Source organism: Gadus macrocephalus, chromosome 3 (assembly GCF_031168955.1).
Source record: "Gadus macrocephalus chromosome 3, ASM3116895v1".
NCBI classification, from domain to species: domain Eukaryota; kingdom Metazoa; phylum Chordata; class Actinopteri; order Gadiformes; family Gadidae; genus Gadus; species Gadus macrocephalus.
The window spans coordinates 9,986,446-10,053,849 of record NC_082384.1 but is presented as its reverse complement, the minus strand read 5'-3'; the positions used below and the strand labels follow the sequence as shown (position 1 = coordinate 10,053,849).

At 43.5% G+C, this 67,404-nt stretch overlaps 10 protein-coding genes and 3 long non-coding RNA genes across 20 annotated transcripts in view; 1 reads left to right on the top strand and 12 right to left on the bottom strand.

Moving 5' to 3' along the window:
• cnga1a (cyclic nucleotide gated channel subunit alpha 1a) overlaps positions 1-63 on the bottom strand; it is a 5,659-nt gene extending 5,596 nt beyond the window's left edge. Inside the window, exon 1 of one of the 2 annotated variants that reach the window (XM_060047200.1) lies at positions 1-63. This exon is cut by the window's left edge and continues 176 nt beyond it. The gene's annotated coding sequence lies outside the window, so the exon portion shown is untranslated. The other variant, XM_060047198.1, reaches the window with a different exon arrangement.
• A 1,082-nt stretch (positions 64-1,145) lies between these two features.
• Positions 1,146-3,887, bottom strand: enam (enamelin). 5 transcript variants are annotated; one of them, XM_060047202.1, is made up of 7 exons: positions 3,772-3,887; positions 3,483-3,594; positions 3,267-3,290; positions 3,038-3,103; positions 2,505-2,528; positions 2,223-2,288; positions 1,146-1,909 (listed from the first exon to the last, which is right to left on the bottom strand). In XM_060047202.1, the coding sequence occupies exons 2-7, from the start codon at positions 3,534-3,536 to the stop codon at positions 1,388-1,390; spliced, it is 756 nt and encodes a 251-aa protein (XP_059903185.1). In that variant the 5' UTR covers positions 3,537-3,594; positions 3,772-3,887; the 3' UTR covers positions 1,146-1,387. The 5 variants fall into 5 exon arrangements, with proteins under 5 accessions (XP_059903185.1, XP_059903186.1, XP_059903184.1 ...); XM_060047203.1 differs by having other exon boundaries at positions 3,038-3,100; positions 3,483-3,542; positions 3,771-3,881; XM_060047201.1 differs by having other exon boundaries at positions 3,483-3,542; positions 3,771-3,879.
• Positions 3,888-11,523: 7,636 nt separating this feature from the next.
• On the bottom strand, positions 11,524-15,293 carry scpp5 (secretory calcium-binding phosphoprotein 5). The gene is made up of 11 exons (XM_060047197.1): positions 15,198-15,293; positions 15,001-15,083; positions 14,819-14,875; positions 14,515-14,571; positions 13,954-14,019; positions 13,544-13,612; positions 13,120-13,149; positions 12,963-13,001; positions 12,806-12,865; positions 12,247-12,360; positions 11,524-11,957 (listed from the first exon to the last, which is right to left on the bottom strand). Exons 2-11 carry the CDS (start codon positions 15,058-15,060, stop codon positions 11,943-11,945), a joined length of 567 nt encoding a protein of 188 aa, XP_059903180.1. The 5' UTR covers positions 15,061-15,083; positions 15,198-15,293; the 3' UTR covers positions 11,524-11,942.
• A 6,121-nt stretch (positions 15,294-21,414) lies between these two features.
• On the bottom strand, positions 21,415-27,041 carry LOC132454046 (uncharacterized). Its single transcript, XM_060047196.1, has 7 exons — positions 26,765-27,041; positions 25,956-26,483; positions 25,600-25,656; positions 23,668-23,868; positions 23,513-23,548; positions 23,352-23,390; positions 21,415-23,264 (listed from the first exon to the last, which is right to left on the bottom strand). Exons 1-7 carry the CDS (start codon positions 26,816-26,818, stop codon positions 23,112-23,114), a joined length of 1,068 nt encoding a protein of 355 aa, XP_059903179.1. The 5' UTR covers positions 26,819-27,041; the 3' UTR covers positions 21,415-23,111.
• Positions 27,042-28,611: 1,570 nt separating this feature from the next.
• On the bottom strand, positions 28,612-30,490 carry LOC132453677 (uncharacterized). The gene is made up of 4 exons (XM_060046640.1): positions 30,180-30,490; positions 29,876-29,936; positions 29,670-29,714; positions 28,612-29,577 (listed from the first exon to the last, which is right to left on the bottom strand). The coding sequence occupies exons 2-4, from the start codon at positions 29,921-29,923 to the stop codon at positions 29,374-29,376; spliced, it is 297 nt and encodes a 98-aa protein (XP_059902623.1). The 5' UTR covers positions 29,924-29,936; positions 30,180-30,490; the 3' UTR covers positions 28,612-29,373.
• Positions 30,491-40,012: 9,522 nt separating this feature from the next.
• LOC132453676 (cyclin-dependent kinase inhibitor 1C-like) lies at positions 40,013-40,890 on the bottom strand. The gene is made up of 4 exons (XM_060046638.1): positions 40,812-40,890; positions 40,652-40,716; positions 40,351-40,407; positions 40,013-40,222 (listed from the first exon to the last, which is right to left on the bottom strand). The coding sequence occupies exons 2-4, from the start codon at positions 40,706-40,708 to the stop codon at positions 40,028-40,030; spliced, it is 309 nt and encodes a 102-aa protein (XP_059902621.1). The 5' UTR covers positions 40,709-40,716; positions 40,812-40,890; the 3' UTR covers positions 40,013-40,027.
• A 1,326-nt stretch (positions 40,891-42,216) lies between these two features.
• LOC132453675 (uncharacterized) lies at positions 42,217-44,457 on the bottom strand. The gene is made up of 3 exons (XR_009524768.1): positions 44,257-44,457; positions 42,576-42,626; positions 42,217-42,472 (listed from the first exon to the last, which is right to left on the bottom strand). It is a non-coding gene; the product is annotated as an uncharacterized LOC132453675 (long non-coding RNA).
• A 749-nt stretch (positions 44,458-45,206) lies between these two features.
• On the bottom strand, positions 45,207-46,139 carry LOC132453674 (uncharacterized). Its single transcript, XR_009524767.1, has 4 exons — positions 45,927-46,139; positions 45,768-45,832; positions 45,466-45,513; positions 45,207-45,348 (listed from the first exon to the last, which is right to left on the bottom strand). It is a non-coding gene; the product is annotated as an uncharacterized LOC132453674 (long non-coding RNA).
• Positions 46,140-46,937: 798 nt separating this feature from the next.
• Positions 46,938-48,012, bottom strand: LOC132453672 (uncharacterized). Its single transcript, XM_060046637.1, has 4 exons — positions 47,809-48,012; positions 47,648-47,719; positions 47,371-47,421; positions 46,938-47,280 (listed from the first exon to the last, which is right to left on the bottom strand). Exons 2-4 carry the CDS (start codon positions 47,699-47,701, stop codon positions 47,026-47,028), a joined length of 360 nt encoding a protein of 119 aa, XP_059902620.1. The 5' UTR covers positions 47,702-47,719; positions 47,809-48,012; the 3' UTR covers positions 46,938-47,025.
• Positions 48,013-48,691: 679 nt separating this feature from the next.
• LOC132453671 (uncharacterized) lies at positions 48,692-49,541 on the bottom strand. Its single transcript, XR_009524766.1, has 4 exons — positions 49,483-49,541; positions 49,323-49,387; positions 49,022-49,078; positions 48,692-48,893 (listed from the first exon to the last, which is right to left on the bottom strand). It is a non-coding gene; the product is annotated as an uncharacterized LOC132453671 (long non-coding RNA).
• Positions 49,542-60,007: 10,466 nt separating this feature from the next.
• LOC132453670 (collagen alpha-1(X) chain-like) lies at positions 60,008-63,273 on the top strand. The gene is made up of 15 exons (XM_060046636.1): positions 60,008-60,077; positions 60,163-60,258; positions 60,801-60,941; positions 61,046-61,075; positions 61,321-61,416; positions 61,507-61,536; positions 61,639-61,659; positions 61,765-61,791; positions 61,892-61,918; positions 62,035-62,073; positions 62,167-62,193; positions 62,272-62,310; positions 62,432-62,473; positions 62,564-62,963; positions 63,057-63,273. Exons 1-14 carry the CDS (start codon positions 60,027-60,029, stop codon positions 62,615-62,617), a joined length of 720 nt encoding a protein of 239 aa, XP_059902619.1. The 5' UTR covers positions 60,008-60,026; the 3' UTR covers positions 62,618-62,963; positions 63,057-63,273.
• On the bottom strand, positions 63,206-66,059 carry odam (odontogenic, ameloblast associated). Of its 2 annotated transcripts, none has more exons than XM_060046634.1 (10): positions 65,948-66,059; positions 65,751-65,844; positions 65,614-65,649; positions 65,459-65,512; positions 64,992-65,264; positions 64,672-64,731; positions 64,404-64,553; positions 63,722-63,754; positions 63,525-63,608; positions 63,206-63,406 (listed from the first exon to the last, which is right to left on the bottom strand). In XM_060046634.1, exons 2-10 carry the CDS (start codon positions 65,808-65,810, stop codon positions 63,371-63,373), a joined length of 786 nt encoding a protein of 261 aa, XP_059902617.1. In that variant the 5' UTR covers positions 65,811-65,844; positions 65,948-66,059; the 3' UTR covers positions 63,206-63,370. The 2 variants fall into 2 exon arrangements, with proteins under 2 accessions (XP_059902617.1, XP_059902618.1); XM_060046635.1 differs by having other exon boundaries at positions 63,722-63,751.
• A 1,109-nt stretch (positions 66,060-67,168) lies between these two features.
• LOC132453668 (spidroin-2-like) overlaps positions 67,169-67,404 on the bottom strand; it is a 2,935-nt gene continuing 2,699 nt past the window's right edge. For both annotated transcript variants that reach the window (XM_060046633.1, XM_060046632.1), the window contains one exon: positions 67,169-67,399. In XM_060046633.1, the coding sequence (XP_059902616.1) occupies positions 67,334-67,399 (66 nt within the window). In that variant the 3' untranslated portion in view covers positions 67,169-67,333. The remainder of the gene's footprint in view (positions 67,400-67,404) is intronic.

The window sequence follows — 67,404 nt, the reverse complement described above, 5'->3', positions numbered from 1 at the left end:
GATTAGAGAAGGATGAAAGTGGATGAGGCCACCATTCATCCACACTCCTTTCTTTCACCCACTTTCACAGAGAACACGAGTAATCATCATATATCACAACTACAGACAACAATCAGACACTTCACAATCAATAAGAAACCGCAAAAAAGTGAATGGCTATGTTTTCTTTACTTCAGGGAGAAAATTGCACTCTCCTGGATTTACTTGTTATCCAGGAATGTAAAAGAAAAAAAAAGAACAAAACACAAAATATGAAACAGAGCTCTGATCCTTAATGTAAGGTGGTTTGTATTCCCCATAAGGGGGGGGGGGGGGGGCATAATGTCCAATATATATTGGAGGGATTCTAAGCACTTCAGTCCTCCCTGGCTGGTTAAGTGCTTACTCAGCACTCTAGCCTATCCCCTCTATATCCTATTAAAGCTGCAGCAAATCCACCGGGAGTGTACCGGTTCTGCTGCTAATGCTGTCCTACTGGAGCCACACGATCCCTTGTGCATTTATATGTGGTGATAAATGACTGTCCGGACCGTCCCATCTGTAGATCCGAGCTTGATTGTTACAATGGTAGCCTACATCTACTGCATGTTAGATGAATCTGCGATCCCATGGGAAGATCCTTTGGCTGCAGTGTTCTGTGGGTGATGATGGACAATTCGCATCCAAACAGCAGAGCCGACAACTAATAACGGAAATGCAATGTAGGCTATAGTATATATTTTATGATAGGTTAACTATAGGTTTGATATGGAAAGATGATTGTTTAAGGATTGCTAAAAGATCAACTGTAGTAATCTGTTATTCGGTAACACTTTACAATAAGGGTAAAGAGGTTAACCATGAGTGATGTGAACTAAGAGCAGTTAATTTATGGTCTAGTAATCATTCAATATAATACAACAAATATATTAATTTGTGTGCTATTAGAAAAAGTATAAATCAATAACTGACTTAGTTAACAAGTAATGACTACTACACCATTATTCGTTAAGAAGTTAATTATCTTCTAGTTATTGTTAGATAATGCTTATAATCGCATTAACTAATTTAGATTGATAGTTCATTATTGTACCCTTATTGTAAATGGTTACCTTTTAATCAATTTGATTCGTTTTAAGTGTAATACAATAAACCTGATGAGTGGATGCATTCAACCACCACATATTTATTTTCACAGATCATCACAAACATCATCAAGTAAATGACATAAGAAAAATAACATCAGTCTGGGCTGACCATATGCGGCCTGTGATCTGTCCAATGATCCGGCAAAATGACAAAAAATCTGCCGCCGTCAGTGGGCTACTTATTAACATGACCTAGGCCTACTGAGATATAATAGGCCTACTCAGGTCAGGAGAGAAACTGAGGTGACAAACTGGGGCGATTACGCTGTCCCAGCCTGGACCTCCACGGGACCCGCTAGTACCACCAGCTCTGGCACCGCTTCCACCGCTACCACGGCAGCCTCCACCGCTGCAGCCTCGACCACTGGAGCCTCGACCGCGGCGGGAACCTCCACCGCTGCAGCCTCCACCGCGGGAGCCTCCACCGCTGGAGCCTCCACCGCGGCCGCCTCCACCACGGGAGTGGCGTCGGCTGGGACTACCTCCGCAGCAGGGGCCTCCACTACGGCCGGGTCGACAGCGGCTGCTTCGGCAGCAGGCTCGGCAACAGCTTCAGTAGCCCCTTCGGCCGCGGGTTCGGCCGCAGGCTCGGCCGCAGGTTCTGCCTCGGCCGCGGGTTCTGCATCGGCCGCGGGTTCTGCCTCGGCCGCGGGTTCTGCCTCGGCCGCGGGTTCCTCTTCGGCCGCCTCTGCCGCTTCCTCCTCCTCGGCTCCGTCCTCGCCAGCCTCCTCCGAGTTCAGCGGGGCGGCTGCGGCTGCTTTGGGGGCTGCGGCGGCTTTTTCCTGGAAACAAGAGGAGGGAGGGAGAGAGAGAGAGAGAGAGAGAGAGAGAGAGAGAGAGAGAGAGAGAGAGAGAGAGAGAGAGAGAGAGAGAGAGCAAGAAAGAAAGGCAATTCATTAGTTAGTGCTTTTGAGATACCCAAAGTGCTTAAAAAGTTTGTCCCCAGAAATAAACCGTAAGCAGTCTTGCTCACAGAGCATTTCACTCACTTATAGCTGATGGATGGATATGGCATTTCAAACATATTACGCTCAAATGATAGCTCTTAAATCTGACCTATAAAAAACAAAGTGTTTTGTGTTGAGAACTGCTCACCTCCTCTTCCTCTGAGTCATCACTGACCGGAGGAGCGGGAAGGTCCGCAGCAGGTGCGTCACCCATCTGAATAAATAAAGGAAGGAGATGTCATGTTTTGATAAGTTGACATTCCTATGGGCCTTATTCACATAGGGGCAGCCATCTTTGTTCCAAATGCTACACCGCGGGGCTTCTGAGGGATTGGCTGGTAGGGGAATGAGGCCTAGAAGCACAGACTAAGCTGAGTCTAGACATCCAGTCTGAAGTCTAGCCTGGTGAAGTACCCTGTCGTGTTCGTACCATTTGCTCCTCCATCGGGGAACCCTGAGGATTTGAATAAAAAACAACAATTAGAGCGATCAATAGGCCTAGTTACTGATTCATTGCACGGCATCGTGTGTTTATGAGGGACTACATTTATTTTTTAGTTTATTTTAAGTGACACAGAGAGACAAACCCCTGCAGCTACTGCTCCCTTAACGAAACAGCCAACAAATCATTTCCATATTCTTCCTTCACGTCGCATCAGGTGGAGAAACTCCTCCTGGACAGATCAGCTCCATCGGTACCCTGAGCCTTTATCATGCTGCTCTAGTTTACACTGGCCAACCCATGTGTGAGATTAGTGTGTGTGTGTGTGTGTGTGTGTGTGTGTGTGTGTGTGTGTGTGTGTGTGTGTGTGTGTGTGTGTGTGTGTGTGTGTGTGTGTGTGTGTGTGTGTGTGTGTGTGTGTGTGTGTGTGTGTGTGTGTGTGTGTGTGTGTGTGTGTGCGTGCGTGCGTGCGTGCGTGCGTGCGTGTGTGTGTGTGTGATAAGTGCAACAGAGACACTAACCAGCTGCAGGGAGCTCCGGTACATCTCCATCCATTGCAGGGCAGCATTAGCATGTGCTGCCACCTGCTGGGAGAATTCCACATGAACCCACCGGACTATTTGGCAACAGGAACTCAATCACAGTGCGACACCATCATCCAGAGCCATTCAGAGCCCCCAGACAGAATGGGTTGTGAGTAGTTGAAACAAAATATAAAAAAGTGTCAAAAAATATAGAATGAAAATATACCTCATTGCTTCCGCTTTCCGGGACCTGGGGACAGGAGAAAGAGTTTAAGGCTCTGAATAGAAGAATTGGAAATTATTCTGAAACATTTAAAAGTACATTAATTGATTAATTAGCTAAATATAAAAATAGTTGCATGACAGATTTTGAGTTTGATCCCTTCAAAAGAGTTTGAAGAGGTATCACAGTCTAACTTCTAAAATAATATTAAAGACTTACAGGAGCTGCGAGCGTTGCTCCCAGCATGCAGACCAAAAGCAGCAGCGGCCCCATTGTCTCCTGAGGAACAGAAAGTTTGTGTGTGTGAAGGTGTGTGTGAAGGTGTGCAGGCGTGAGTGTGTGCGTTAGATTCAGTGAGAGGGAGAAAGTGAGGGAGAGAGAGTGTGAATGAGAGAAAGAGAGAAAAAGGAAAGAAATTGAAACTTGCACTTTGCAAATTACTCCTCGAGCTCCACAAGCTAAACATACACATCAAACAATCTTTCAATCCAAAGTAACATGTCTCACCCTTTTCGTCTTGACAAGAACAGCTGAAAATGAATGCTTCAGGTAAAACACAGTAATCTACTTTGACTGCGAGATGGACTGATAGACCCTATATATACCCGCCACACAGCCAATCAACTTCAACCTTTGGGGCTTGAGAAATTTCCCAACACTCAGCCAAACATGTTCAATGGCACTTTTATGTTTAATTACACACTGCGCATATGGGCTAAATACACATACCCACTTAATTGCCCCAAAACACAAACTCATACCTATGGGGGAAGTATAAGCGACTATATTCCCAGTAATTTTACTGGATAGTAGAGCCATGCAGAGGCTGTCCGTCTGTCTGTAGAGTATAGATCCAAAGATTACCTAGGAGGAAGGGAGGGGATGGACAATGCTTCATAGCTGACACTTCGCATTGCTCTTTTTTTCCTCTTGACCACAACTTGTATTTGCTTGGTGTCAGGACTTTCCTCCAATCCAGGTCTGTTCATGCTTACTTGCGCAACATTGAAAGTTCCCTGTCATGGCTTTGAATCGTTTTTTTGGTTTCCAAATCAGATAATGGATATTACAGCCTGCACTGTTATTTTTAATTAAGCATTCATTAATTTCATCAATCATAGGGTCTTGGTTTTAAATAGATAAAATACGAATCAAGCAAGCCAAGCCTTTTAATGTTCTATCCCAATATGCCTTTGTTTCCTTGCATAAAAGTTCTAGAAAAAGAAAGTGGAAAGAAAACATTCTGCTCCCTAGCTGTTGCACAATATCTGTGTAACAGCGTATGCAAGTAGAAAGTGTGTGTCAGCGTGTTAAGGCAGGGCTCCATGCACGGGGGTGGGTACATATGTCCCCGGGGGAAGACAGCGAGACGGCCTCACTGAGGAGCAGGGGGGCCCATCTGAAAGGGGATCAGAGGCTCGCTGAAAGGGCTCCGTCTCGTCGGTGTCCCGGCAGAGAGCACGGCCATCACACATGAGTGTCTTGCGGGAGTTTATAACAGAGACTTGTGATGTAGGTGGCGAATGCCTGTCTCGTGCGATACATATCACAGTGCTTCGCGAGCCGGGATCCCAGACCTCCATCCGGATTCATCGCTTGGTCTGTAGTCTTTTAACGTGGAGGGTAAGACCCATGCCCACAGGCAGCTATGAGGTCATTCTTCTAGCGATCTAAAATTTAATTTGAGACTGTATACAAGTCAGCAGTTGCAAACCTTTTTGAGAAATCTGTCGGTGCGTGCGTTAAGAGCACAACCCCCCCCCCCCCCCCCCCCCTCCCTTTGTCCAGGGCTGCGCACAGGTTGTCCTCAGCTGTGGGGTCAGTGGTGTGCTTCGCCAGCTATTCGCTATTCTTTAAACCCTGGCTACTGCCCTGGTAAGACCCACTTTTTCTTGTGACCATAAGGATTTGGATTAATGCAGCACTACTAGAGTGGAACAGTGTCATCTGCAAAGAACATATACTATTCTTTATGTCCTGACTGACACCGCATATAGCAGGGAGTGACTAACATATGACTGAAGCTAGACCTTATCCACCTACAGCGGCCATATTGGGGCGAAAACCTTTGAGAATCTTTGGGGAAACCATGACAACTCAATGGAAATGCATTCTAAATGCTGCCTCGGTGGGGACACGGAGCACAGAATTCAAAACGATGCCTTGAGGAGACAGAACCCTGTAATCGAACAATGTAATGATGCAACACCAAACAATACCAAGAGAATAATAAGGAATGAATATTAATTAATGTGATTAATTCTAGGCAGGGTACATGTTTGCCTATTAGTCAGGGAACAAGAGTCATTGAGAATCACAAAGGCATCCAGGCAGTTTCAAAATAATTTCAGGATTGCATTGAATGCATTTGCCAGAGGAAAAGCGTAAGGCAGCGGGGCTGGTGGCGGTGTCTATGTGTATCTGTTCACTCGGGTTCTTCTGTGTGTGCGCTTACAAAATGGATGAGCAATGCAGATCTACAGCCTAAAGCTGCAGGCTCCAGCCCTAGACGTAAATAGTTTGACAAGGTGGCGCCTGTGTATTTGTCTAGCGCTCTCGCTTGTCTCTGTGCTCCACGGAGGGCTTGTTGTTACAAGTAGGGATCCTGGGGCGAGGAGAGGGAAGATGAAACATGCAAGCATAACCGCCATAATTTGCCGCGCTATAAGGTATCTGTCAGTGACTGCTATAGATGCCTATAGATCAGTCATCAACAACCAGACATTCGTCTTCAACTGGTTGAACTCTGAGCTATTTCAAGTAGATTGCATGACGAACGTAAAAACAACAAAAAAGATATATATATGTTGTATCTTTTAATGCAGGCAGTTCTATTCAAGCCGTAAATTGCTTGTGGTTATGCACTGGGCTTTTAAGCTTGTTGCCGCGGCTTGATGGGGATTGAAGTAAGGGAAATGGCATTGGTGTGTTTTTGATTTACGAATTGAAGTTGACGTGGAAATAATAGACTAGATGGAAATTGAAGACTAGATCAAGGGAAAGAGACATTCAGGCTTTGGCTTGTACTAATAAAAAGTTTCCACTCCTTTCATCACTTGAGCGACCACAGTGATAAAAGGATATATTTGGGATTACTGGTAAAACAGATGTTAATTTATCTGAAATGGAAAGGCCTATCTTGACTGTGACATCTTGCTGCCTACACTCAGACTTCATTTGAACCCCGATGGAGAAAAATTGTGTGTCATCCGGACACACCCATTCATTTAAATTCTGTTTTGTTCTCTTTTCTTATTTTAATACCATTTCCCTTCCGAATTTAATGTTACAGGTAAGCTTTCAAACAAATGATTGACCTATAGTCACTATTGTCACTCTATTGACTGAATGCCTTAATAGAGTGTCTGCAACACTGAGCAACACTCTGCAACACTCTGCAACACAAAGTAGCATTTGGAAATAATAATTTCCAAAGCGCTATGGTAATAAAGAGTGAAACAGACCAACAGAAAAATTTGAATTACCCCCACCGAAGTTCAGGTGGTGGTTTTGAAATAGCCTAATAGCTATTTTCAATCCCACATCGTATCTGCTCTGAGCATTTACCCTTGATTGCTTTAAGACTTGCCACCCTCCCCTCCTCCGAAGGCCCCTGGGGAGCTGTGAACCTGTGATTACGAGAGTGTTGGACTGAAAGGCAGGCCTCCTACTTAGGAGGCTGAGATTGCACTCTGCACAGCGCAGGCCTTAAAGAACACAAGTCTTTACACAGCCACACTGGTTTTTAGAGCAGAGGAAGGTTCATACATTCGGTGACACTGAAACAAAAAGAGTCACAGGATTGTTTAACAACATAATATGCTAGTAATGAGTGTAGACCTATGCATTCGTTTTTTTGTGCAATGCACAGATTTAATCATACTTTGAATTGTCTTATGCATGGATATGTTAATATTCTAGAATGAGAGCCTCTGGAACGTGACCCCAATCCCCCCAGGGGAACAGAAATGTATTTCTGATTCTGATTTTCATACTGTACATTCACAGACACGATTTGGATCTGCATTCCTAGGTCTCGAATACTCCCTCTACACATTGAATCAGGCCGGTCGTTGGGCACCAGTGAGGAGAATAGACTGTAACTTGCGTGAGCACAATGAAATTTAAAATGAAATTACTTTTACTTTGGGTTGTCCGTTTTATCATGATTTGCGACTAAGGTTACTCAAGAAAGTCGAAGTTCATTATGCGGATGCATTGTATTGTACTGTATAGTGTGTTGTGATTGTCTGTGTACCACACTTTTTGTGTAGTTATATCGGTGTCTTGTTATCCTGTGTGGGATGGGCCACTTGTGTGACATCTCTAGGTCGTCCTCGGGCGAGTCCTCCAGCGGTGCTTCCAATCCTCTCGATCCTCTATGCATCTGGCTAGTTCGCCAGTGCTTTCTGCTCCCACGTCTTTCCGAAGTATGTCCACGAATGTTGTGTGGGACGTCCTCTTGATCGATGCCCGTGTGTTGGTTCCCATAGCACCAGCCTGCTTGCTGGAAGCTCGCGGTGTCTCTGGCAATGACTGTAGAGAAGAAGCTGAGCTTGATGTTTCTGGGGAGGTTGGATTTCCATACACAGGCCATGCCATTCAGGGCCCTCCAAGCGAGCGCCTTCCTCACTTTCAGGTCTTGCTCTGATGAGTTCACCCATGAGCCCAGGTACTTGAAGTCATTGACTACCTTCAGAGCAATGCCCCCTGTTGTAATTAGGGGTGGAATGTCCGGGAGGATGTTGTAGGTGATTACCTCGGTTTTCTTGGCCTTTAGCCTAAGACCAACCCTGCCACATTTCTTCTCCGCTCTGGACAAGAGCTCCTGTGCCTGCTCTACACGGTCCGATATCAGGCTGATGTTGTCTGCATAGGCTGGGCCTCGTTTCTCCATGCTGATGAGGTGATGAACGAGTAACTCCCCACTCTGCAGTACACAATCTGGTCCTGTTCATGTACTCTCCTGTGCTCCTGGACTCCCAGGATTTCCACTCCCCTTTCCTCGGCACAGTGTGCTAGCTCTGCCAGCCTTGCTTCTTCTCTCACTGTGTTTGCGTTGAAGGTTCTCATTATAAGTGGTCTCCGACGACGCAGGAATGCGTTAGATTGGTCACTGTGTTCGTACTGAACCCTCCCTTTCAGGTTTGTGGTCCTGACGTCATACTGCCCCCCATGGGGGGTTCAGCTTCTCCATCACCCACGTGATTCCTGCGGACTCCCGCCACTGGAAGTATAGGATTTGTGATGATTGGATTCTCCATACTGTTGAACTTTGTGCATAATATAGGGCTGTGGGGCACAACTCCTCACAGCTAAACTGTACTTGCTGTTAAAGTACTATGAACCATTCTTAGTCTGACCCCTCACCGAAGACCACTTTGCCTTGGGAGACCCTACCAGGAGCACTAGGCTCCAGAAAACACAGCCCTCAGGTTCATAGGGGCACACAAACCTCTCCACCACGATAAGGTGATGGTTCCTGGAAAGGACAACCATCACCTTAGGCATGACACGAAAAATAAACATCATATAAGAAGGAGAACTTTTACAGCCTGAGAACGTGAAACAACAAGGAGCTATAATAGTTACATGTGCAAGCCACCATGTGGAAGACGCTTTACTTCAGAAACAAGATGAGACTGAACCACGGGTAAAACCAGCCATGAACACACAGCACACATTGTTTTATTGCAAATTATCAATGTTAAGAGGGTGCAGGATGCAGTTAATCCCTGTCCCATCTTCAAGGTCCTGGGTTCCTTCCCAAATGTCCTTAATAACCTTTTTCTAAATCACTCAAATGGCTTTTGATAAAATCGTCCACTGTAGAGAGACAAAAATAATTTCTTATGAAATTATTTCCAACTTAAAACTGAGAAAATAATAGGCCATCTGTAGAGAAAGTGTGTCACGTATTGTTTTCAGGCTGATCACGGCTGAAACTTGCAGGTGCTGTTTCAGCCGTTTCTAAAAAAACTACTATTCAACTGAGTGCAAATAAAAACAGGGATTAGGATCACATACCAAAACACACATTACATGATGTCAATTGTTTTACTTCACAATGTGCACTGAAAGCTTATACAACAACTGTTTTCCTTTTGCGGAAAGGTTTATCTTGTCGTTTACTTTCTTTTGTTGACTTTCCCTTCAGTGATTCGTCTATGGTCTGATTTCTGAAGTTTCCGAAGGCAGATTCCTCATCTGAGTGAAGGCATTTAGGCTGTGAAAGATGTCCACATTCATTTGTTTAAAAGCATAGAAATGAAGTTGACGGAGCATAACATAGGTTTGAATACCTAGTTGCTTATAATGAATAAAAACATGTTGCGTGTTGTACAGGAGGTGCTATGGAGTAGAATCGGCAGTACAACTTGGGCTGCTAGTTACTTTCTGACCAAGAGTCACTATAAAATTGCAAAAAACAGGAATATGGGTAGTTAAAAAACCCTAATGATTTTAGTCCAAAACATTGTTACAAAATATCATTTTTTCTGTTTTAATTAAGCAAAAACATATGAATCCTGGCAGCAATTACCGGAAAAAGGGGCCTTTTGAGATTTTCTATTATTTTATTTACTGTACAAGTAGAAGGGAGGGATTTTAAATGTCCAACTCATGCTTCATTAAACAATGTGTTAAGGTTGTGGGTGCAGGCAGGCAGGTAGGACCCAGATGCAGACGGTTTAGGGAAAACAGCACTTTATTTCCGCCAAAAGGCTAAAGCAAGGGGCAAGGGGCAAGGAGCAAGAGCAAGGGAACACAGGTAACCACATAGAACACGCAGGACCAACAAACCACAATGACAGCACGAGGAACAAAGGAAAGACAAGGGCCAAACACAAGACACGCAACGAGGAACAGCTGAGACACATTAGGGGAGGGAGCAGTAATCAACACAGGAAGGAAACACACCAAAACACGACAGACCATGACACAATGGGTATTAGAAAAGTGTACCTGCTATGAATGTGTTTTAAAGTTATAAAGGACTCATTGAGGGGATGGAAGATGAAGGAACATTTGTGCAATTTCATTAAAGGGGACCCATTATGCTTTTTCGACTTTTATGACCCATAAACGTTGTTATAATGATTGATAGTCATGTTTAACCATACCAAAGTGTCAAATAATGACATACATGCATTTCGACGTATTCCCTGCTGACAGTCTGGGGTGGCTGTGCAGAGCGTTAAACACTCGGGACAACGTTTGCATTCACTTGTTCACATTTCCGGGAAATCATCTACGTAGAGCAGGGGTCTCAAACTCGCGGCCCAGGGGCCAATTGAGGACCGCGGGATGATATTTTGTGGCCCCCTACTTGACATCCAAGTTTAGTGTTAGTGCAGCCCGCGCATTGTTGTCAAACGCACAGTTTTCCCGACAAAAGCCAAAGGACGTTAAAATGTCCCAGTTTCCACCAACCGCTATGAAATGTCCCCTATTTTCAGTGATTAGATGATCTAATTATAGCCCGATCATTAACTTAGATTGGGTCAGTTGTGCTCCTTTTTTTTGTGGAATACTTGATGTGGCCCAGCCCGACCCAGACTCTACCTCCAGCGGCCCCCAGGTAAGTTGAGTTTGAGACCCCTGACGTAGAGGCACTCCTGCCGCGCCCCCATATGCCTGGTCAAATCTGCCCGCGCGCAAGCTTCAAGGAAGGTAACCAATCACAACGGAGTTGGGTTGGCAGGAGGGGGGTGAGGGGGCGGAGAAGGACGAAACCGAGCGCTGACAGAGAATGCTGAAAGCGCCCAGATGAGAGGAAGAGTTTCCTGAATAAATTTACATTGTTTTTTGTGTATTGTTAAACACGCTATCAATCATTATAACAACGTTTATAGGTCATAAAAGTTGAAAAAGCATAATAGGTCCCCTTTAACAATAACATTTGCTATTGCTATTACTATTAATGTTTTGTCACAATATCGTCATTACTATACGATCTTGTTGTGCGATACTGTTATTTATACAATAACAGTTATTTTAGATATTATATTAGTTATTTTTATTTTGCATTACACTAAATGATACTATTACTGCTACTATTACAATTGCTATTAGGCCTACTCTATATATTGATATTATTAATAGTTAGAAGTAAAAGTTATATTATTGCTATTTGTGTTGCTATATTATTGCTATGGCTTTTGTTGTTACTATTTATATTACTAATGCACTTTGAATTTCTATTGCACTAACTTACTCAAACAAGAAATCCAAAGCACAGAACAGTTATAAGGTCAAAGGGTTGCTTGAGAACAGAGGTTTTTATTCAGTGTGAAAAAGGAACATTACAATGTAAAAAATGCACAGAATGCAAAACATATCTGAACCCGTCACACGTCACACCCTGCACTATTTCTCCTACAAAACGAGGTAAGCGATCTAGAGAGGGTTTGTCAAGCCTATGCAGAGAAGCACGCAGATATTCGTCTGTATTCACATGAGCATGCATGCATTTTGCCATGTGTCATGTCATTTCAACCCTTAACTAACTGAAAGCGGGAACATGAGCAGCTATTTGGAGATTAGATTAACCAAGCATGCATGGATATAATCTTCCCAAAATGGATTAAGATAAAGAAAATTGAGTTTAAGAAGCCTTGAAAGGGTGCGTTTTCTTTCTTGGAGTCACGGGTCGGTCGTCGCTTGGTATTCGCTGTCTTACTAATTTCCTACGACCTGCAAAGACAAAACAAAGAATTACTTCAGTAATCAATCAATTGGAATAAACTGTGTGACAGCCTTCTACATTCTACATTTTTAAATGTTCTTCAGTTTAAGTTTACATTTCCAAATATAGGTTGTCGCATTGTGTCAGACATAAATGTAGTGTTTTTTCCTTGGGCCTTTAACTTATATATATATATGCTCTTCACATACCTTGCATTTGAACTATGTATAATGGCCGTTCTAGCCTTGACTTGGATCTACAAATCCTAAAACAAGATGGATGACATCCATTACTGACCTGGTTGGTGGCTTCCGGTGGTGTCTGCTCCTGTGTGGGGGGTGGTGGCTGGTCCTGCTGGGGGGCTTGGAATGGGTTCTGGAGCTGAGGAGGACTGGTCTCGAAGGTCGGGCTCTGAGGAAACCACATGGAAGCATAGCATGTTAGCATCCCGTGTTAGGGAACTCAAATTGCAGTTGTGAGAGAGAGAGAGAGAGCGACAGAGAGAAAGACAGAGAGACAGAGAGAGACAGAGAGACAGACAGACAGAGAGAGAGAGAGACAGAGAGACAGAGAGAGAGACAGAGAGATAGAGAGAGAGAGACAGAGACAGAGAGAGAGACAGAGAGAGAGAGAGAGAGAGAGAGAGAGAGAGAGAGACAGAGAGAGAGAGAGAGAGAGAGAGAGAGAGAGAGAGAGAGAGAGAGAGAGAGAGAGAGAGAGAGAGAGAGAGAGAGAGAGAGAGACAGAGAGAAAGAGAGAGACAGAGAGAGAGAGAGAGAGACAGAGAGACAGCCAGAGAGAGAGAGAGAGAGAGAGAGAAGAGAGAGAGAGAGAGATGGATAAATAGATAGCTCACATTGACAGGCTGCTGGGGTCCCGTCATTGGGGGGAAAGCGGGATGATCAAAGGTAGCGTACTGCAGAGAGAGAGAGAGAGAGAGAGAGTCAGTGTGCTATGCTTGGCCAAACACACAATTCGGCAAATGACACTGAGCGACTTGAGATATGTCTCACGTTGGGAATATTGGGTAGCTGGGGAAAGTTTGGAATCATCTGCAAGAAAAGGAGGAAAAACATCTTCAGTCACCATGGTGTTCATATATGGATTGTATTGAAGAGACAAATGACTTGAATTGAGTGATCATGTTTTAATAGCGTTGCAAATAGTTACCCTCTGCTGGGAGAAGTCAAATGGGTAGTACTGATGATAGAAGAGAGGAGAACATTTTGTCAGAATAGTTTTTATTCATTCTGGTTTTTCTTTCATGATTGATGGGTCGATGTAGGTAGCATGGATCGTGACTCAACAGGTTGTGATCCTGCACAGCATCAATCAATCATCAAGAGCTGTGTGTGTGTGTGTGTGTGTGTGTGTGTGTGTGTGTGTGTGTGTGTGTGTGTGTGTGTGTGTGTGTGTGTGTGTGTGTGTGTGTGTGTGTGTGTGTGTGTGTGTGTGTGTGTGTGTGTGTGTGTGTTCGTGTGTGTGTGTGTGTGTGTGTGTGTGTGTGTGTGTGTGTGTGTGTGTGTGTGTGTGTGTGTGTGTGTGTGTATAGCCTGCAGTTGTTTTTTGTTCCTAGAGAGAAAAGATAACTTACAATTTCCACACTTTTTCTTCCAGGGGCCTTGGGCAGGGAGTATTTAATAAAGGCCTGGGATGGATTGGTCTGGAGGACAAAACCCATCATGAGCTGGTTAGCAACTGACAGTTGACATTCACAACTAGCAACTGACAATAGCAACTACATACTCACGAAAGAAAATTACATTAGCAGCTGAAGGTTGGTCTTAGCAACTAGTGACTGATACTAGCAACTGCAAGTTGACATTAGCAAGTTGCAAATAACATTACAAGCTGAGAGTTGACATTAGACATTAGCAACTAACATCAATAGATAACAGTTCTCATTAGCAACAAGCAACTGACATTAGCTACTGCTGGCTGATGTTAGCAACTAGAAACTGGGAGTTGACATTAGAAAGTTAGAAGAATTGAAAATGTTCTCACTGAGCCTGGAACTGATCCTCCTGCAGCCCCACCAGGGAACAGTGGAGGGTAAATCTGAGGGTACACCTACACACACACACACACACACACACACACACACACACACACACACACACACACACACACACACACACACACACACACACGCACACACACACACACACACACACACACACACACACACACACACACACACACACACACACACACACACACACACACACACACACACACACACAACCTGTGAGACATGTGATCCATAACAAGCATGCTACAGCAGACTGGGAAGCTTATAATAAAAAGTGTATAGTGTATGATATATATAAATCAAATACAATGCATAGCGTATAATTTAACCTACAGCAGACCTGGGAGAAATATGATACATAACATCATGAATAATCATCATGAATAATGTGCAATGAATCCGTGTAGTGTATAGTGTACAATGCATAATATATGTAATTTATAGTGTATCATTTACATGATCATATATAACCTCATTTATAAAATATAGTGTATAATGAATATGTATTATATGTAATGTATAATGTAACTTACTATCTCCATGCTGATGGCTGCAGGGCCGGTCTGAGGGCCTCCATAACCACTTTTCATCTGAGCAGGATCAGGCCAGTAACAAAAACACTTGAAACTCCACACTAGTACAAGATATTCACGATATACACGCGTTGCATTCATTTAAAGAAAATGTTCTAGACCAATACATTTTTCTTTCAGACTTAATCTATCAATACATCAGTAAATTCAAAGGTCTTCGAAGGGTCTAATATTTCAAACAAAAGGCCTGACATTTCAGTTCAGTCGTATTTGCTTCTACAGTGTCATGTGATCAGGTGATTACCTGTGCGGGAGGGAAAGGCCGCCTAGCCCCACTAAATGGCATGTAATTGTAGAGCGTCTGAAAAAGAAGATTACATCAATTCAGGTTGTACATGTCACATAATTGTTCACCTTTACACAGAAGAGCTGTCCTTGAAATGTCCTCATGAGGACCTGAGAGAGGCCTGCTGTTGATGTACATACCGGTGCGGCGGAGACGGTACTGGACAGGCACAGGCACAGGCACAGGACGATGAACTTCATGTTTGCAGGTTTTTAGAAAACACCTAAAGGAAGACAAAATTGTACAGTTCATGTCCCTTCCTCTCAGAATGGTACTGCCAACACTACATTAACACCAATAGCAGTTCAGGGAAACCTTGTTTTTCTGTCTTTCTCACCTTTTTGGTGTTCTGCAACAATCTGAGGCTGAAGCTGCTGTAGGTAGTGATGATGGCGGAGGAGTTGACCGTCAGTTCGATGCTACGATCGCTTCTGATTTCTTCTTGGTTATTAGCTTGCTTTTATACTGTGCTCCTTCCTCTTGCAGCCAATAGGCTTGGAGAAGCAGAACTCTCATCTTGGGCTTTAGTAAATGACCAGTGGTCAGAGCCACTGGTCATTTACCTGGTCATATTATGTGTAATGGTAGACTCTCTTGGATTATACTGTCTAGCGCTGCATACACCTGCATTCACAATCTACCTTCAGATCGGAACGGATTTTGATAAATTTTTTCCCTTGCAAAGATATGCATTGTATACATGTTGTTTATTGTGAAAGTATTTTGCATGCAACAACCGGCTGGTACAATATGTATGTTAAACACCACAGGCAGCAAATAAGACACTGAAAATGCCTACGGTTAAAAACATGCAATATGAATTGAGGAAACTTGATTGTAGTTAATTATAATGATTTGATATTGAAGGTACATAAATGTAAAATTCTATGACAAATCCAGAACAATGTTATCCACCATATTTGCTGCTATTATTTTATGACCACTTTTGTGACGCTTGTATGTTTCATCTCCTGATGATCCACCCAAATCCAGGCCCGAAGGACCACTATTTGGCAGCAAGCCATTGGCTTGGTATTACCCTAAAGCACCAATCTTCCTCCCCAAGAACCAGAGTGTGTTTAAAAAGCTTGACTTACCTCTATACTTTCCCAGAGCAAGCACAGCTCCACCTATATAGATCTATATTTATATGTAATACTGTGGTAAAACGTTATAATAATGCTCAGTCTAAATCAATTTATAAGCCATTAGTTAATGATGAATTAAACACCTACAAAACATTTGCAAATGATAAACAAGTGCTTTGTTAAAGGGCCCCTATTTTACTACCAGGTGGGATGTAGATTAGCCTTTCAAAAATCAACCCTCTAGCGACATCACAAGTGAAAGTAAACACACAGATTTCTGAGCAATAGATCTTTCAACTTGGTACAGTCCAGTGGACAGAGCTATAGATAATAGGCCTACACGTATATGAATGTTTTGCTAGTATTCAGTTAATCATTAACAGTATGCTTATAAATGACATATGACTGAAAGTTATTATAAAGGTTTACCAATACTGTTTATAAAAAAAATACAGAGGGTATGCACTAAGGCTTGATTGTATTGTATTGTATTGTATTGTATTGTATTGTATTGTATTGTATTGTATTGCATTGTATTGTACTGTATTGTTGGTTGTTTGTGAACAAATGCTTACTAGCAGTGAGGGTTATCCTGACCTGTCCCTGATTTTAATTGTTTAATTGTGTCTGTCCGTGTGTGTGTGTGTGTGTGCATGTGTTTGTCTGTCTTAATATTTGTGTGTCTGTGGTTATGTGTGGTTGGGTTTGTGTGTATGCATATGTGTGTGTTTGTGTGTGTTCATGTGATCATATGGGTCTGTGTTCGTATGGGTGTGGACACCTTGCTCACATTCTATGGGTCATCTCCATCTCGTCATTCTGATGTTTGAAGTCTAGGGCCCAGCAGTCAGCAGCCGTCTGTGCCTAGTTATGTCAGACCTCGGGGAAAAACTGAACAAAAACTAGTTTTCTCAGTAGAAAACAAACCACAGGTCCTCAATTATACATGTTGAGCTCAGAGTTTCTGGAATGGGTTGCTACAGGCCTCCTAGTGATCTTGCACAAAGAATGTCTACAAACAGCCCAATAATGACGCTTGCACACACACACACACACACACACACACACACACACACACACACACACACACACACACACACACACACACACACATTTATTTGCTAAACAAAGAACATTTGATACTTCACTTGGAATGAAAGCTTCAATAAATAGAAGCTGGAAAGATTATTCCTAATTTTATTGAGTGATGATTGCAAGTGCCTCGCTTGGCACATAACAATTCAAAATGTGTTTCTCATTTGTGGTGATGCTGTGTGGTGCCTATCTTCATGCGTCTACACACAGGAGCATATATGTCATCATGTATTATCCCTCTCTATCATAATAGAGAGGGGTTTTACATGAATGGATGCCTGCAATGAGGACAACACTATTCCTGAGCCCTTCCCACTGCCTGACTCCCAGCTGGGGCCCCTAGCTGCGAGGGTTGTATTTATAGAGTTAGAGCTTTAAGTTGAACAGGTTTATCCTCATTATGAGCAGCAGTCTGCCAATCAACCTCGAGCCTACTTATATTTATTCATCCCATGCATGGCTCATACCATTTGGTGCATGATTCAAGTAAGTAGGAGGAAATAGAATAGAAGTAATAGAGTAAAGAGGAGAGATATAACCTATTCCACTGCTTAATTTGAACTGCTAATTTATTTTATTTAATTGTCAGCCACCCCTTGCTCACCGTCATTTTATTTATCCACTATATGATATGATATTTATCCACAATGCCGTATGCAGCCATGTGTTTGTGTTTTTTTGTTTATGTGTATGTATGTGTATGTATGTATATATATGTGTATATATATATATATATATATATATATATATATATATATATATATATATATATATATATGTGTGTGTACATGTATGTGTATATGTATATGTATATATGTTTATTTATGTTTATATTTATTTATATATATATATTTATTTATATTTATTTATTTATATTTATATTTATCCTCTATACAGTTCTCTACATTTATCTTATTTTATTTTACTTGAATTCTGTTTTACTTCTATTATTATCTCTACTTTCTATATTAGCTAAGAGTTTATTGTTTACTGTTTACAGTTTTGTTTACTTTTTATAGTTAGTTAGTTAAGAGTTTATTGTCTATCTTATATTATTATTATTATTATTATTATTATTATTGTTAATACTTTTTTGTTTTACTTTTTATAGTTTTAAGGCCAATTTCCACCGGAATCGGCACGGAAGCGTTCCGACAGATGGCTCAAGACGAGCATAATTATAAGTATTCATACAATATTATTACCGAGTTATATTCAAACCATATATATTATAATATACATTATAATATATATATATATATATATATATATATATATATATATATATATATACATAGGCCTAGGCCTACCTTATAATCAACCATACACATAACCCATTAAATACGGTAGACCTATGATTTCTAGATGTCATGGCAACGCACTCGCGACACTGGACTTGCGAGGCATCGACGCAGACTTTCATTTCTTCTTTGCCACTGATTAGCTATTGATACCATATGCCGCTTTTCCACCGCACATGTAGCTCGACTCGACTCGACTCGACTCGACACGACTCGACACGGTAGCAGCACGGGTCGTTTTCCACCGCAAATAGTACCTCCCGCTCACAGTCTGTTCACCCTCCTGCCCTCTGGAAGAAGGTATCGGAGCCTGCATGCCCGCACCACCAGACTCAAAAACAGCTTCATCCACCAGGGCAGGCTGTCAAGAAACTAAATTCTCTCCCCTCTCTCCCCTCAGCCACATCAACAGGGCTGTCAGTAAGCTGAAATACCCCCCCCCCCCCCCCTGCTTTCTGCCTTGCTACACTGTGGACTAATGCCGCTTTTCCACCGCACATGTAGCTCGACTCGACACGACTCGACACGACACGACTCGACACGGTAGCAGCACGGGTGCTTTTCCACCGCAAATAGTACCTCCTGGACGTGGGCGGGGTCGGCTGCGCGAAAGGGCCGTGACGTATTTGTGTACGCGACGCAAATAACATATACGCAACCCACACATGGACAGAACCCACATAACAACAATGGAGGACATCGATCGCATTACTATTATTAGCTGGCATGTTGAAGAAGTTGGAGAAGTGGAACATGTTGGCTGCGGCGCTGCTATGGATGTTACCAGCATGGTTGCCATGTCGCTCTCGTGACTTCGTCACACTCTCTGGCCAATCAGTCGCCGGCCGTCTGCCGACGTCACCTTTTAGCATCGGCTCAGCTCGCTTGGAACCTAGAGCGAGTAGGTACTAGAAAAAGCAGCCACTTCAGGTACCAGATACCATGGTACCGCGGTGGAAACGCAAAAAATGCGAGCTGAGTCGAGTCGTGTCGAGTCGTGTCGAGCTGGTACCATGCAGTGGAAAAGCGGCATAACTGTATTTGCAATATTACTATTACTATTACTAGTTTAAATACACACCATACAGACTGAAATTGCTGCTATTATTTATTTATTTATTTATTTATTTATTTATCTATTTAAAAAATGCACTACTACATAACTTTTTGTTGCCAGTATTGACTGCCTCTTTGCACAATTATTTTTACTTATTTTATTCATACAGAACTCCTATATTTTATGTCATTGTCTATCTTGTCTATTTTTAGTGTTGTCTCGTATATTTGTGTTTGTGCCTTTGCACTTTTTATATGTTCACCGCGGGATAGGGGGAAACGTTTTCTCGATTCCCTCACATGTCTTGTACATGTGAAGTGTTGACAATAAAGCTGACTTTGACTTTGACTTTTGACCTCCTGGACGTGGGCGGGGTCGGCTGCGCGAAAGGGCCGTGACGTATTTTTGTACGCGACGCAAACAACACCTATGCAACCCACACATGGACAGAAAACCCACATAACAACAATGGAGGACATCGATAACATTACTATTATTAGCTGGCATGTTGAAGAAGTTGAAGAAGTGGAATATGTTGGCTGCGGCGCTGCTATGGCCGGCCGTCTGCCGACGTCACCTTTTAGCATCGGCTCAGCTCGCTTGGAACCTAGAGCGAGGCGGTACTAAAAAAAGCAGCCACTTCAGGTACCAGATACCATGTTTTCACAGTGGAAACGCAAAAAATGCGAGCTGAGTCGAGTCGAGTCGAGTCGTGTCGAGCTGGTACCATGCAGTGGAAAAGCGGCAATAGTAGACTGTATAATATTACAATACCCTGTGAATTGCATAGGGATCGATGTGAGCTCATGAATATTCATGCACAAAGGCAAACTGATTGGCTGTAGTCGTGTTCTGAGACACGGCAGCGAACCGGCAACTTTCAGAAATAGAAGAGGCAAGTATCGTAAACGAAGTGCCGGTTTCGGGACGGTTCCGTGCCGTGCCGGTGCCGTATCCAGTGGAATAGCCTACGTTCACTTGAATGGTTTCTATTATTTTCGGCGAGCGATTCGCTGCCGTGCCGCTTCCGTGCCGATTCCAGTGGAAATTGGCCTTAAGAGTTTATTGTTTATCTTATATTGTATCATTTAATATTGTGTTGTGTTTCTCTCTGTAAGCTACTGGACAATCAATTTCCTTGAGGGAGTCATCCCAAAAGGATCAATAAAGCCTAATCAAATCTAATCTAATCTAATCGAAGAGAGAGAGAGAGAGAGAGAGAGAGAGAGAGGGATAGATAGAAATAGACAGACGGACAGACAAACAGACAGACAGATAGATAGATAGAGTGATAGGTCATTCGCTCACATTGCTTTTCCCACCACAGATATGTATTTTTCCAGTCTCAAACCCGGGTGGCAGTGTGAATCTCTGTGTGTCTGGCTGACATGTCTCAGTGGATGTTGACCCCACCACACCACCTGAAGCACAATCTGGACTGAGCTGCTCTTCCTCTCCCGTCCACAGCAACGCAAGTTTCAGTCCAAGCACAAGTCATCTCGCATCTAGAGTTCTGCCACTCCACTCTGGCTGGTCTGCCTGCGTGTGCCATTCAACCTCTGCAGCTCATCCAGGATGCAGAAGCCCACTGGTCTGCATCCTGCTCAAGATCGCCAACACTACACCGCTCCTTCGCAGCCTGCACACCGTACCCTGCAAATGATAGCAACTACTGGCTACTGGCTATTGGCTACTGGCTACTGGCTACTGGCTACTGGCTATTGGTTACTGGCTACTGGCTATTGGCTATTGGCTACTGTTTACCGGCTACTGGCTACCGGCTACTGTCTATTGGCTACCGGCTATTGGCTACTCGCTATTGGCTATCGGCTATTGGCAACTGGCTACATCGCCTCAGACTGCATCTTGGTCCATGAAACAAATAATAATAAAATATATAATAAATTGATGCACTTGAAGCAGTTGGATTATTTGATACACTTTATGTACTTGCACGATTCCTACAGTTTTGGGGTTGGGTGTTTATAATTGAATGCACTTATTTTCGGTCTCTTTGGATAAAAGCGTCACAGATTAACATTTTAATAATACAAGAAAATAATTGTCTTTACTGTCAGGCATGGAATAGATTAGCAAAGTAGAAATCATTGTTAATGCATGCGGATTTGTCAGCTAGTGATCCTTGTTGCCTTTGCTATTTGTTACTATTACTAAAGTGTTAATTTGAAGGTCTCTTGTCACAGATGAGACACAATTGAATGGTGATTACCTTAATCACCATTGAGCCAGTGATCAAATTGCGCTGTTATTTCAACTGGGAGTGCAGAAAGGCAAAGTTATTATTTTAGGATGAGCTGTACCTTGATGTTACATTTATTTTCAATGTGAATATTAAGTCCCACATTGTTAGATTAGAGCAACACAGAATATAGCTTTCCGTACTATGATGTACAGCAAATAGTGTGGTCAGATTTTTCGCCTTTTATTTCTCAATATCATGGATGCGATCAATGCTTTAGGTGATGTTGTTCACCTCATGGTGGAGCATCGTCTATTTACTTCTAGTTATTCCTAGCTGCCGGCTTAAAAGGGATTAGCAGGCCTCAAGCCTCAAAAACAAACATGAAATATCAGTCTGCGAGCTAAACAGTGTTTGCCACCCAGTGTTTTGACACTTATCCCTCAGATATATGAGGAAAACATCCGGAAATACCCCCCAACCCACTTCTCCCATATCCAAGCTGGTAGAGCATGACAGCGAATATGGCAGGGTGGGGGATTGATTTCCCCAGAGGCAGGAGCAGGGCCATGCAGTCATGAGGGGCAGCGGTTCAAGCAAAGGAAAAGAACAACATAAAGAGAAATGCACTTGTTAAAATCCACTTCTGAAGGATTCATCCGTTTGGGTAAATGACTTTCTTCGGTAGAATATCTCCTTAACGAAACGGAACCTGTCGAAACTACACCCCCTAGTTGGATCTGATAATGATATTCATTATGATATTGATATAATCAACAGCATACAATAAGGCTTTTATTATAAAAAGAAAAAGTGGCAAAAAAATTGGTATTTTTTTCTTGTGCAGGCAGAGGGGCCGTAGCCTGCACCCCTTCAGCCCCACCCTGTGCACGTACCTGGGCTGAGATACAGAGGCAGTAGGCATGGAGGCGTGTGTGTGTTCACTCACAGCCTAGTAAGAAGCTTTGGATAAAGGTGTCCAGCGAATGAAATTCAATTATTTATTAATATTCAAAAGAAAACATGAATGCACCTTTAAAAATAAATATTAGAATGATGTTCAATCCAAAAGGCCATTTGTGTCTGCTGATTTCTACATTTTGAAATGAATCAAGTGCTCTTGGTTTTCATGAATATCCCCGACGTCAATAATGTATGAGCATTGACTAAACCTGATCTTCTTAAATGTGTTAAATGCTTTCTAAAACAAATAGGCCTACAAATAGAACAATGGTGAGAAGAATAAAATACTAACATCACTTTTCAAGGGAAGATGATTTTATCTGTCTCCTGAGCCCACGACCACCTGCGGCTGTCCCCAGAGGTGAAGCCCCCACGCTGGGCTGGCTCTGACCCAGAGGTGAAGCCCCCACGCTGGGCTGGTTCGGACCCAGAGGTTTAAGCCCCCATGCTGGGCTGGTTCTGACCCGGAGGAGGGGGGTTGGCTGGACCGTTGGAGGAGGGGTCCCTGGCGGTGGGTCCGACGTCGACCAGGTTCCTCCGGGGGCCACTAAACCCTTGCGGGGGCCTCATTGGGCTCCGGTGCCTCCACCTGGGGGCCCCCGGCCTGGTTCAGGGTGGCCGCGGCGGGCCGAGCTTCAGGGCCCATGTTGGGCTGGAAGTGGGGCCCGAAGAACCCACTGTTGCTTAGTTTAGCCACCATCTGTAGAGGAGCGGGGGTCAGGTGACCTGTGTGACCTGGTTTGAGTTCATTAGCGCACATCGAGAACAAAGCCCTTCCCATATTTACCTCAAGCTCTTCAGAGCTAAGACCACCCAGCTGTGCGTTCTAGGAGAGAGTGACACAAAATGAACACGAACGCATAAACATGTACGCACCCCTTTTTAAACGTCCTCTAAATGTCTGTGTGTATACTATCTCGTTAGTCACGGCGGCGCTGTTTTTTTTACCATCGGCCGATGAATCATGTAGACGATCTGGGGGTTCTGTGGAGGAGAGGGATGACAACGCACGGGTTAAGGGTTGATAGAGCGAGGTAGGCTGTAGCAGCCGAGGAAATGTGTTTCTCTCTCTCTCTCCGTCTGTTCATCAGGACTGGGTCTACCTGTGGCTGCTGCTGCTGCTGCTGCTGCTGCTGCTGCTGCTGCTGCTGCTCAGTTGCCGGGGCAGCGGCTCCTGGAGGCGGCGGGCCCGTCTCCCCTGGTGATACTGGACTCTGTGGGACTGGGTTTGGGGGGGGGTTCACCTGAACATTGGGGGCTGCCGGCGCGGCGGGGTACATCATGGGATATGCATACGGTGTGTACTGTGGGGAGGGGGGAGAGACCAGAGATGATGTATCAGAATGAATGGATGTAGAGTTGGAGCAAAATGCACTGTTTTATTAACATTACATTGGGCCATGTTAGCAATGGATGCAAAAAGCACACAATACTCGTTGGCAATTGGTGGTCATATATATTTGTAATAAAAGTAAGAAACAAAGATACATCACAACATGCATCAACCAACAACAAAACAGGCATACAATACAATAATCGGAGGCCTCAGATGGGAGTTCGCCCTGCGTCTCACTTCATTCTGTAAAGGTTCGCAAGGAGAAGTCCACTGAGTGGCTAAAGTCAGGAGTTCTTATACACTTAGATTTGGTTCTTGAGGGCAGCTGTCCCCCAATGAACCAAAAGCCTTTGTTAACCAGATGGTAATCTATTGATTGAAGTTCGTCAGGATGTCCTAAATAAGGGGTCGCGGCCGTGCCATGTAACCCTTTGTTTCCCGAAGCTCCCCAGGGGGTCGAGGAACAGGCCCAAACCAAGAGAAGATAACACGGGAACAGAGTGGGAACAGATTATATCACCAACTGCAAAGGTTTACATTTTAGATGACCCTGAAGGAGAGCAGGATGGCAAGAACATAAACGGAATAGTAAACAATACCGAAGTTCATGAAGAAAAACATAACAACATGTAGATTTTCCATCACAATACTACCGGGAGAGAGGGCTTCATCAAGCTTCATCTAGGTTACCGTTATTTTGGATACATATTTACACAGAGTGGTTTACATCAAGGACAGTCTACTGGCCAACAGGACAGCCCTTTGACGTGGTTGGTATGGTGCCACCTTGGGGTCACATGGTAGAAGAAAAATACCTTGACGTCTAAATCTGCATGGTTTTGTAAACGGTTCCGTCGGATTCCGAATCCGTGTTTACGGTTTACCCAATCCTTGCTCGCGCTTTACCCAATCCGTGCGCACGGATGTGTCATTCTACACAGCAGGATTTCTCCATGAGCATCGTGACGGCTGATCTTACACGGGCCTCATGCATGGGTACGAGGTGAGGGAAACATAGTGTTTCAGCCAGAGATTCGTTTATTTTTAACAAACATTCAAATATCATCATGTGAAAAAATAAACCCTACATTCAGTCGTCCCTACTGTATTGATGCCGATCTGCATCAGATAGACGTTCACCGTCACAGTAATGGGGGATCGCTGCTGCGTAGAACAAACCAAATCCGTGCGCACGGATTGGGTAAACCGTGCGCATGGTCTCGGAATCCAAGGGAACGGATTCCAAAACCATTGCTCAGGGATTGACACTTCAAGGTATGTTTTCTACCACGTGACCCCAGGAGGGCTCTGTGGGTCTGTCCTTTTTTACACCCGTCTGAAAGGTTCAATGACCTCAGTCTGCCTGAGCGAGACGCCCAGCGTGTCATTAATGAGTTGAATCCCCTCTGGAGAACAGGTTAATCCCTGGCAGGGAAGCAAAGGGTCATGCTGGCATTCCATTCAATGATGTGTGAAAACCAATCAGTTGTTGAAGTCAACACAGAGGTTAAAATAAGAGATAATCAAATCCCCTTTTTACATTAGAGGGCGTTACATTTATTTAAGAGACATTTTTTTTCCAAAGCTACTTACAGTAAGTGCATTCAGCAAATAAGATTAACCCCACTCGTCCTGCTTGGTAAGACTTATCTAGAGCCCACATATGGTTACAATGCAAAAAATACTGTTGAATTCTCACCTGCTGGTTCCCTTGCAGGGATGGGTAGAAAGGAAAATATCCATAAGGATTTAGCATCTGGAAACACAGCAACCGCACACATTAGCGTCATTAAAAGTTTGCATCAACGGTAGAATAAAACAAATAATAATTACACAAATAATATACATTATGCACATTAATAATAAATAATTATGTAAATCATAATAAGTATATGCATGAAATGTATGATTTATATATAAATACATGACATATATTATATCAATAATGAAACGCAATAATTTATTATAAATAAAACACTGGTAGTTATCGCTATAGTAGTAGGAGTACACCAGTAGAACTGGTGCAGCAGCATTGGGATTTAACTGGTAGAATACCATAGGAGGCGGGGCCTGCTGGATTGGCTGGATTGGAACCGGAACTCCCTGCAGTTGTGGTTGAAGGGGCGCCTGCACGGCGGGCTGGTTGGCGGGCTGGGGGCCGGGCTGCTGGGGGTTAGGCTGCATGGCGGGCTGAAGGGCAGGCTGCATGGCAGGCTGCTGGAGGGCAGGCTGGAAGGGCGGCTGCATGGCAGGCTGCTGGAGGGCAGGCTGGAAGGGCGGCTGCATGGCTGGCTGGAAGGGCATCCCCCTGGGAGGCCCACTGTGTGTGAACCAGGGTGGATGATGCATGGGCAGGTAGTACTGGGGCATGTACTGCGGTTCTGGGTGCTGGTTGGCCAGGTGGTACTGGGGCAGGTGCTGTTGCTCTGGGGGCGGGTTGGCCGCAGTGAGGGGATGCTGTCCCTGTTGACCAGGGAGGATCTGGACCAGAACCTGAGGTCCGGCCTTCTCACCCGCCTGCTCCACGGGCGGAGCGCTTTGAGCAGTTTGTTCCGTCCCCTGTGTCTCCGGGCCTGGAGTTACCTTGGAGAAGGAGACTCACATGTCGGTTGTAGCAGTCAGCCATCTCTCACAAAAAGCATGGCTTCTTCTTTGAGATGCAGTGGATATTTTTATCTTGTTCACAAAAAATCCCCTTGAGATGACAAAAAAGCTGATATTGAAAATTAAATGACGAGGCAAGTAACTTTGTGTTGGCCAAAAAAATAAATTAAAAAAACTCAGTTGGAAACTATTTAAAGTAACAATGTTTATCGGACCGATATGGTATTTCACTAAGGAAGTAAGGAACTGGTGCTACTTACTGGTAGTGCAGCTGCGCTGAGAGCGAGACATAGCAGCATGAAGGTCACAACCATCTCCCGAGGCTTTGGGTCAATCAACAACAACAATAACAACAACACCCTCAACTCAGGATCTCGCTGACAGCCTTATGAAGATACAACACCCTGGAGGAACATTTGAAATGAGACCGAACCTGGGAGGAGAGGATCTTATGCTTTCAACGCTGATGCAAGCGACCAATCGCACTCCAGCAGGTCTCCAGCCTTTCTTCAGCGATTAAGTCATGAGTTTAAAAAAAGAATAGTCCGTTAGCTAGCGGAATGCCTCCTAAGTGTCAATTTTCGTTTGTTGGTAATGGGGTAATGTCTAGAAAATATGTTGGAACAAATACACAGTGGCCCAACGTGGTTGGCTTGGGCTTTCATGCGGGCCCCGCTGAGGCGTGGTGGATGTGTCAGTGTCTCATGCTGGGGTAATTATGGCTAGCCAGGATCTGCAGACAAAACTAAGCAAAAAGGTCATTGATTTTGTCAATTTAGATAAACATTGAAGGTGATGCAATCGCTTGACGATAGGCCATTATTTCAGAGTTCACAGAAGATCTTGTTCAAAGTGTTTTGATGGAATGTTTTTTTGTCGCTACGCTAGGTAGGCTATTAAAGATTAATAGGCTATAATGATTAAGGCCATTACATTGATTTGCAGCACAGCTAATGGAAACAGAAAAACTATTTTATATTCACAACACGTGTTCCTTTTTTTTGTCCAACTCTGCACTGTGGACTGCCACTCTGTTCCTAGTGCTCTCTAGGTGGCAGACTGCTACGATTACAGAAAGATTACACAAATAGTGTTTTTCTCGTCAAAAATCTGACCATGGATTTGAAACTATTTCCTTTTTGGCATGTCTCATATCCATATAAAAACCAATGAACGCAAAAAATAATTGAATAACAAAACATTTAAGAGAAAGTACAATTTTGTCAGTTTCATATCCACACGCGCACACACAGACAGGCACCACCACACACACACACACACACACACACACACACACACACACACACACACACACACACACACACACACACACACACACACACACACACACACATGGACACGCAGACACACTGTGGCATCCCGCCCCGTAAACCTCGGCCCCGGCGGCGGCGGGTCAGAGGTGTAGTCGTGGACGGCGTGTACCGCCGCCACCCGCTGTCCGTCGACCCGAGGCTTGGACAAAGGGAGGAGGAGTGTGGCATCCCGCCACTTAAACCTCGGCCCGGACCGGCCCGAGGGTTGGTCCTGGATGGGCCGGTACCACCGTCACCCACCAGCCGGCGACGGAGAGCACCGACCGAATCCCAATCAACGGGATGGGAGACGCCTGGCCGGACAGCCAGGGAACCGCTTTAAAAGGCACTCGGGAGCAGACCAGGAGGGCAGACGAGTGACGAGACGGGAAGGGCCGAGCCAGCCCCACCGTAGAGTTCCACGGAGAACCTAGGTAGCCCGACCTGTCTGATTGTTAACCCTGTGCCCAATAAATGCCGTGATCGGCTTAACCCTCGCTGAAACGTGTGATTTGTCTGTGAAACCCGGCGACAACGAGGACCGGGTTACCACAACACACACGCGCGCGCGCGCACACACACACAAGCTCCTGCATGCACACAAACATGAACACACCAACTTGCAAATACACACCCATCAACTCAAACACAGACAGACAGACAGGCACACACACACACACACACACACACACACACACACACACACACACACACACACACACACACACACACACACACACACACACACACACACTAACCCAACAATGTAAAACACATAAGTCCTCAAGCAATGCATTTATATTTGTTTATATTTATTTATGCATTAAAGGATACATTCGTTATCGGTATTGGAAGAAAGTCATGTACAAACCATGGCAAGAATATGACTGTTGCGAGAGGGTGGAGTATTTCTCTGCTACAGTACAGGGAAGCCGACGGCAGTGGTTTTGGTTTTAGCAGTGCACGCAGTAGAGTCACTACATAACCACTGGGAACAGCAGCATCTGCTGAGTAATGCTGAAGCCAAAAGCACAGCCGTCTTCAGGACTAAGCCCGGTCATTACTGGCTGAGAGGTAATCCCCCTGCTTATGATGGGCCCTGCATGGTAAATATCACCCTGGAGCAGCATCGGTGCTCCACCCTCCACCCCCCCGCCCACTACCGCCCTTAAACACCAGTCCCGCCCCTTCTTAAGGCCCCAATCCATGGTTATAGACGATGAATGAATGATGAGTGAATACATTCTATTGGTTTTCTAACCTCGTGATATAAGATGACCCCATCTTATATGAAGCCAAAACAATCCCTAACCAATACTGTCACACAACACTGACTAATACAACGTCAACACGAAAAAGCAAGCATTTCAACACAGCAGAAGCAACATGCATACGGAAACACACACACACACACACACACACACACACATGTTGAGGCGATCGCACCAGGCTGAAGCGTGTTGCATGTTTAGTTTCCATCTTGACAAACGGTGCTTTGTAGCATCTGGCTCGGCCCCGGGGTAATTTGGGGCTCTTTCGCGGTCAGTCTTCAGTGGTTAGGGGTCCGTGTCCCCGCGGCCAGGGGTCCGGGCGGGGGTCGGGGGCGGGGGCGTAGGGGCCGGGGTCCGAGGTGGGGCCGGAGGAGGGGCCGGAGCAGGCAGGGGCCTCGGGTGCACAGGCCAGAACGGGAAGGGGTAGCGGACGGGCGGAGGTCTGGGGCGGTACCACTGGAAGGTGGGGAACAGGTAGGGGTAGAGCCTCTGCAGGACGGGACAGAGATTAGGTGGCTTTGTATACAAATTACATAGACTTCCAACCCATTTTTGTATTGATTTATTATAGTATATCTTACCTCATCACTATCAGAGTTGCTGCTGCCATAGTGATGCCCGTAATTCTGCAAAAATTACGGAGAAGTTTAAAGAAGGTAAAGTGCATGAACCAAAATATTTTGTTACCGTTTCAACTGAAACAGACATTACGTTTCGAAAAACCTTATTCTACTGTTTTTTGCTTCAAGAATATATGATCAATGCATCAAGATAGTGTTTTACTCACCACAATGCAGTTCATTGCGAAGAAAATCACAAACAAAACAAACTTCATTGTGTCCTTGAATCTGCAATAGAAATCATAACTCAATGCTTGAAGTAGCATTAAGGTCCAACACAGGCAGTCGATTCCCTTCTCCCAAAATGATATTGAACAACAACGCACACCTACATTTACTTTACATTTACTCCAAATAGATCAAAACAAACAATCAATATCAAAGCAGTAATTTCAAAGAAATGAGTAGTTACTAAAACAAGTGCTCTAGAACCGCTAACTAAATTGACTAAATAAGTGTTCAGTGCGCTACCTTTAAGCAGATCCTTCAGAGGAAGTCGATTAGGTGTTGACCAGAGCCTGTGTGCATTCTACATGATGATTATCCACGCTCTAACCTTCATACTCTGTTGCTTCACCTCTGATGTGGTCCGTCTCATCGCAACCTCTGGACACATCGGGACAATAGGCGGGAACACGACTATGATCCATCATTAGTGATAGCTTCACACTGTTAATCCTACAGGGTTTCCTGCCGATCTTGCTAATCTTCTTGAAAACAAACCGCGTGTGTGGAAATCATCTGTGGAGCAACAGCCAGCGTAACTCTGGTGTGTGTGTGTGTGTGTGTGTGTGTGTGTGTGTGTGTGTGTGTGTGTGTGTGTGTGTGTGAGTGTGCATGTCTATCTCTCTCTCTCTCTCTCTCTCTCTCTCTCTCTCTCTCTCTTACTCTCTGAATGACACACAGAGGACCCAAGGACCCATTTCATTGTTCGGTTCAAGTCAGAGAATCTTGCTGAGTCCCAGCCTTATGCCAGACACGATATCCAGAACATATTTGACTAAATTCCTTTCTCTGTCTCCTTCAGCATTTCAGTAAACTCATACAACCCCCCCCCCCCCCTCACACACACACACAAACACAAACACCAACACACACACACAAACACAGACACCCACAAACAACATTTCTAGATACAGTTCCTGCAGTGTATTGCAATGACAAGTCCTGTTACAGCCGCTGTTATCTCTCTCTCTCTCTCTCTCTCTCTCTCTCTCTCTCTCTCTCTCTCTCTCTCTCTCTCTCTCTCTCTCTCTCTCTCTCTCTCTCTCTCTCTCTCTCTCTCTCTCTCTCTCTCTCTCTCTCTCTCTCTCTCTCTCTCTCTCTCTCTCTCTCTCTCTCTCTGAATGACACACAGAGGACCCAAAAACAGTCAAGTATTTAATGTTTTCAATTTTGATGGCTTTGATTTCTGATCAGAATGATTTGGGATATTTTTATATCATACTTATTTTCGTAAAATTAAATGTAAAAAAACTACATTTAATAACAATTAAATTGAGAGCCTGGACTATTCATGAACATTCGGGGCCTAAGCCTTTTGTGACTCCGGTGTGTGTGTGTGTGTGTGTGTGTGTGTGTGTGTGTGTGTGTGTGTGTGTGTGTGTGTGTGTGTGTGTGTGTGTGTGTGTGTGTGTGTGTGTGTGTGTGCATGCGTGTGATTGTGCGTGTTGTGGCATTCCCCCGGTGCCACGCCCCCTGTTCGGGAGAGTCGAGGCCGGGATATACCGCCGGTGGCCAACAGCCGGCGACAAACCCCGACCTCCCGAGAGCCGCAATCGGGGAAACGAGGAACACCTGGGCGGGAGACACCCAGGTGTTAAAAGGAGGCCACCAGCCGACAGAAAGGGAAGAGTCGAGTGGAAGAGAGGACGACGCAGAGGATCGAGACACCGTATAGTGAGCCGCACGGCGGACACGTGGACCACGACTCGAGCAACCCCCCGACTTTGATGTGCAGCGTGCGCTTGTGTGGCTATTGGAAACCGAGTGTAATAAACCGCCGTTTGAGGCTTTGGACCCTCACACCCTGCCTGGTCCTTACTCTGAGCCCCTCTACCGAACCGAGTTACCACAGTGTGTGTGTGTGTTTGTGTTTGTTTGTATCAGTTTACTGAAATGCTAAAGGAGACTCAGAAAGGAATGTACTCAAGTATGAATGGGAATCTGGAAGTTTATCTGAATTGAAGCAAACAAAAAAACGACGAAACGTAGTTGCGCACAAAAAAACTACAAAATGTAGTTTTTTGGTGGTCTCAGCGGTGATGGCTGTGGGCGCTGGTGCAGCGGTGGGCGAAGTTAGCCGGCAGGAGGAAGTGCAGGAGCATACGACCAAATACCACCGACACATTTATCATTTTCATGCATGATTTATTATAGAAGTCATACAGAGGATAACAAACAGATTTTAAACATCCATGTTATCCACCTCCGGCCGGGGTGGCGGCTCCGGCGGCGGTCGGGGTGGCGGCAGCGGCGGCCTGGGCGGTGGTCGCGGCGGCCGGTGTGAGGTTAGCCAGCAGGAAGGGCAGGAGCATGGTGAATATGTCGGGCTGGTTCTGTGGCGGTTGTTGTGGTGGGTACACGGGATAGGGATACGATGGGTACCTAGGATACGATGGGTAGTGCTGCGGATACTGCATGTATCCAACACCACCATAATACCGCCCCATCTAGAAGGACAACAAAAAGTTCAGTCTCAACAAAGGTTCAAGCTCAGTGAGTTTGATTTGTTCAGCGTGTAGGGCTATGCACCATAGACGTCGATACCCACCTCGTCGCTGGCTGAACGTTCAACGCGGTGGTTGTCCTCAGAAACCTTAATGAATGAAGGACAGCATATTATGGTGATTTATGTAATTTTTCAATTGAATTTGCTCTACTTAGCAAAAATAACAACACCATGCATGGAATTATTTGTGGTTGCATGCCCTGTATAAAATAACGATATATCTCAAATATAATGATACCTACCGACATGCCGACATTATTTAGGCCTATCATATATTTAAGTTATTTTGTAGCCTACACATCCACTCGGACGGATACTTACAGGGAAGGCCGAACTTAGTGTTATAAAACACACGACCACCAACTGGATTTTCATGACTGCAATACACTAGATTGAAAAATACACAAATACATGAATTAACTTAATATTCACGACTATTGTATTGAAATTTGACATGAAAACATTATTCCACAAAATGTGCGTACCTGGGTCAAGAACAGCATTTAGTTCAGTAGATGTGTGGTGCTGAACCTTTCTGAAGTGTGTAACCTGTGCTTTTGCACCTTTTAAAGAATATGTCAGCCTCGTCAACAGCCAATCGGCTGTCAAACTTGTTGTCATTCTGTGTGTGTGTTAATGGCAGGAATATGTCGAAATGGTGTTGTTGTGAAGTATAATCACCCAAAAGATGTGGCCTGCAGTGAACGCAGCAGATAATCCAGAGTTGTCAAACCTTGGGAAATGTTGACTGCAAATGATTCATATAGGCCTACTGAAATCATATTATAGCAGGTTTGGGAAAAGACTGCTTTGGTGACCCAGAATTTCTTCATCCCCTTTGCTCATGAATGCCCTTTTTTAATTACTAATTATTGAGTCTAAAAGGGTTAATATTATAGGAAAATATATGATCATACATTTAAGTTTCTCTCCTACTTCAGCATTTGTTTGTGCAGTCTTTCTTTAAAGAGTGTTTTCTTTGCTTATAGTCCTCCAGTCCTTAGGAAAGGGCGAGTAAGGAGCCTGGAAGAAAGGAAGTAATGAGCAGAAAAAAAACCTCCTAATTATACACAGAGACCCGCCAAACACTTTCCAAGTTAATGAATTGATTCAGGGATTCGTGAAATCCTCACAGGGCATGGCAAGGTTTTAAAATGAGAATGGGGCACAATAAGGTGTGGTTATAATATAGGGCAGACAAAATAATCTAAAATATTTAGTTGGAGTTTGGTTTGATGTAGGTCAGTAATTGATTTAATGCTACATTTCTTAACGATATTAAGCATTGATAGAAATACCTGTTTCAACAAGCTATAGCCAGTTTCAACCAGGTATAAACATTTAGTATTAGTTTTCTCTCTCTCTCTCTCTCTGTTACGGCTCGAGACAGGGTGGACCCAAACGCACGGCACAAATGACCACAGACGAGGACGATAGCAATTGACTGGTTTATTGCTACACGGATGGTTAAAGGGGGTGCAGGTGGTGGCGGTCCACGTGCCGGGAGGCCCGAACCGGGGTTGGAGGAGTCAGCCAGCAGCCGAGCCGACAACCACACCCGACGACACGGTGCAGATGGAACTCCGGCAGCAGAGCAGGGTTGGAGAATGGACGTGGTGGAGATGACTGGTAGGGGGACGGACGGATTAGGAACGGAGACTGGAACACGAGTAAACGGGAATACAGAGCTCGAAGAATCAAGAGGATACTCAACCGGGTAAGTTGATGTTTGGAAGGCTGGGATATGCTGGGTAAGTTGATGTTTGGAAGGCTGGGATATGCTGGGTCCTGATTGGAAATGGCTGTCGGGTGCGGGTGATCAGCGTGGCTGGAACAGCTGGAACTGCGCGGCCACGCCCCCGCAAATGAAACACTGAGACAGAGACAAACAGGGACAGACAAGATTAACTCAGAGTGAACTAGCGGAAGCTAGGATCTGGTGGGAGAGACCGTGACAGTACCCCCCCCTCTACGGACGCCACCTGGCGGACGTCTGGCAGTAGGATGAGCTCGGTGGAAGTCTGAGATCAACGTATCGTCCATGATCCTACTCCGCGACACCCATTGCCGGTGCTCTGGTCCGTAACCCTCCCATTCTACCAGGTACTGAAATCCGGGCGGACATCCAGCAACTGCCGGACCGTCCACACCGGGTGACTGTCAATGATGCGCGGTGGAGGTGGAGCAGGCGTAGCGGCCGCCAGAGGACAGGAGGAGACAGGTTTCAGCAATGAGACATGAAAGGTGGGATGAACCCGAAGAGAGGGGGGGAGCCGGAGACGCACAGCACAAGGATTAATGATGGCCTCGATCTCAAAAGGACCAACAAACCGGGGCGCGAGCTTCCGAGAGGCTACCTTCAACGGGAGGTCCTTCGCTGAGAGCCAGACCTTCTGGCCGGGAATGTATCGAGGCGCCGTGACCGGTGGCGGTTGGCCTGCCGCTGGGAGCGGGTGGACGCCCGAAGCAGTGTAGCCCGAGCCTTGTTCCATGTACGTTGGCAGCGTAGGATATGGGCCCGAACCGAGGGAACAGCAATATCTGCCTCCTGCGAGGGAAACAGCAGGGGCTGGTAGCCCAGGGAGCAGAGAAAGGGGGACATTCCGGTAGTGTCATTACGGTGTGTATTGTGCGCGTACTTCACCCAGGGAAGATGAAGGCTCCATGAGGCGGGATTGGCGGCTGTGACACAGCGCAGCATGCCTTCCAATTCCTGGTTTGCCCGCTCCGCCTGGCCGTTGGTCTGTGGATGATAACCAGAAGAGAGACTGGCCGTGGTTCCCAGAGCCAAACAGAAGGCTCGCCACACCTAGGAGATCAACTGGGGACCCCGGTCCGAGATGATGTCCGCGGGGATGCCGTATATGTGGAAAACCTGGGATACCATGAGCTCTGCGTTCTCTCTCGCGGAGGGAAGTCCGGGCAGTGCGACGAGTGGGCTGCTTTCGAAAACCGATCAATAATGGTGAGAATGGTGATGTTACCTCTGGATGGAGGGACACCGGTTACGAAATCCAGAGCGATGTTGGACCACGGACGACTGGGGATAGCCAGGGTGCGGTTGATCCAGGGATCACAAGCCAGCCTCGACGAATGACCCCAATGCAGAACGTCCGAGTGAACTGCATCCGGAACGAACAACCGACCGGGAGGACCAGTCCCCGGATCGGCCTGGTGAGCCTGGGCCTGGGTCACCAAGGACTCGATTTTCCATACCAACGAGGCCACTACGCAGGTGGGCGGTAGGATGGAGTCCAACTCTGAACACTCCTCGTCCACGGAGTGCAAACGGGACAAGGCGTCCGGCTTGGTGTTGCGGGAACCTGGGCGATGAGAAAGAGAGAACTTAAACCGGCCAAACCGGCCAAAATAACCTATGTTCCCCTGTAGCCATACGGGGAGCATAGGACCCTTTTTGGGAAAAGCGGGGAACATAGGATTCTTTTCTGGGAAAAGGGTCCTATGTTCCCCGCAATCTATCAATCTTTAAAAATATTTAAACTTTGACGCGACATTCGCGTGATGACAGCCAATCGGCGTTCAACAGCGTGGCCACTGAGTGACATGTGTAACGTAACAGCCAATAAGCGTTCAACCGGCCAACTAAGTGCAGTGCAGTCCGGGGTGAACTGCAGCATGGAGGAGAAAGTGATTTTTACCGATTGCGACTCCCGGAGCTCTTTATATAATAGTATATAATATAATATAATTGTATAATAATATCACGGCCAAAAGCTCTGTGCGCCTCCGGATGGCCGTAGCGCGGGGAGATCTCGTAGGGATTGGGCTTCTCGGGGTTTGTTTACCAGCGTATGAATAGACTGCGTCAGGTTCTCCGACGTCTCTCCCTCTTCCACAAAAGGTAAAGACATGATGCAATGGTAGTTATCTCGGCCGGAATTTGGCAGTAATGGTGGAAAAAGTAACAGACCGGGGAACATAGAACGCTTTTTTTTTTTAAAAAAGAGTCCTATGTTCCCCGGTCACATACATATCGGGGAACATAGGACCCTTTTTGGGAAAAGCGGGGAACATAGGACCCTTTTTTAAAAAAAAAAGTGTCCTATGTGTTCCCCAGTCTCATACAAAGAGGGGAACATAGGGCCCAAGGAACATAGGACCCGGAGAACATAGACACGCTTCCATGCTAGCCTATCAAACTGAATCGTAATGGTTTTGTTTCTAATAGTAGATGAGTGCTGCAAGCAGCGCTCAGCTATTCTTTCTTTCTTTCTTTCTTTCTTTCTTTCTTTCTTTCTTTCTTTCTTTCTTTCTTTCTTTCTTTCTTTCTTTCTTTCTTTCTTTCTTTCTTTCTTTCTTTCTTTCTTCCTTCCTTTCTTATCCTCAAAAAATTTTGATGTTCCACCGCTGCACCAAGGTCCACCGCTGCACCAACGGTGGACCTTCCACTTCTAAATTTTACGAACAGCATACGAACAAATACAAACGACACATTTCTTATTTTGATGCATGATTTATTATAGAAGTCATACAGAGGATAACAAACTGATTCTAGACATCCATGTTATCAACCTCCGGCGGCCGGGGCGGCGGCGGCAGCGGCGGCCGGGGCGGTGGTCGCGGCGGCCGGTGTGAGGTTAGCCAGCAGGAAGGGCAGGAGCATGGTGAATATGTCGGGCTGGTTCTGTGGCGGTTGTTGTGGTGGGTACACGGGATAGGGATACGATGGGTGCCTAGGATACGATGGGTAGTGCTGCGGATACGGCATGTATCCAACACCACCATAATACCGGCCCATCTAGAAGGACAACAAAAAGTCCAATCTCAACAAAGGTTCAAGCTCAGTGAGTTTGATTTGTTCAGCGTGTATGGCTATGCACCATAGATGTCGATACCCACCTCGTCGCTGGCTGAACGTTCAACGCGGTGGTTGTCCTCAGAAACCTTAATAAATGAAGGACAGCATATTATGGTGATTTATATAATTTTTCAATTGAATTTGCTCTACTTAGCAAAAATAACAACACCATGCATGGAATTATTTGTGGTTGCATGCCCTGGATAAAATAACGATATATCTAAAATATAATGATACCTACCGACATGCCGACATTATTTAGGCCTATCATATATTTAAGTTATTTTGTAGCCTACACATCCACTCGGACGGATACTTACAGGGAAGGCTGAACTTAGTGTTATAAAACACACGACCACCAACAGGATTTTCATGACTGCAATACACTAGATTGAAAAATACACAAATACATGAATTAACTTAATATTCACGACTATTGTATTGACATTTGACATGAAAACATTATTTCACAAAATGTGCGTACCTGGGTCAAGAACAGCATTGAGTTCAGTAGATGTGTGGTGCTGAACCTTTCTGAAGTGTGTAACCTGTGCTTCTGCACCTTTTAAAGAATATGTCAGCCTCGTCAACAGCCAATCGGCTGTCAAACTTGTTGTCATTCTGTGTGTGTGTTAATGGCAGGAATATGTCGAAATTGTGTTTTTCTGAAGTATAATCACCCAAAAGATGTGGCCTGCGGTGAACGTAGCAGATAATCCGGAGTTGTCAAACCTTGGGAAATGTTGACTGCAAATGATTCATATAATGTATACATACATAGGCCTCTAGCAGGTTTGGGAAAAGACTGCTTTGGTGATGACCCAGAATTTCTTCATCCCCTTTGCTCATGAATGCCCTTTTTTTAATTACTAATTATTGAGTCTAAAATGGTTAATATTAGGAAAATATATGATCATACATTTATGCATTTTAGTTTCTCTCCTACTTTTTAAATTAGCATTTGTTTGTGCACTCTTTCTTAAAAGAGTGTTTTCTTTGCTTATAGTCCTCCAGTCCTTAGAAAAGGTGAGTTAGGAGCCTGGAAGAAAGGAAGTTATGAGCAGAAAAAAACCTCCTAATTATACACAGAGACCCGACAAACACTTTCCAAGTCACATGAATTGATTCAGGGATTCGTGAAATCCTCACAGGGCATTTTGGGCACAAGTAGTATTGTGCCCAAAAATGAGAATTGGGCACAATATGGTGTGGGTATAATATAGGGCAGATAAAATAATCTAAAATATTTAGTTGGAGCTTGGTTTGATGTAGGCCAGGCAGTAATGGATTTAAAATTATGTTAAATTTCTTAACGATATTAAGCATTGATAGAAATACCTGTTTCAACAAGCTATAACCAGTTTCAACAAGGTATAAAGAATTATAATTAGTTTTCTCTCTCTCTCTCTCTCTCTCTCTCTCTCTCTCTCTCTCTCTCTCTCTCTCTCTCTCTCTCTCTCTCTCTCTCTCTCTCCGGACCATCACGACTAACATACTCATTAGTAAATGGGGCATTCCATACCTTGAGTCCTCCTCAGAGAATTACTCTATCAATCGTTAAAGCATGTAATAATCTTGTTTGATTTGTTGTTAGCAGATTATCCTTTTTGTCAGAGAGACTGTGAGTCTGGCAGTGTGGTGAAATATTGTTGCTGGGGTGTTGGACTCCCAGCCAAAAGGTTCCAGGCCTGAATTTTGTAATCTGTAAAAGCTAGGATTTTTCTTTGATACAGGTAATAAGAGAACAAGTAGGAGTTGGCACACAGAAATCATCATTGGGGTCGAACCGCTGAGGATAAGCAGAAAGATAGCTAATGCTAGCCTATGCTAGCCTATCAAACTGAATCTTAATGGTTTTGTTTCTAATAGTAGGTGAGTGCTGCAAGCAGCGCTCAGCTATTGTTATCAATAGGCTTTATTCTTTCTTTCTTTCTTTCTTTCTTTCTTTCTTTCTTTCTTTCTTTCTTTCTTTCTTTCTTCCTTTCTTATTCTCAATAGAATTTTGGAACCTGATCCTTCCACTATTTGTCAGCTAGACACTCTGTTCCACTTCTAAAATGTTTATATTACCCATCAATCACACAGTACCATTCTAAATTGTTCTGTATTTAAAGCTTTTTCTAAAATATTCTACTTTTAAAGTAATCTTTTTATTATTTTAGTCATCTAGTTCTACGTCAGCTAAAAACAGTACTATATATGTCGAAATTGTTCAGCCAGTCTCTTTTTCAAAGTGAGATTAGGTCGCAATGATTATCGAACAATACCCTCAGACTGGCAGCACAGGGCTGTATGTCATGCGTGTTAGACCTGGGAGTCCCAGGCTTAGGCCCCAAATGGTTTATGAGCCGCTGTACACACACACTCACATGTTTTTGTGTGTGTGTGTGTGTGTGTGTGTGTGTGTGTGTGTGTGTGTGTGTGTGTGTGTGTGTGTGTGTGTGTGTGTGTGTCTGTGTCTGTGTCTGTGTCTGTATTTGTCTGTGTGTGTCGTGTTGACACATGACTTTTGCGATCGCTCACTTATTGTTCAGAGCAGAGGCATTGCCGCTAACAGAGAGAGCTTTCATTACAAGCTGCATTGTTTCCCTGCAGCTTATTCAGGTTCATTGGTGGTCTCAGCGGTAGTGGCTGTGGTCGCTGGTGCAGCGCTGGGCAAGGTAGCCGGCAGGAGGAAGGGCAGGAGCATACGACCAAATACCACCGACACATTTCTTATTTTCATGCATGATTTATTATAGAAGTCATACAGAGGATAACAGACTGATTTTAGGAGGTTGGGGCCAGGGTGGGGGCCGGGGTGGGGGCCGGGGCCGGGGCCGGGGTGGGAGCTGGAGCCGGGGCCGGGGCGGAGTTAGCCAGCAGGAATTGCAGGAGCAAGGCCAATAGGTCGGCCTGGTTCTGTGGTGGTGGTGGTGGGGGGAACCGGGGATACGGTGGGTAGTATGACGGATACCGCCCCATCTAGAGAGACAAAAGATCTTTAAGCTCAACAAAGAGGGAACCTCATTGAGTTTGAGTTAGATTTGTGCAGTGTGTATGCAGCGTATGTGCCTGTGACTGATGCATCACATCTGATGGACGCCACACACCTCTCTGGAATCGGAGTCAGAGGAAGAACGAGCAATTCTCTCATGCACTTCGTCCACCTGTGAAGATATTGGTTTTAGAATTTCACCAAAGCAGTGGCTAGCATCTTGGCCCTTCAGCCAGAAGGTACTGAGTTTGGTCCACAAAGCACAAAACCTTACCCGAAGACAATCTAGAGCGAGGTGCCCTCAACCCAACAGCCCCTTTGATGACATGTATCTGCTCTCTGTAAGTGGCTTTGGATAAAAGTGTCTGCTGAACGACGGAAAAATACTATGCAGTAGAAAACATTTTTCCACTTACTGGAAGAGCCAGAGCCAGACTCAGGAGACATCCAAGCAGTACCAGTATCTTCATCATGATTTCACCTTGAGGGGGAAAAGGACACTGAGAAGATTAACAAATTGGTCAAGATTGGAAGCAAAAGCATTGAAGTTTAAAACTTAATGAGTAAGAATATTACTTGATTATTGCTCCAGCAGTTGATCGAGTCCACAGCTGGATGAGTTTGATGAAGCTTGGGCTGGAGTCTCCGTCTTAAATAGTGAACGCCACTCTGACGTTGTTCGTGTTGAGAAATTAATTCAGATCATATTGTGACATTGCATCCTTCTGTTGGGTAAACAGGTGTGTTGTCTTGTGCAAGATGCTGGAATGTATGCAGGGTTATTTCCAAATGATGTCTAGAATATTAAATAGAGGCAAGATGACACAATCTACTGTAATCCAGGAATCAATTAATAAAGGGTTTTACTACTGAAGTCTTATCATCTTCCTCCCAGGGAGGGTGGACGTGGGTGTGCTAGACTAGGGTGGGGTTGCAACCCGTTTTTAAAGCCGGGATAATAGGAGTCTGATCAGAAACAGACTGCATGGACGAATATGTTTTTAAACCCAGATTATGTTAACAGCCATGAGTCCATGAGTCAAGTAATCCGTTATTTCACTTCACTGTCAAATCCCCTATCAATGGTCATAGTATATTTGATGGTGAAAAATAAACAATAAATGGTAAACTTGTAGAGGAACTCTGTGCTTATCAATCCATAGATAAAGCATGAGATTGACACTGCCAGGGTTCTTGGTTAAATTCCCACTTGGGCCAATCAGGATAAGTATATTGTGTGTGGTGAGCAAGCAAACAGAATCATAAGATTCCGGATTTCCTAGAGACTGCTGCATGTGCATTGCCTGTAAGACCGTCTCTGGGTCATGAAGTCGTAAAGTGTGTTTTTGTTTATGTATATAAGCCAGCATAAGGCAGCTTCGGCTCTCGCTGTGACCTTATTCCTTAGGCTTTTATTTTGTTAACATACACCCGCTTCACTGGTGACCTTGACACTCTTGGATGATTCTAGATTTATTTTTTATTTTTGTGGTTGACAACAAATATGTAACACACTAAGGAACATGTTTAGGTACTACTAGTTTACAGGGGAGGGTTAAATGATAGCTTCAGTCATCTCAAGATCCCCAAGCCTTCTGGTGAGGCGTCTGTGCTCAACTACAGTCTGGGTTTTGTAACAGAACTATGACATGACTCAAGCTCCCAGACAAATAAGGGACATGTTTATACGTGTTTTAGACCCGCATTTCATAGGAAGTTGTCACTGAAACAGCAAAGGACCTAGCACTCTACGAAACCAAGGGACAGCAATGTACCATGCACTGGCTGGGCGTTATATAAGCTGAATTGCTGTGTATATGGACGCGAGAAGAAGAATACTGAAATAGAAAAGTTCTAACAACATTTTGCACTTTGCCTCTTACACATCATTCTTTGTGCACATCATTCTTCGTACACACTCATTCTACGAAAAACGTATTCACATTAAAGGAACAAATCAAAAATCATATTTTTCTTCTCATTTATTGCATTGATAAATACATTTCGGTATTGATACAGTTGATTAATAAGTCACGATGACGTCGGCCGATGGGGTCCCCCCCAGCACCAGGGAGGAGCCCGGGGGGCGAGAAGGGGAAGGCAGGAGGGGGAGGGAACGCCATGGGGAAGCCTTGGAAGGGAGGGAAAGGGGGGAAGACGGGCTGCTGGACCCGAGGCTGCTGCATGTACCGTCCCCTGTAGCCCCCTCTGTATCCCCCTCTGTAGCCTTGGCTCGACTGCAAACAAGAGGAAGAAGAAGAGGAAGAAGATAAGGATAAGGATGACGATATTTTGTGAAAAAATAAAAGTAAAAAAAAACATAAACGTCCACTTTCTCACCTCGTCGCTCTCGTCTGAGCGCCTCACTCATCTTTCATCTCTGTCAGAGAGCTGGAGTAACAATCATGTTCATGTCAACATCGTGCCTAACCTCCCATCTGGAATTAATGAAGTTCATCTTGATCTTCATCTTAACAACAGTTTACATGACACAAAATCGAGTTATTGGGTTATTCCGACTAAAATTGGATTATTAAAATGCATGCACCTTAGTCTGACTAAAATCTAATCAAATCGGGTGTCTCATACTCGGATTAAGATCCCCAGATTATTTGATTGATAGTCGCATTAAGCGTTCATGCTTACAGTCAATCAAATTGGAATTGGAATTTGCATTCTGCGCGAGCAGAGAAGGAGAGTAGTTGTGATGTTGTCGCCGTCGGAAAATGAGAAACGGCGATTATTTTAAAAGGGTGCGCAGAAGATTGAGGAAGCCGGTGTCATGCCAATGTAGCTACCCCAAATAAGAAGTGTATCATCAACATGCATTCAGTGAACACTGCGCTTCGATTTCACCCAAGGCTAAATTAAAAGTAGATGGTTTTCTAAATGTTGGTCATCAACGAGGTTGTAAAGTAGTAACTTCAGGCACATCTGTCAAAGTAAAAGTTTTTTTCTTCCGAACTGCTGCGACCGAACTGAGGGGGGAATTCACTGACCTTATGAATCTTAAAGACTGCGTCGGGTTCTCCGACTCTCTGGTACTTCCACAACATGTTAAGACTCGTAGTGGGGGTTATCTCGGCCATGGTTGAGAAGGAATTGGGGGAAAGGAACTTTGGCTTTGACTCTCTGAAGTCCAGATTGAACCGCGACATGGAGGAGATAGGGATTGTTGCCGTATGCAGACTCTGCAGCCGGAGGAGTTTCACCGCCCCCGGAGAATTAGCGGGGCTCCCGTTGGAGGAGCCACCGGAGGCGATGATCCGCCGCCGGAGGAGCTGCTCCGCCGCCAGAGTGTTAGCAGGCTCCCACAGGTTAGGGTCAGCAGGGCCGCGGAGCAGGTCCTCCGGTGGCGGAGCCCCTCCGGCGGGTGTCCGATAAGGCGACAATCCCTTTCTCCTCCATGTCGCGGTTCAATCTGGACTTCAGACAGTCGGAGAAATGACATGGACCTGAAGTGAACTGACAGCTATCTACGGAAAACATCTTTCTCGAATGCTGCCTGAGCTTGTTGTTGCTGGTGACGTTAAGTGGTCAGCCGGTGGCTCTATTACCACTGGTTGAAACAGGTACAGCGCAGCCTATCATAACGGGGCACGACATACTTCGGCCAATCATCGATTTTCTCACCATCATGTATAATCTGACAATTGCAGTTGTCCAAATGAGGAGCATAGTCGAACTATGGCTTTAATCGGATTAAGATGTGCAAACATACTGACTGTTGAGGCGGAGCCTTCTCAACGGACAGGACAACCATGGCAGAGTGTGGGAATCTTACAACATGTTGTTTGAAATCCCCTGAAACATCCTATTTGTTTTAAACAGTCACATATTAATAGAGCAATTCTCAGTCACTGGAAAGCAGGAAGTCAGTGCAATGATGCACAGGACCATGATCAGCCTTTTCATGACGGAAGAACGCAACGACTGGAACACAAAAGATGCGAATAAAAAAAGAAAGGCAACAGGAACACATCTCTCAATGCTAAGTGAGTGAAGACAGTGAGAACCTCACCTCAAGTCAGTGAGAACGTGTTGTTGAAGCAGTGAAGCTGCGTCTCCAGCAGTGTAAGGAAACCCAGTGGGGATGTAGTAGACCTAGATGAATAGGGCTCTATTTAACCTCACTCTCTGTCTCCGCTCATCCAATCAGCTGCAGAAGCCTGTTGTTTCATAGGTGTCCTGATGGGGTGAAATGTGAAGAAACAGAGAGAGTCCCTGGACAATCCCCCCCAACCATAGAAGGAAGCCTGTCAGCCTCAGTCATAGAGAGCCCAGGAATTAACCACTGGTCTTCTGGTCAACTGGACTGCTGTGGGAACAGGACAGGATTCATGTTTCAAGGCTTTAGGCTGTAGCCAGGGTTGTTATTTGTTTTTATTAAAGTCCTACTATATGGTCAGTATTCAACGCTTTTCTTGTACGTTTCGATGACGAAAACATTGTGGAAAATGTTCTGATTTATTGGTGACTTTAAAGAAGGAAATCAAAATACCAATATTACATTTCTTATTTTTGTCTCAAGATTTATTAGCCATGCTCCTTAGATGACCAAAATCTTTGAAAGTGTTAAGAATTATTGGTGTGATTTTAAAGGGAAATCAAAATACCAAATAGGACAGAAACATTTCTTATTTCTGTCGCAAGATATGCTTTAAATGAATAAAACCAGGCGGCTTTAAAAAATGTGACTTATGTGACAGATAAATTAAAAACCTTGGAGATTTTAAGAATTATTGAAGACTTTAATCAATGAATCACAATATCAAATACGACAACTTCATCTCTTAGTTTTGATGCATGATTTATTATAGAATCCATACAGAGGACAACATACAGATTTTAAGCATCTATGTTGGTGGATAAAATGTTATCCTATATTATCTAATCTTGGCTTAGGGATGGGGGTCATGGCGGGGGTCATGGCTGGGGTCATGGCGGGGCCGGCGGTCGTGGCGGGGCCGGCGGTCGTGGCGGGGCCGGCGGTCGTGGCGGGGCCGGCGGTCGGAAAGATAGCCTTCAGGTAGGTCAGGAGCAGGGGGCATAGGTCGGGCCGGTTCTGTGGCGGTGGTGGTGGGTACCTGTGATACGATGGGTAGCGGTGGTGCTGGGGATACGAAAGACAAAAAAAATGTCATCTCTAGAAAGGTGGAACCTCATTGAATTTGAGTTTGCAGCGTATATGTCTGTGAATGATGCATCACGTCTGATGGACGCTACATACCCTTCTGAAATGGAAGGAACGAGCCATTCTCTCATGGACTTCATCCCCCTGCGAAAATATTGGTTTTATGACTTCACCAAAACAGGGGCGAGGATGATGGACCTTCAGCTAGAGGTACTGAGATCAGTCACCAATGCACGTAACCTTAGCCGAAGAAATTCTGGAGCAAGTTGCCCTCACCCCAACAGCCCTTTTGGTGACATGTATCTGCTCTCTGTAAGTGGCTTTGGATAAAAGTGTCTGCTGAACGACTGCTGTAAATACTAGCAGTACCATGTAGTAGAAAATGTGTTTCCACTTACTGGAAGAGCCAGAGCCAGACTCAGGAGACATCCAAGCAGTACCAGTATCTTCATCATGATTTCACCTTGAGGGGGACAAGAAACTGAGAAGATTAACAAATCGGCCAAGATTGGAGGCAAAAGCATCAAATTTTAAAACTGTATGATTCAGAATATTACTTGATTACTGTTCAGTTGTGTATTGCTCCAGCAGTTGATCGAGTCCACAGCTGGATGAGTTTGATGAAGCTTGGGCTGGAGCCTCCGTCTTAAATAGTGAACGCCACTCTGACGTCGTTGGTGTTGAGAAATTAATTCAGATCAATATTGTGACATTGCATCCTTCTGTTGGGTAAACAGGTGTGTTGTATTGGGCAATATGCTGGGATGTATGCAGGGTTATTTCCAAATGATGTCTTGAATATTGAATAGACGCAATATGACACAATATACAATCTACTATAATCCAGGAGTAAATGAATCAAGGGTTTTACTGCTAAAGGCTTCACTTCGTGCAGTTCCTCCCAGGGAGGGTGGCCGTGGGTGTGCAAGACTAGGGTGGGGTCGCTGGGATAATAGGAGTCTGATCAGAAACAGGCCGCATAGACTGATATGTTTTTAAACCCAGATTATGTTAACAGCCATGAGTCCATGAGACTATCAATGTTCGTATTATAGACGATAGTGAAAATAAACAATAAATGGTCCACTTGCATTAAAGTGGATCTCTTTGCTGATCAATCGATCGATAAAGCATGACCTAAACACTGCCAGGGTTCTGGGTTCAATTCCCACTGGGGCCAAACCATGATAAGAATGTAAGTGTGGTGAGCAAGCAAACAGAATCATAAAATATAATTAATTTCCAAAGCCTTCCGGTGAGGTGTCGGTGTTCAAATACGGTCTGGGTTTGGTAACAGAACAATGACATGCATCCAACTCCCAGACACAAGGCAATAAGTGACAAGTTTTTATGTGTTTTAAACCTGCATTTATATGTGTTTTAGACCCGCATTTCGTAGGACATTGTCACTATAATAGAAGAGTTCTAACAAGGTTTTGCACTTTGCCTCTTGCACATATTTTTTTGGGCACTTAATTCTTCACACACACTTATTATCTGAAGAAATATATTTGCATTAAAGGAACAAATCAAACAACTTTTCTTTCTTCTCATTTATTGCATTTGATTTCACAATTACTATTCGGTTTGATTTTTAACAATTAGCAGTTGATTAATAAGTCACGATGACGTCGGCCGATGGACAGTTGGCTGATCTTATTTTCCGAAGGGGATGGGGACCCCGAGGCCAGGGGGGACCCCAGCACCAGGGGGGAACCCAGCACCAGGGGGGACCCCAGCGCCAGGGAGGAACCCGGGGGGCTGGAAGGGCAAGGCAGGAGGGGGAGGGAACGCCATGGGGAAGCCTCGGAAGGGAGGGAAAGGGGGGAAGACGGGCTGCTGGACCCGAGGCTGCTGCATGTACGGTCGCCTGTAGCCCCCTCTGTATCCCCCTCTGTAGCCTTGGCTCGACTGCAAACAAGAGGAAGAAGATAAGGATAAGGATGACGATATTTTGTGAAAAATGTACGTGAAAAAAAAACATGACATCCGCGTTCTCACCTCGTCGCTCTCGTCTGAGCGCTTGACTCGTCTGTTCCGCTCATCAGAGAGCTGGAGAAACAAGCATGTTCATGTCAACATCGTCCCTAACGTCCCATCTGGGATTAATGAAGTTCATCTTGTTCTGCATCTTAACAACAGTGTTGAGGCTGAGCCATCTTAATGGACAGGACAACCATGGCAGAGTGTGGCACTTTTGCAACATGATGTTTAAAATCCCCTGAAACATCCTATTTGTTTTAAACAATCACATATCAATGTATTAATTCAAACTCACTGGAAAACAGGAAGATAGTGCAATGATGCACAAGACCAAGATCACCCTTTTCATGACGGAAGAACGCAACGACTGGAACAGCAAACATGCAAATAAAGACAAAAAAGTCAACAGGAACACATCTTTCAAAGCTAAGTGAGTGAAGGCAGTGAGAACCTCACCTCAAGTCAGTGAAAACTTTGTTTGTGGAGAAGTGACGCTGCGTCTCCAGCAGTGTAAGGAGACCCAGTGGGGATGTAGTAGACCTAGATAGACAGGGCTCTATTTAAATACATTCTCTGTCTCCGCTCATCCAATCAGCTGCAGAAGCTGTTGTTTCATAGGTGTCCTGATGGGGTGAAATGTGAGGAAACAGAGTCCCTTGATAATCCCCCCCGCCCATAGAAGGAAGCCTGTCAGCCTCAGTCATAGAGAGCCAAGGACTTAACCACTGGTCTTCTGGTCACACTGGACTGCTGTTGAAATGGGACATGATTCATCCTTTAAGGCTTTACGGTGGTAGAATGTACCAGGGGTGTTCCTTGTTTTTATTAAAGTCCTACTGCTATAGCTTTCTGCTAAATAACTTTGCCTTTATTTTCTATTTTAATACTAAAATGCCTTTCTATTTTTGCATCTGTTTTTCTTTTACTTACCTATTATTTTATTTTATTGTATGACACTGTTTATATGTGAAGCACTTTGAGTCTGCCTTGTGTATGAAAAGTGCTATATAAATAAAGTTGCCTTGCCTTGCCTTGCCTACTATATGGTCAGTATTCATCGTTTATCTTGTACGTTTTGATGACAAACAAATTGTGAAAGAAATTCAGATTTATTGGTGATTTTAAAAAAGGATTTCTTATTTTTGTAAAAAGATTTATTAGCCCTTAGATGAACAAACACTTTGTAAGTATTAAGAATTATTGGTGCAAATCAAAGTACCAAATATGGCAACTTCAGCGGTAGGTCTCAGCGGTAGTGGCTGCGGTCGCTGGTGCAGCGCTGGGCAAGGTAGCCAGCAGGAGGAAGGGCAGGAGCATACGACCAAATACCACCGACACATTTATTATTTTCATGCATGATTTATTATAGAAGTCATACAGAGGATAACAGACTGATTTTAGGGGGCTTGGGTCGGAGCTGGAGCCGGGGAGTTAGCCAGCAGGAATTGCAGGAGCAAGGCCAATAGGTCAGCCTGGTTCTGTGGTGGTGGTGGTGGGGGGAACCGGGGATACGGTGGGTAGTATGACGGATACCGCCACATCTAGAGAGACAAAAGATCTTTAAGCTCAACAAAGAGGGAACCTCATTGAGTTTGAGTTAGATTTGTGCAGTGTGTATGCAGCGTATGTGTCTGTGACTGATGCATCACATCTGATGGACGCCACACACCTCTCTGGAATCGGAGTCAGAGGAAGAACGAGCAATTCTCTCATGCACTTCGTCCACCTGTGAAAATATTGGTTTTAGAATTTCACCAAAGCAGTGGCTAGCATCTTGGCCCTTCAGCCAGAAGGTACTGAGTTTGGTCCACAAAGCACATAACCTTACCCGAAGACAATCTAGAGCGAGGTGCCCTCAACCCAACAGCCCCTTTGATGACATGTATCTGCTCTCTGTAAGTGGCTTTGGATAAAAGTGTCTGCTGAACGACGGAAAAATACTATGCAGTAGAAAACATTTTTCCACTTACTGGAAGAGCCAGAGCCAGACTCAGGAGACATCCAAGCAGTACCAGTATCTTCATCATGATTTCACCTTGAGGGGGAAAAGGACACTGAGAAGATTAATCAATCGGTCAAGATTGGAAGCAAAAGCATTGAAGTTTAAAACTTAATGAGTAAGAATATTACTTGATTATTGCTCCAGCAGTTGCTCGAGTCCACAGCTGGATGAGTTTGATGAAGCTTGGGCTGGAGTCTCCGTCTTAAATAGTGAACGCCACTCTGACGTCGGTCATGTTGAGAAATTAATTCAGAACAATATTGTGACATTGCATCCTTCTGTTGGGTAAACAGGTGTGTTGTGTTGTGCAAGATGCTGGAATGTATGCAGGGTTATTTCAAAATGATGTCTCGAATATTGAATAGAGGTAGGATGACACAATCTACTGTAATCCAGGAATTAATTAATAAAGTGTTTTACTACTAATGTCTTAAAATCATACAGTTCCTCCCAGGGAGGGTGGACGTGGGTGTGCTAGACTAGGGTGGGGTTGCAACGTGTTTTTAAAGCCGGGATAATAGGAGTCTGATCAGAAGCAGACTGCATGGACGGATATTTTTTGAAACCCAGATTATGTTAACAGCCCATGTTAACATAATCCATAATGTATGACAGGGTTATGGTTAGCTATGTATGACAGTTGACAATGTTGGTGTATTACAATTCATTATTTGGGTAGGCTACTCCAACTTCGTTGCTGGTCGATATGTAAACATTTACTTTTATATAAATTATTGATTGCATTCTTCGTAAAATAGTTAGTTGGAAGGAATCTGTTTCTTAAGCAATAACATTGAACTGAAATTTTTAGGCCTACATACGTTTACTATGTTACTATGGTATTATATAGTCGATAGTTTAAATGTGGTCGATAGTGTTTGAATATGGTCGATAGGGTTTAAATGTGGTCGATAGGGTTGAAATGTGGTCGAGAGGGGTTTACATGTTTAAATGTGGTTGATAGGGTTTACATGTTTAAATGTGGTCGATAGTGTTTGAGTGTGGTCGCTAGTGTTTACATGTGGTCGCTAGTGTTTACATGTGGTCGATAGTGTTTAAATGTGGTCGATAGTGTGTAGGTGTGGGCGAGAGTGTTTAAATGTGGTCGATGGTGTTTGGATGTGGTCGATAGTGTTTACATGTTTAAATGTGGTCGATAGTGTTTAATTGTGGTCGATAGTGTTTAATTGTGGTCGATAGGGTTTACATGTTTAAATGTGGTCGATAGTGTTTATATATGGTCGATAGGGTTTACATGTGGTCGATAGGGTTTACATGTGGTCCATAGTGTTTAAATGTGGTCCATAGTGTTTAAATGTGGGCGATAGTGTTTAAATGTGGGCGATAGTGTTTAAATGTGGTCGATAGGGTTTACGTGTGGTCCATAGTGTTTAAATGTGGGTGATAGTGTTTAAATGTGGGCGATAGTGTTTACATGTGGTCGATAGGGTTTACATGTGGTCCATAGTGTTTGAATATGGTCGATAGTGTTTAAGTGTGGTCGCTAGTGTTTACATGTGATCGATAGTGTTTAATTATGTTCTTTTCCCTCACTCTCCACCTCATCCCTAACTCTCCACCTCAAGCTGGTGTGTAGTGAGCGTTCTGGCACCGATTGGCTGCCGTGCATCACCCAAGTGGGTGCTACATATTGGTGGTGGTTAGTGAGGTCCCCCCTTCACTTTAGGCGTCTTTGAGTGTTATTAATTATTATTATTCTTCATGTTTAACCTCTGTTTTCCTTTTATTCCTAGTCTGTTTTACATAGTTTTGAATGATGACTATATGCTCTGTAAGGTGACCTTGGGTGTCTTGAAAGGCGCCTCTAAATTAAATGTATTATTATTATTATTATTATATGGAGCAATCTTACATATTTATGAAGTTTCCAGATCAATAAAGTTCTATCTCTTTTTATTTGAACTGCCTGTATGTCCTCTTGATTATAGTATTACAGTGTGTACCTTGGTTATCAGCTATCATAGAATGGTGTCCAAATGGCTGCATGTGTAAGAAATAGGATTTGAAGTGTTACAATAAAAAAAAGCTTTTATTAAAAGACCCCCCACCCCAAATTTGAACAAAACACATTTTTTGGCTGTTTGGCTGGGGCAGAAGAGTGGAAGGGGAAACAAAGACAGGTAGCCTAAGAAGTAAGGAAAGGAATGAGAGGAAGAACAGTGAAATGAATGAACAGTGTGATAAACGCAAATGATTACCAAAAAGGTTATAATTACTGATTTATCAAATACGCAGAGAAGAGCATCATCGAATAAAGATTAAGGACCTGGATTATATCTTACAGTATTGAAAACTGTTGAAATTACAATTCAGAGTGGAGAAGGCTGAAGGCATTGGCCCTAAAAGTGTCAGTTTCACCCACTCTGGATTATCGCTTCAAGAGACTGTGAAATGCTTTTTAAAAAAATGTCATTTCCCCTATTGGTGAAATGAACCTTGTCTTTTAGGTATAAACCACAGCAGTTAAACCTTATTCCAGGACGCTCTACGCTGTTGCCTCCTAGCTCTACACTAACAAATGCGTTCATCACACTGTTCACCCATTTCCTAGCGTGATTTAGCTTCCCCGGATGGTCAGCCCTCCACCAGCGTCTCTCGTTGATGGTAGAGTAGACAATCTGCATTGCTGGGAACTGCCGGTGGAGGTACTGCAGGTCCTGCTTCATTGCGGCAACAACCTCAACTCCCTCCAGGCGTCCGAGGTCGTTGCCGCCACAGTGGATGAGCAGGACATCCGGGGCTGTTCTTCCTCTCAGGGACTGCAGGAAGAAAGGGATGAGGGTCTTCCATCTTAGCCCGCCCCAGCCAAACCAACTGACCCTGGCCTCTAGGCCAAGGTGGGGGCCACAGGTTTCCTTGGCTCTCTCCTCTCCACGGCGGACGTAGCTGTCCCCGATAATCCACACTTCTGGCCCTAAAGATTACAAAACACAGATTACTATACATGTAAATACAGAGTGAGGGGACTGTTAACTTATAGAACAATGTAGCTTAATATATCATATTCATACAGTCATTAACTTATGTCATATGCAGTATTTGTATGAATTCAGTAAACATGTAATTCTAATCATTTGTCATATTAGGGGACACACAGACAATACAAAATGATGTTCTGTGAATATATTCTCCTTAGTCAAGCTAAATACTTACTTTTAATAGGGGATTGCCCTGGTACTCCAGCCCTTGTCTTTTCCATTTGATTTTCAATAGCTACAATATAAATATAAGAAAAAAGGATTAAGGTATCTAGCAAACATCCACTGTAGACATCCCATGGTAGCATACTTTAATATTTCTGGATAGCGGTAATGTTTTACATTATTTAACATTATAGATGTCTATTAAGAAATATATTTTATGTAAAACTCATAAGAAACTTTAAAATGTTAAGCCTAAATTTACGATTTCGATGAGCCGATGCTGCGCACATGGAACGAGACGAGATCGGAGTGGGGGATGGGCAACCCTACCTCTATACATTGATGATCATGCGAACATTCTCCCTTTTCCACCGAACTCACTTGAAGATAATCATCGATTAATACGAAAATGCCCGGTGGTGGTGGTTGTGCTGCTGTCAATTGCGTGCATCGACCGGGTTCCAATATATCACGTTACAGGTATGTGAACGATTATTTCTAAACGAATAATTTATAATAATAAAATTTGTAAAAAAGTGAATTGGCTTAAAGAGCTAAGTCATTTGTTAGCCTTAGCGATCATGTTAGCAATGCAATTTTAAACTTTAGATTGAAGTGATGTACAAATGACCATTGTAAACTATTGGGGGATTACCAGAATCATGGACATATTAAAGAATGCTGAGGAAAACTTGTGTAGTTGGCTTTATTGCAAGTGCATGGAATATTTTCATCCAGCCATCCAGCACCATGCCGTTACTTCCTCATTACAAGCTAATATACATATGCAATTGAATTGTCCTTATACTTAACTTTATTCATGTAGCACCTTTCATGACATAGAATGCAGCTCAAAGTGCTTCGCACAACAAGAGACGGGTGTCTTTTTAGAGGAGGCAGGATCAAAAAAAAAGTAGATGATTATTGACTTGAAATTGCACTAATAATATGTGTACTACTATGTCAATGACCTCAAGCTAAGCTACTACTAACTAACTACTAACTACATGATAGTATTCCTTCCTATTGTTTGACTCTGCACTTCTATTCCGCCAAAGCTTATAGTTTTGTGCGTAAAGTTTTTGACCTTGTACTGCCTCACCCCGATACCATCCGAACGTGGTACAGCCACATTTCTGCAGATCCCGGTTTTACAAAGCCTGCCTTTTTTGCTCTTGCATGTCATGTGCAGAACAGAAAAGCTGAAGGAAAGGAGACCTTGTGTGCTCTCATGTTGGATGAAGTGGCCATTCGAAAGCACGTGGAATATGCAGCTGGAAGATTCCATGGATATGTGGACCTTGGCTGTGGCACTGTTGATGACAGTCTACCACCAGCCAAAGATGCCTTGGTCCTCATGGTTGTAGCCATCAACGACTCCTGGAAAATCCCTGTTGCCTATTTCCTCATTGATGGAATGAATGGTGAAGAGCGTGCCAACATCATCAGGGAATGCCTTCATCGACTCCATGCCACCGGAGTTCGTACAGTCTCCTTGACGTGCGATGGACCATCATGCCACTTTTCCATGATGAGAGCCCTGGGAGTAAATTTGGATGTCAATAACATGAGATCCTCTTTTGCACATCCTGCTGACCCATCACAATTGGTCCATGTGCTGCTGGATGTTTGCCATATGTTGAAGCTGATCAGAAACACATTGGCTGACGGGGGTTTACTCCAAACTCCAAATGGAGAAATCCGTTGGAAATACATTGAGGAGTTGAATAAACTTCAAGAGATGGAGGGACTACGACTTGGAAACAAGTTAAAAATGGCTCATGTACGGTGGGAGAAACAGAAGATGAAGGTGAAGCTTGCAGCTCAGGTGTTCAGCAGCAGTGTAGCAGATGCTCTTGAGTACTGTAACACACAGTTGCATCTTCCACAGTTCAGAGGGTGCGAGGAGACAGTGAAGTTCCTGAGAATCATTGATGCCGCCTTCGATGTCCTTAACAGCAGGAACCCTTTGGGGAAGGGGTCCAAAGCCCCAATGAGGACATCCAACAAAGACCGGGTACAGGAAATCCTGCTAAAGGCTCAAAGGTCACTCTTGGAACTGAAAGACAGCAAAGGCAAGCTGGTGCATTTAGGCCCCAGGAAAACGTGTGTAGTTGGCTTTATTGCCAGTTGCGCAAGTGCATGGAATATTTTCCTTGAAGTGGTCATCCAGCCAAATGCACCTTGCCGTTACCTCCTCACCTACAATTTGAGCCAAGATCACCTTGAGCTGTTCTTCTCCTGTCTTAGAGCACGTGGTGGATGCAACAACAATCCCACATCAAGACAGTTTACAGCTGCCTACAAGCGTCTTCTTTTGAAGTCCCAAGTAAAGACAGGTACAGGCAACTGCATCCTCCGTGATAATACCACCATCATGGATGTCACACCTGCTGCAGCAAACACCTTGCGCAGGTTTGATCTGAAGCCTGTGGAGCATGTGGAGCTTTCTGACCATGAATACCAGCTCTGCCCAAATGTTGATACTTTGTCTGACTACAAGGATGCTGCAATCAACTACATTGCTGGGTTTGTGGTCAAAAAGCTAAAGGAAAAGCATACCTGCATGCCTTGCGCTGACGCTCTTTCTTCATCCACCGTACATCCCTTCATTCTGTTGAAGAATCGTGGAGGTTTGTCCAAACCATCTGACGGGATAGTTGCTGTGTGCAGGGAGTCGGAGCGTTGCTTTCAGAGAATTTTGAGAACAACTTCCGGCAAACTCTCCCAGGGACATGGTATAACAGCAGCCATTGTCATTCAAGTACTGGAATACAGTGCTGGTAAGACATTGTTCCCAGACCTGCACAACCACATGTTCGAAACCACTGTTGAGGACAATCACATACATCTTCTGGTGAAAATGGCATCCTCTTTATATTGTAAAATAAGGATGAAAGAGAGTCTGCATAAGGACTCTGTTAGACATAAATTCACAAAGCTCATCCATTTTCATCACCAGTAAACCACATTACTGGGAAGGATTGATAGATAGATAGCAAACATACGTAATACCAAAAATTCCCCCACCCCTAATTTTAACAATTGGAATTAAACCATGTCAAAATATAAACTATTTTATACTATAAATTGAAACCTTGCAAAAAAAAAAAATGTAAATAAGATTTAGAAAACAAGATAATTGTTGTCAACAGTGGAACATGTAGAGCATATCTCAAACCACCCTCCAGCCAATAAGATCTGTATTTGTACAGTGTTCAGTGCAATACTTGGAGCTTGCATGACGGAGCACAAGTTGGCACAAAGCACTCAAAACTGCACAAAGACATTGTTCAATTGTAGACTTGCATAACGGAGCACAAGGCATAGTTGAATAGTACATTTCTTTTTGAGCAGCACCTCCGATCAGTGACCTCTGTAACCTCTATAAAACAAAATAAATAAAAAAAGAGTTTGTGATGTGAGTCTATGGTCTCGTATGTATATGCATGTTTCATGTATTTATATTGTTGTCCCTGTGTGTTTGTCTGTAACTGTTTGTCTGTAACTGTGGTTCTTTGTGCTGCTGCCTGCCTTGGCCAGGTCACCTTTGAAAAATAAATTCTTAATCTCAATACTTTTTTCTCCTGGTTAAATAAAGGTTAAATAAAAAAATATATATGTGAGTCTATGGTCTTGTATATACATGTTTCATGTATTTATATGTTTTTTTACATGTTGTGACTGTCTGAGTTTGTGATGTGAGTCTATGGTCTTGTATATACATGTTTCATGTATTTATATGTTTTTTACATGTTGTGACTGTCTGAGTTTGTGATGTGAGTCTTTGGTCTCGTATTTATATGCATGTTTCATGTATTTATGTTTTTTACATGTTGTGACTGTCTGAGTTTGTGATGTGAGTCTTTGTTCTATTGTGTCTCGTATTCATATACATGTTTTGACTGTCTGAGTTTGTGATGTGAGTCTATGGTCTTGTATATACATGTTTCATGTATTCATATGTTTTTTACATGTTGTGACTGTCTGAGTTTGTGATGTGAGTCTATGGTCTTGTATATACATGTTTCATGTATTTATATGTTTTTTACATGTTGTGACTGTCTGAGTTTGTGATGTGAGTCTATGGTCTTGTATATACATGTTTCATGTATTTATATGTTTTTTACATGTTGTGACTGTCTGAGTTTGTGATGTGAGTCTTTGTTCTATTGTGTCTCGTATTCATATACATGTTTTGACTGTCTGAGTTTGTGATGTGAGTCTATGGTCTTGTATATACATGTTTCATGTATTCATATGTTTTTTACATGTTGTGACTGTCTGAGTTTGTGATGTGAGTCTATGGTCTTGTATATACATGTTTCATGTATTTATATGTTTTTTACATGTTGTGACTGTCTGAGTTTGTGATGTGAGTCTTTGTTCTATTGTGTCTCGTATTCATATACATGTTTTGACTGTCTGAGTTTGTGATGTGAGTCTATGGTCTTGTATATACATGTTTCATGTATTCATATGTTTTTTACATGTTGTGACTGTCTGAGTTTGTGATGTGAGTCTTTGGTCTCGTATTTATATGCATGTTTCATGTATTTATGTTTTTTACATGTTGTGACTGTCTGAGTTTGTGATGTGAGTCTTTGTTCTATTGTGTCTCGTATTCATATACATGTTGTGACTGTCTGAGTTTGTGATGTGAGTCTTTGTTCTATGTTCCCACTCTTGGCCTGCACCTTGACGTGGTGAGTGGGCTTTAAACTAAGCCAGGCCTTTTATATTTTTTCGTTTGTTATTCACAGTCTATCTTATTAATGATACAAAGCCTTAATTAAATCCCTTCTCTTCTGTTTGCAGAAACTGGAAACTTCAGAGTATATTTTATCTTAAGTTAGATAATCTTTTTTTGTTTCCTCATCAGATCCCAGTCCATCATGCTCCTCTACTTGTCTGCCGTGCCACCATCATGCCTCATGCATCACCTCTCAGCGCCTACCCAGCTGCATCTTATTCCATTTCGAAAAAGCGAGCATCTCACCAAGCAAAGTTTTGCTAATGCCTGCTCAAGTTATTTAAATACTTCATTCTATGGATATCTGAAAATATTTACAGATGGTTCTAAAGATCCCAAAGGACAATGTGGTATTGGCATATATATTCCAGAATTTGAAAAAGGATATGGATATAGAGTGGGTGACTTTATCAGTATACTCAATCGAGATGGCCACAATAATAACCGCTCTTAGATGGGTTGTAGATACTAAGTTTTATAACAAATAATTCAATACGTGAAGATTTGGTGATAGAGGTAAAGCATCTTCTTTTAAATATTATAAGCCTTGGTTTAGTTATTCAGTTCTGTTGGATTCCAGCCCACCATGGAATATATGGCAATGAAATTGCTGATAAATTAGATAAAAGATACTAACCTAATTAGAAGAATTTAACCTTAAGTATATATATATTTTTTTTTTATTTATTCATTTCTTTTGTTAGTTTGTTTTATTTTGTTTCGTTAGTTTGGTTTTTTCTTTGAATTTATTTGTATGATTTAAAGTATGATTTGCCAACGTCCTTGTCCTTGTCAACGTCCTTGTCACAAACTCCTGTGTAGTAGTCCAGTAGGTCGCGGTATATGGGGAAAAACTATGATCCGCCACTAAACTAGAAGAAGAAGAAGATCTCTGCATCCGGTACGTCACGGACTAGGTCACGTGTCCTGGCCACGTAACGCGGAAGCAAATCGCTCCTGTATGTTGCCATGCGCCACTGAGCAGTTTGCATAGGAATGAATGGGCGGCCATTTTCCAGTCCGTGGTCCATCCTTTATTATGTCCATGGTGTGGACGGAAGGCCGAAACGTACAAGACATTTGCGGTTTCGCCATGAAATCGGCTTCGTGTGGACGGGGCCTAAGTATGTATCTACGTATGTTTGCATATACACTGTTAAAATAGTTATTTTACAGGACATGTTCTGTATTACTTTACAAATGTTGGCGGTAATTGAAATGGGTAACCGTAATTTAAGATTACATTAATATTATGTTTTTAATTTGTAGATGTTCAAATGTAATTTTACCTAAAATGTATGGTAATAGATGAGCAACGTTAGCTACAGTCCACCGGGTAGGCTGGTAGGCTGATCTATCAAGCACACATCTAGGTGGACACGCCCACCTGTGATGTCATAAGGGGCAGATTTCCAAAACGGCTTGTAACGGCTAATCACACCACACCTGGTGGCATGTCATGGGACCTTTAAAGTTGCCAGTCATTGAGCACAAGTGGTAAAAGGGATTTTAGTTTAGGGTTTAGGGTTACGCCGGCCCCCTTTTTGCAGACATTAGATTTCCACAGAGTGAACCCACGGCAGCCCCTGGTTGATAGGACGAATGGCCAAGTCCCTACCTCTTTCCAATTTATTTCCAATGTGTTTCAATGGTGAATTTTGAAGATGCTTTATCAAATTATTTCCTCGAGACCCTCTTTAATGTAAAAGGGACCCCAGGTCTCTAGCTCACTCCCAAGCGTCCTTGACCCCTAGGTCACATTTACGGCTAGAAATATTATCAAAATGCAGGAGATACATGGGAAGAACTATGTCTGTTTTAATGGTGACCATTTTTTATTTGGTGTAACCTAAGCCTTCATGGGCCTATGAAAAACAACATTGCCACGACTGACAATAAGCCTTCCTGATCTCCTACCCAACACATTACCCAACGAGACAATAGATTAGAGGGCATTAAGTCGTCTTAACTTCATAAGTGACACAACAAAGCAGATTAGGCTAGCAGGATATGATCAACACCATCATATCATCAACATGACTTGACAGAATATGCACTTTTCTCCCTTTCATTTTTTTGCTAGCAACTTACATTGCATTTAACATTTATGCGTGCAAGATATTTAGAATAAAATGACAATTACGATGCATAAACATATTCTATTAAGAACTAACAACTGTCAAATGGGAGTTTTCTCAAGAGCACTGAAGGGTCTGATGTACTGCAGTGTTGCTAAATACTTTGAAACAAGGATGAATCACATGGGTGGCGAGATTGGTGTGTGTTGCAATGCCTAATGACTATAGGTGTATGGATATGGATGTATATATATAAGTGTCCACACCACCAGTACAACACTCAGAAACTGCTGTTGTGCAGGTAGGTGTGAATTGCAGATGTGCTTTTGTGCTTCTACTACTATTCCAAATGTTGTCATTAACCAGACTCTTTTATCCGAAACGTCTTGCAGAATTGTGTTTGATGTCATTTAGGAGCAGGTGGGGTTAGGACAGCTGGCACAGGGACGCCAATACGTAGACTACAGACGTTAAAGTTCGAACCTAGAATCTGAGAGTCCAACACCCTAACCAATAGACTATCCTGCTTCTAATATTGAGCTTCTATGTTAATCTGCTGAAGAGAACCATCAGAAACACAGCCTTTTCTTGGAGCAGATCAAACGGTTGATCTTTGAAAATAAAAACCCTGATAAATAAATGACCCTTTTTCTATACACAGGGGCTATTGATCAGCTATGAAGTTCCTGTGTATTTTCGCCGTTCTTCTGTCCGTTGTGGCCGCTCGTGTGAGTATAACAGGGCATATGTACCTGCATGCATTGGCCGTGGCCAACAATGTGGCCATAGTTTAATAGAATACATTGTCTCCAGCCTGATCCAAGACGGCCATGGCGAAGAGGTGGACCGTTCCCTAGAGGACCTGGAGGGCCTCGATGGGAACCCAACTTCCCAGGCAGACCCACAGGGGTAAGGATGGAGTTCAACCCCTCCCAAGCTCTGGCCTTCAGTGGTTTGCTTAAGGGGCCACCTGGGGCGGCATGTGCCCCCAACCAAGTGCCACGCCTAATCAATCTGACCGTGGATATGATTTGAACTTCCACATGTGTCCTTTCTCAGATTAGCAACATTTGTAACAACAGTGCAATCTTTTTTTTGATAATAGAATGCGTTCATTTTTATTATTACACTTTGTGTGCACCTTGCTGCAATGTGAGTTGAGTGTCCACGTAGCTCTTTTAGTTGCTGATTCGCAGTAACTTTGCTAAGGACACGCACCAATGTTTCTAGGAACCTTTGACTGTAAATGCCATCGCCCTAGACACATTACGGTCTGAACCTCAACACTTCAGAGGGCGCGGAACGCCTGACAGTCATGCGCGACGACCGCGTTCTCGGTTTGCGCCAGCTAGCGGCGTTCTCACCAGCGACTTAGCCACTGCTTGGCTTTCCAGCATCATCCTAATATGGTTTTGTTTTGAAACTGACGCATGAAAATGTGTTTCACCCAGCCGGGAAAGTTGCCACCTGGGCATCCAGGCAGACCCTCTCACGGAGCAGGGCATGGATGTTCCCAGACGACCACAGTGGGAGCACCTGCCTCGGACCCTCAGACCACTGGGTCTCCTCCAGTGTCTTCCAGGGGTGACAAGGTGCTGTGTCTAGTTGATATCTCAGTGATTTAAGTCTGAATGGCTTTTTAGTGTCAATTGTGAGGATTTTTGTTTCATCTTAATTCTTTTACTCTTTCAAACAGAGTGGAGCGGATGGGAAGCCACTTGTTCAGGTGGGAGAAACATTAGCCACTACCTCGCCAACCCAATCTGTAAGAACTGTGGTTTAGCATAGCCTGGGTTAGCATAGCAGTAAGCAATCGTGGAACAAACAAAAATAATGCGCTTGTTCTTCTCTAACCAAAGTCTGCTGATTTGGGGCCTGCTGTCACTTAGACCACCGGCAGCCAGAGACCGGCCAGAGAATGTGATATAGTTCAATCCCCATTGGTTTATGTCTGTCCATTCTGCTCTCTAGCCTGGTAGGGCCCCAGTGCCTGGCCCAGGGGCCGCGGACATGGACCTGCTGGAGGGCTTTCTAATGGGCGGGACCCCTCTGGAGCCGGGTCAGCTGGTGGGTTATTGTTCAGTGGTCTTCTGATCCATCGGAACGCTGTGTTTGAAGACCTAAATATTTAATGTAAAAACATGTTTATTGTTTTAGGAGAAACAAAAGTTCATCCCCATATTCAAGGTGGGTGCATTGTACAGTAATTGATGGACAATATAACTGTTTTTTATCAATTGTATTTGCGATAACATTTTTAACTTTTACTTTTATTTGGTCATACTACAGGCTGACAATGTCTCATTTGAGGTAATATTATGTTTTTTAATCATATATTTACATCATGACAAATAAGCTATATATATTTTAAAACATATCTATATGTATCACAAATTATGTGAATTTTCTTTTCAGAATGTCACTGGTCTTCACTTGAAAGAGGTAAACATTAATATGTTTTCTTCTTGACAAATAGTTTATAAACCACTGTTTGTAAAACAAGGACTTACAATATATTCATTCTTGAAATTGGTTATTTCAGGGGGAGAATATATACCTACTACCAAAGGTATTTCATTCATTTTATAATATGATTTTGTGATCACTAAGGCATTTATATAAAATGCCTATGATAGCACATATATAATTGTGCTATTAGCCCATAAACTATTTAATTAATTTCAGGATGAAAAACAACCACCCATGCCAAAGGAATCAAAGATGGTATTTATTTCTTCCAATATATGTTAGTTACCCTAGAAGCCATTATGTGTTTATCCTGAACAGTTTCGATTTTAAACTCTTTTCCTCCAACAGAATGGGCTCCCTGCACCTGCGAGCATGGTATAGATTTTTTTTTAAATTGTATATTATTGGTCAATTATTTGATGGATTTTAAACTGACAAATACCTAATTTACAGTATGGAACGTATGGAATGCCATACCAACGAAGGCCTCAGGTAGTTAACCTCTATTTGTTTGTCATTTAAAAACCGAAATCCTAATAAGAATGTTTGTTTTGCAATATATTGTTCTTTAGCGAATAATGCAGTGATGTATTGTGTGTTCCCCTGACTTTAGCCATATTTGAAGGTTGTCCTCAATCCCACTGCAACTGCAACGGTAATTTAAGTAAAACAATTCGGAAAATGGCCTGACTAATGACAATCTCGTTTGGGTATTATATTATAATCATTATTTTTCTTCTTAAAGAACCGGATATCCGTTGAATATGGGATTTACATTCCAGTGAGTACCAATATTTGACTGTATAATTTATTTGTATGTCTCAGAATACATACTGTCCAAAATATAAGGTTTTTGATACTGCAATTAATGCCATTTCACCCTTCATTGTTGTCCCCTCCAAACCACTCTTACACACAGGTCTAAATGGGTAAGTAAATATCACTTCACTGGAGATTGGATTGTCCTTGATTTCCAACAAATGGGGTTTTAGGAAGCCTTTTCCTCGCAATTATACATAATCCAAGAGAAAAAGGTGAGACACATGCTTGGGACTCGACTATTATTGTTCTCATGAAATCAGATTCATTTTCAGAATGAAGCAAACAGAGAGAAGATAGCACAGCTAATCTGACTTGGCTATAAGGTAAAGTTATTTTGATTAATATAATTACACTGATACCATGCATCATCATGTATCATCGAGCTAATTATCTCTCTTGTTCCCCAAACCTTGCAGGGAGAAGTCAACACTGGTCCTTCTCAAAATGCTGAAATGGAAATGATGTGCATTCATTTCAGCTGGAGCGTCTTGTGTCGAATGATTACTGATATAATTATGTCCTTTTGTTTGCTTGCATGGTGACTTTGATCAAATTAAAAAAGTCCTTCAGCGTTTACAAAGTTCTTTATTTACCAACTTTCAATACAGTGCAGACTTCTGAAGAAGGCAGTACAAAGTTTCACCTCATACCATTTCAGGTTCTTTTTTGCATAGCTGTTCCAGACACTATGGCCGTGCACATACAGTATAACCTTTCCTCAACTATCTTTTTATGGCTCAAACAGGAAAGGGAAGTTTGAGTGTCCCTGTTGAAATATAAAAGAAAGCTTGTGTTAGTATTGACGACTGATGGTCCATAGAATGTTTGGTACAAATAAAAGCATACTTGGAGGGGACTTTTACTGTGAAAATCACAGTTCTTACCTCATCGATACCAGGCCCGACCGCGTCGCCGCGGTTTTCAGGAGGAGACGTAAACGTCTCCTTCTGAGTCATGACCTGCCGTGTCTGTTGATGACATCATAGTTACGCTTCTATATAATCATACTCACAATGAAATGAGAATGAAAACCATGGTATATAATCAGACAAATCCTTCCTCTACCTGCAACATCACTCACCTTGTCTACTGGTGCGTTTGGCTGGAAAGACTGCTGAAAATGGTAGAAATATAGGATGTTTAACGACACAAAAACGACAGCAAAATGAAATTTCCTACCGATGGTGACTTTGAAAGATTGCAGAAAATCCTCATGGAGGCCAGAGCAAGACACTCCTACACTACACTTTGGAATTTGAGCATCCAAATAGATTGATCTATTGTAATTAAACTCTAGACTCAAGTCAAAGTCAGCACTATCCAACCCAGTTCTATTACCCTGTACTTTATGTGGATCACACTTTCTCTCTGTTACATAACTCAAGGACATCAGCCAATCCCAATTCATGCTCAAAGTAGCTGGTGTTTAACATCTGATGCACACTTTTCTTCAGGAGGTGTTCAAGATTCTGCTCTCCTTTGAAGGGTGACTGACCCCTAATATCACTTCATCCAATTCTCTGGGAAACACAAGAAGTCTGCTACTTCCTTCTAAAATACGTCTCCAGAGTTGTCAAGCGTGATAAGGGTTCTGACAACGTTTGAGCCCGCCCCTCGCACATGCTCCTGTGGTCCCCAATGTGTCTGTGGTTTCTGAAACCTATCACCACTGCTGAGGTTGCGTGTTTTTGACTGTGTAGGCGGAAGTTCTGAGCCTGCAGCTAAAATCCCCTGTAAGACGCTCCAAACCAACATGTCCACACCTGCAGGGGGAGCTGTGGTTTCTGCGTTGTTCGGTCCAGGGGGGTCTGTTGGTTCGGCTGGTTCAACTGGTTCACCTGGCCCTGGTTGGGCTGCATCACCATGGGGTTCCTCTGGGGGTAGCCGAAGGGGGTCAGGTAGTAAGGGTAGCCCTGCGGAAACGGTTAGTTAGAAGGATTTAGAAGTGAGATAGATCTCATGGGGGCAGGGGATGTTGACAGGATTTTTACAGGATTTTTACAGGATTTTTACAGGATTTTTCCTCCTTACCTGCATGTTCGGTTGTTGTTGGGGATATCCATACACAGGGTACTGGAACTGTGGGGTCATCTACGGATGATCATAAACATACCAAAGCACACACACAAACACACAAACACACACACACACACACACACACACACACACACACACTCACACATATTGAGGCCAAGGCACGAACACACGTGCAAACCAAGACACACACACAAACAAACAAATTGAATTACACATGTATGAATACACACAGCTTAAAAATGCACTCCCAGCCACACTCATTGGTGGAGTAGTCACATGAACACCAGGTGTACAACACAACCACAGACACCTACCTGCACTGGGTTCTGCGGCTGTTGGGGCCCTGAGGGGGCGTTGGGGGCCAGGGGCCCGAGCTGGTCCTGCTGGTTGTTGGGGAGGTACACTGGGTTCAGCGGCTGGCTGCCCTGGTTGGGAGGGTACACAAACTGCTGCTGGGTGCCCTGGTTGGGGTACATGAACTGGGGGCCGAAGGGGCTCCCAATCTGAGGGTTGAGGTTGACCACCTGGGGGGTGTACATCAATTCTGGCTGCTGCTGGAAGACGTAGGGGGGAAGCATGGGAGATCCCTGGAGGAGACGGACCAGAACAATGAGTAAACATTCAGTTTTGCCGCTCTATGTGGCTGCCATCACAAAGGCTTTTGCGCTATTCATTGTTTCGGGTAAATGTAACATAGGTATAAGGTTAGCAAGCGCCATTATCTAACTTATGAATAAGGCAAGACCCGTTGGTAACTGAATTTATGACTTTGGATCGTTACCTGCATTTGAGTTTGTCCCAGGGTCGCCAGAGTCAGCCCATTGAATCTCAGGATCTAAAAACGTGTGTGAAAGAGCAATGTTGTTGTTGTATTGTTGTTTTATGTCTTAAATTAGAGAAACAGCCCATAAAGATGAGACATCATAGTAACGTTACCTCATTGCTGTTGCTTGCAAGGATTCCTATCCTCATCTATGAAATATCATGAGAGGCACATTACTGACCATTTCTTAAAGACAGAGAGCTGTATTTATTAAACACCTTATGAACGACACAGAGAAGAGGTTACTTACTGGGAGAGACAGACTGGTACCCAGCAGGCAAACCAGCACGAGAGTAGTCTGCAGCATCATGTTGCTTCAATAACAGCGTTAGGAGCACCTGTAGCTTGAATCACAAAAACATTGTTTCACATGTGAGATGGAATCATCGCCTTTTAAAGTAATTTTTCCAAATATTATAACACAGTAGTTGCATGCAATGCACTTACCTTTTTTGAGTTCCCTGCTCTGTAGCTGAGTGACTGCTTGACTGTTATCCTGTTTCAATTCTGTCCATATCTGCTGTTGGAGCCTGACTGTTATAGTCTGGGCGAAACATGGTGCGGTCAACAGGACAGACGCGCATCACAGCAGCAGACTCTGCCAGGTCAGACAAGACGTGCATCACTGCAGTAGACTCTGCCCGGTCAGACAGTGACGCCATGAGATGGCCGGCTATGTTATTATGTGGATGTCATTGTCTGCAAAATTCAAGACATGGTGAGTTTTAGGTCTTTACGATTAAGCTGAAAACTTATGTCTCAATTAACAATGTTTGTTTCTTATGCCTTCTTGTTACAGGGTTAGGGGTTGTGATTCAGGTTGAAATTCAGGTTGTGGTTTATGTTCTTCACAGCCACTAAAAAGTGCACAAAATAACTGAAAACAAAAGTCGCAATTGAAATTGGACATTTTGAAAGGTTTGCTCTCAACTTGTTCAGTAGTCATATGATGGTTCACCTGAGCCTTGGTTAAGGCTCCTGCCGGTGACCTCGAGCCAAGCTAATCTTTCCTTAACAGCAACGATAGTGACAAACTACAATTATATTTGAACATATCGTTTTATCTATGCAAGTTTTATTTGTATCTAACTATAAAGTATTCAAAGTTAGTGTTTTTAACAAAAAAGTGTTTAGTATCGTCATTAATATTCGAACCATCACAAAGAAGCTAGATATATTTTTTGATGAGCTGTGATGTGATGCGCAGAGGAATGTGTAGTCAGATAATTGTTCTCTAGGTGGCGCCATTGGTACATTATAGATTAGTGGGTCTCATTTCACGACTTCATTTAATTGGCACAATGTGTTAATATATTTATCGACACACTTATGTATATTATATAATGGTAAGTATGTATGTATATATATATATATATATATATATATATATATATATATATATATATATATACATTGGCACAATGTGTTAATATATTTATCGACACACTTATGTATATTATATAATGGTAAGTATGTATGTATATGTATATATATATATATATACATATGTATCTATATATATGTATATATTTATGTACTATTATATATATATATATATATATATATATATATATAAATAATACGTTTGTTACACATACAAAGGTACATAGGCCTATAGTAAAATCGTTGACAAACAAAACAGTATTCATGATGATGATTAGTTCAATTTATTCATAGAAAATTGCTTTAGAAACATCACTCATTTGATTCAATATTCTTTCTGGATGTTTTAGATAGTCCAAAAACATGGTGCATGCATAAGGTCACTTTATTTTAAGCCTTTATTTCAAGCCAATTATAGCCATTATGTCTCCAGTTTATTAAAACATTATTTTAGTTGTTCTCCTTGTGGACGTCACAGGGAATGGCTGTTGTTTGCATCTCAGGTGGAGTCTGAATCTGTG

Coding starts and splice junctions, on each gene's coding strand:
- scpp5 (XM_060047197.1), bottom strand. CDS start 15,060: ATGAAGTTCATCGTCCTGTGCCTGTGCCTGTGCCTGTCCAGTACCGTC. Junction 12,866..12,962: donor AGCTACCCAATATTCCCAAC/GTGAGACATATC, acceptor CTCTCTCTGCAG/TACGCTACCTTTGATCATCC. Junction 12,361..12,805: donor GACCCCAGCAGCCTGTCAAT/GTGAGCTATCTA, acceptor TGGTTTCCTCAG/AGCCCGACCTTCGAGACCAG.
- LOC132453672 (XM_060046637.1), bottom strand. CDS start 47,701: ATGAAAAGGGTGATCTTGGTCTTGTGCATCATTGCACTATCTTCCTGT. Junction 47,422..47,647: donor CACTATCTTCCTGTTTTCCA/GTGAGTTTGAAT, acceptor TTGTTTCTCCAG/CTCTCTGATGAGCGGAACAG. Junction 47,281..47,370: donor GCTCAGACGAGAGCGACGAG/GTGAGAACGCGG, acceptor TCTTGTTTGCAG/TCGAGCCAAGGCTACAGAGG.
- LOC132453677 (XM_060046640.1), bottom strand. CDS start 29,923: ATGAAGTTTGTTTTGTTTGTGATTTTCTTCGCAATGAACTGCATTGTG. Junction 29,715..29,875: donor TCGCAATGAACTGCATTGTG/GTGAGTAAAACA, acceptor TAATTTTTGCAG/AATTACGGGCATCACTATGG. Junction 29,578..29,669: donor GCAACTCTGATAGTGATGAG/GTAAGATATACT, acceptor CCCGTCCTGCAG/AGGCTCTACCCCTACCTGTT.
- LOC132454046 (XM_060047196.1), bottom strand. CDS start 26,818: ATGGTTGTGACCTTCATGCTGCTATGTCTCGCTCTCAGCGCAGCTGCA. Junction 25,657..25,955: donor AGCAGGCCCCGCCTCCTATG/GTATTCTACCAG, acceptor CTGTGTTTCCAG/ATGCTAAATCCTTATGGATA. Junction 23,391..23,512: donor ACATGATTCATCGGCCGATG/GTAAAAAAAACA, acceptor ACTCTCTCCTAG/AACGCACAGCTGGGTGGTCT.
- LOC132453676 (XM_060046638.1), bottom strand. CDS start 40,708: ATGATGAAGATACTGGTACTGCTTGGATGTCTCCTGAGTCTGGCTCTG. Junction 40,408..40,651: donor GTCTGGCTCTGGCTCTTCCA/GTAAGTGGAAAA, acceptor ATATCTTCACAG/GTGGACGAAGTGCATGAGAG. Junction 40,223..40,350: donor CTGACTCCGATTCCAGAGAG/GTGTGTGGCGTC, acceptor TTGTCTCTCTAG/ATGGGGCGGTATCCGTCATA.
- odam (XM_060046634.1), bottom strand. CDS start 65,810: ATGATGCTGCAGACTACTCTCGTGCTGGTTTGCCTGCTGGGTACCAGT. Junction 64,554..64,671: donor AACAACAACCGAACATGCAG/GTAAGGAGGAAA, acceptor CCGTTTCCGCAG/GGCTACCCTTACTACCTGAC. Junction 63,407..63,524: donor TCGGGCCTGGTATCGATGAG/GTAAGAACTGTG, acceptor ATATTTCAACAG/GGACACTCAAACTTCCCTTT.
- enam (XM_060047202.1), bottom strand. CDS start 3,536: ATGGGGCCGCTGCTGCTTTTGGTCTGCATGCTGGGAGCAACGCTCGCA. Junction 3,291..3,482: donor GAGCAACGCTCGCAGCTCCT/GTAAGTCTTTAA, acceptor TCCTGTCCCCAG/GTCCCGGAAAGCGGAAGCAA. Junction 1,910..2,222: donor ATGACTCAGAGGAAGAGGAG/GTGAGCAGTTCT, acceptor TCTTGTTTCCAG/GAAAAAGCCGCCGCAGCCCC.
- LOC132453670 (XM_060046636.1), top strand. CDS start 60,027: ATGAAGTTCCTGTGTATTTTCGCCGTTCTTCTGTCCGTTGTGGCCGCT. Junction 61,919..62,034: donor ATATATACCTACTACCAAAG/GTATTTCATTCA, acceptor AATTAATTTCAG/GATGAAAAACAACCACCCAT. Junction 62,311..62,431: donor CATACCAACGAAGGCCTCAG/GTAGTTAACCTC, acceptor CCCTGACTTTAG/CCATATTTGAAGGTTGTCCT.